The sequence below is a fragment of the Salmo trutta genome, chromosome 1 (assembly GCF_901001165.1).
Source record: "Salmo trutta chromosome 1, fSalTru1.1, whole genome shotgun sequence".
In the NCBI taxonomy this organism is placed as follows: domain Eukaryota; kingdom Metazoa; phylum Chordata; class Actinopteri; order Salmoniformes; family Salmonidae; genus Salmo; species Salmo trutta.
This window is the reverse complement of record NC_042957.1, coordinates 59,665,746-59,736,372: the sequence shown is the minus strand read 5'-3', so window position 1 is coordinate 59,736,372 and position 70,627 is coordinate 59,665,746. Positions and strand designations below refer to the sequence as shown.

Below are 70,627 nucleotides of genomic sequence, written 5' to 3'. Positions count from 1 at the left end.
GTCAATCTCTCCTCACCTAGTCAAACAGAAACCAGTGACATGTCAATCTCTCCCCACCTAGTGAAACAGAAACCAGTGACATGTCAATCTCTCCCCACCTAGTCAAACAGAAACCAGTGACATGTCAATCTCTCCCCACCTAGTAAACAGAAACCAGTGACATGTCAATCTCTCCCACCTAGTCAAAACAGAAACCAGTGACATGTCCATCTCTCCCCACCTAGTCACCAGTCAACAGAACCCCCCCCCCCCCCCTCAAGTGAGTGACATGTCAATATCTCCTCACCTAGTCAAACAGAAACCAGTGACATGTCAATCTCTCCCCCACCTAGTCAAACAGAACCAGTGACATGTCAATCTCTCCCCACCTAGTCAAACAGAAACCAGTGACATGTCAATCCCTTCCACACCTAGTCAAACAGAAACTCAGTGACATGTCAATCTCTCCCCACTAGTCAAACAGAAACCAGTGACATGTCAATCTCTCCCCACTAGTCAAACAGAAACCAGTGACATGTCAATCGCTCCTCACCTAGTCAAACAGAAACCAGTGACATGTCAATCTCTCCCCACCTAGTGAAACAGAAACCAGTGACATGTCAATCTCTCCCCACCTAGTCAAACAGAAACCAGTGACATGTCAATCTCTCCCCACCTAGTGAAACAGAAACCAGTGACATGTCAATCTCTCCTCACCTAGTCAAACAGAAACCAGTGACATGTCAATCTCTCCCCACCTAGTCAAACAGAAACCAGTGACATGTCAATCTCTCCCCACTTAGTCAAACAGAAACCCAGTGACATGTCAATCTCTCCTCACCTAGTCAACAGAAACCAGTGACATGTCAATCTCTCCCCACCTAGTCAAACAGAAACCAGTGACATGTCAATCTCTCCCCACCTAGTCAAACAGAAACCAGTGACATGTCAATCTCTCCCCACCTAGTCAAACAGAAACCAGTGACATGTCAATCTCTCCTCACCTAGTCAAACAGAAACCAGTGACATGTCAATCTCTCCCCACCTAGTCAAACAGAAACCAGGTGACATGTCAATCGCTCCTCACCTAGTCAAACAGAAACCAGTGACATGTCAATCTCTCCCCACCTAGTCAAACAGAAACCAGTGACATGTCAATCTCTCCCCCACCTAGTCAAACAGAAACCAGTGACATGTCAATCTCTCCTCACCTAGTCAAACAGAAACCAGTGACATGTCAATCTCTCCCCACCTAGTGGAACAGAAACCAGTGACATGTCAAACAGAAACCAGTGACATGTCAATCTCTCCCCACCTAGTCAAACAGAAACCAGTGACATGTCAATCTCTCCCCACCTAGTCAAACAGAAACCAGTGACATGTCAATCTCTCCCCACCTAGTCAAACAGAAACCAGTGACATGTCAATCTCTCCCCACCTAGTCAAACAGAAACCAGTGACATGTCAATCTCCCCACATAGTCAAACAGAAACCAGTGACATGTCAATCTCTCCCACCTAGTCAAACAGAAACCAGTGACATGTCAATCTCTTCCCACCTAGTCAAACAGAAACCAGTGACATGTCAATCTCTCCTCACCTAGTCAAACAGAAAACCAGGACATGTCAATCTCCCCACCTAGTCAAACAGAAACCAGTGACATGTCAATCTCCCTCACCTAGTCAAACAGAAACCAGTGACATGTCAATCTTCCCCACCTAGTCAAACAGAAACCAGTGACATGTCAATCTCTCCCCACCTAGTCAAACAGAAACCAGTGACATGTCAATCTCTCCCCACCTAGTCAAACAGAAACCAGTGACATGTCAATCTCTCCTCACTAGTCAAACAGAAACCAGTGACATGTCAATCTCTCCCCACCTAGTCAAACAGAAACCAGTGACATGTCAATCTCTCCCCACCTAGTCAAACAGAAACCAGTGACATGTCAATCTCTCCCCCACCTAGTCAAACAGAAACCAGTGACATGTCAATCTCTCCCCACCTAGTCAAACAGAAACCAGTGACATGTCAATCTCTCCCCACCTAGTCAAACAGAAACCAGTGACATGTCAATATCTCCCCACCTAGTCAAACAGAAACCAGTGACATGTCAATCTCTCCCCACCTAGTGAAACAGAAACCAGTGACATGTCAATCTCTCCCCACCTAGTCAAACAGAAACCAGTGACATGTCAATCTCTCCCCACCTAGTCAAACAGAAACCAAGTGAACATGTCAATCTCTCCCCACCTAGTCAAACAGAAACCAGTGACATGTCCAATCTCTCCTCACCTAGTCAAACAGAAACCAGTGACATGTCAATCTCTCCCCACTAGTCAAACAGAAACCAGTGACATGTCAATCGCTCCTCACCTAGTCAAACAGAACCAGTGACATGTCAATTCTCTCCCCACCTAGTCAAACAGAAACAGTGACAAGTCAATCCTCCCCACCTAGTCAACAGAAACCAGGTGACATGTCAATCTCTCCTCACCTAGTCAAACAGAAACCAGTGACATGTCAATCTCTCCCACCTAGTGGAACAGAAAACAGTGACATGTCAAACAGAAACCAGTGACATGTCAATCTCTCCCACCTAGTCAAACAGAAACCAGTGACATGTCAATCTCTCCCACCCTAGTCAAACAGAAACCAGTGACATGTCAATCTCTCCCACACCTAGTCAAACAGAAAAACCAGTGACATGTCAATCTTCTCCCCACCATAGTCATAAACAGGAAACCAGTGACATTTTTCCTCTCTCCCCACCTATTTCAAACCACACGTGACATGTCACTCTTTCCCACCTTAGTTCAAACAGGAAAACCAGGCTTGACATTGTCAATCTCCCCTCACCCTAGTCCAAACAGAAACCAGTGACATGTCAATCTCTCCCCAACCTTATGTCAACAGAAGAACCAGTGACATGTCAATCTCTCCTCACCTAGTCAACAGAAACCAGTGACATGTCAATCTCTCCCCAACCTAGTCAAACCAGAACCAGTGACATGTCAATCTCTCCCACCTAGTCAAACAGAAACCAGTGACATGTCAATCTCTCCCCACCTAGTTCAAACAGAAACCAGTGGACATGTCAATCTCTCCTCACCTAGTCAAACAGAAACCAGTGACATGTCAATCTCTCCCCACCTAGTCAACAGAAACCAGTGACATGTCAATCTCTCCCCACCTAGTCAAACAGAAACCAGTGACATGTCAATCTCTCCCCACCTAGTCAAACAGAAACCAGTGACATGTCAATCTTCTCCCACCTAGTCAACAGAAAAACCCGTGACATGTTCAATCTCTCCCACCTAGTCAAACAGAAACCAGTGACATGTCAAATCTCTCCCCACCTAGTCAAACAGAAACCAGTGACTATGTCAATCTCTCCCACCCTAGTCAAACAGAAACCAGTGACATGTCAATCTCTCCCCCCCTAGTCAAACAGAAACCAGTGACATGTCAATCTCTCCGCCACCTAGTCAAACAGAAACAGTGACATGTCAATCTCTCCCCACCTAGTCAAACAGGAAACCAGTGACATGTCAATCTCTCCCCACCTAGTCAAACAGAAACCAGTGACATTGTCAATCTCTCCCCACCTAGTCAAACAGAAACCAGTGACATGTCAATCTCTCCCCACCTAGTCAAACAGAAACCAGTGACATGTCAATCTCTCCCCACCTAGTCAAACAGAAACCAGTGACATGTCAATCTCTCCCCACCTAGTCAAACAGAAAACCAGTGACATGTCAATCTCTCCCCACCTAGTCAAACAGAAACCAGTGACATGTCAATCTCTCCCCACCTAGTCAAACAGAAACCAGTGACATGTAAATCTCTCCCCACCTAGTCAAACAGAAACCAGTGACATGTCAATCTCTCCTCACCTAGTCAAACAGAAACCAGTGACATGTCAATCTCTCCTCACCTAGTCAAACAGAAACCAGTGACATGTCAATCTCTCCCCACCTAGTCAAACAGAAACCAGTGACATGTCAATCTCTCCTCACCTAGTCAAACAGAAACCAGTGACATGTCAATCTCTCCCCACCTAGTCAAACAGAAACCAGTGACATGTCAATCTCTCCCCACCTAGTCAAACAGAAACCAGTGACATGTCAATCTCTCCCCACCTAGTCAAACAGAAACCAGTGACATGTCAATCTCTTCCCACCTAGTCAAACAGAAACCAGTGACATGTCAATCTCTCCTCACCTAGTCAAACAGAAACCAGTGACATGTCAATCTCTCCCCACCTAGTCAAACAGAAACCAGTGACATGTCAATCTCTCCTCACCTAGTCAAACAGAAACCAGTGACATGTCAATCTCTCCCCACCTAGTCAAACAGAAACCAGTGACATGTCAATCTCTCCCCACCTAGTCAAACAGAAACCAGTGACATGTCAATCTCTCCCCACCTAGTCAAACAGAAACCAGTGACATGTCAATCTCTCCTCACCTAGTCAAACAGAAACCAGTGACATGTCAATCTCTCCCCACCTAGTCAAACAGAAACCAGTGACATGTCAATCTCTCCCCACCTAGTCAAACAGAAACCAGTGACATGTCAATCTCTCCCCACCTAGTCAAACAGAAACCAGTGACATGTCAATCTCTCCCCACCTAGTCAAACAGAAACCAGTGACATGTCAATCTCTCCCCACCTAGTCAAACAGAAACCAGTGACATGTCAATATCTCCCCACCTAGTCAAACAGAAACCAGTGACATGTCAATCGCTCCTCACCTAGTCAAACAGAAACCAGTGACATGTCAATCTCTCCCCACCTAGTCAAACAGAAACCAGTGACATGTCAATCTCTCCCCACCTAGTCAAACAGAAACCAGTGACATGTCAATCTCTCCTCACCTAGTCAAACAGAAACCAGTGACATGTCAATCTCTCCCCACCTAGTGGAACAGAAACCAGTGACATGTCAAACAGAAACCAGTGACATGTCAATCTCTCCCCACCTAGTCAAACAGAAACCAGTGACATGTCAATCTCTCCCCACCTAGTCAAACAGAAACCAGTGACATGTCAATCTCTCCCCACCTAGTCAAACAGAAACCAGTGACATGTCAATCTCTCCCCACATAGTCAAACAGAAACCAGTGACATGTCAATCTCTCCCCACCTAGTCAAACAGAAACCAGTGACATGTCAATCTCTTCCCACCTAGTCAAACAGAAACCCAGTGACATGTCAATCTCTCCTCACCTAGTCAAACAGAAACCAGTGACATGTCAATCTCTCCCCACCTAGTCAAACAGAAACCAGTGACATGTCAATCTCTCCTCACCTAGTCAAACAGAAACCAGTGACATGTCAATCTCTCCCCACCTAGTCAAACAGAAACCAGTGACATGTCAATCTCTCCCCACCTAGTCAAACAGAAACCAGTGACATGTCAATCTCTCCCCACCTAGTCAAACAGAAACCAGTGACATGTCAATCTCTCCTCACCTAGTCAAACAGAAACCAGTGACATGTCAATCTCTCCCCACCTAGTCAAACAGAAACCAGTGACATGTCAATCTCTCCCCACCTAGTCAAACAGAAACCAGTGACATGTCAATCTCTCCCCACCTAGTCAACAGAAACCAGTGACATGTCAATCTCTCCCCACCTAGTCAAACAGAACCAGTGACATGTCAATCTCTCCCCACCTAGTCAAACAGAAACCAGTGACATGTCAATCTCTCCCCACCTAGTCAAACAGAAACCAGTGACATGTCAATCTCTCCCCACCTAGTCAAACAGAAACCAGTGACATGTCAATCTCTCCCCACCTAGTCAAACAGAAACCAGTGACATGTCAATCTCTCCCCACCTAGTCAAACAGAAACCAGTGACATGTCAATCTCTCCCCACCTAGTCAAACAGAAACCAGTGACATGTCAATCTCTCCCCACCTAGTCAAACAGAAACCAGTGACATGCCAATCTCTCCCCACCTAGTCAAACAGAAACCAGTGACATGTCAATCTCTCCCCACCTAGTCAAACAGAAACCAGTGACATGTCAATCTCTCCCCACCTAGTCAAACAGAAACCAGTGACATGTCTATCTCTCCCCACCTAGTCAAACAGAAACCAGTGACATGTCAATCTCTCCTCACCTAGTCAAACAGAAACCAGTGACATGTCAATCTCTCCCCACCTAGTCAAACAGAAACCAGTGACATGTCAATCTCTCCCCACCTAGTCAAACAGAACCAGTGACATGTCAATCTCTCCCCACCTAGTCAAACAGAAACCAGTGACATGTCAATCTCTCCCCACCTAGTCAAACAGAAACCAGTGACATGTCAATCTCTCCCCACCTAGTCAAACAGAAACCAGTGACATGTCAATCTCTCCTCACCTAGTCAAACAGAAACCAGTGACATGTCAATCTCTCCTCACCTAGTCAAACAGAAACCAGTGACATGTCAATCTCTCCCCACCTAGTCAAACAGAAACCAGTGACATGTCTATCTCTCCCCACCTAGTCAAACAGAAACCAGTGACATGTCAATCTCTCCTCACCTAGTCAAACAGAAACCAGTGACATGTCAATCTCCTCACCTAGTCAAACAGAAACCAGTGACATGTCAAACTCTCCCCACCTAGTCAAACAGAAACCAGTGACATGTCAATCTCTCCCCACCTAGTCAAACAGAAACCAGTGACATGTCAATCTCTCCTCACCTAGTCAAACAGAAACCAGTGACATGTCAATCTCTCCCCACCTAGTCAAACAGAAACCAGTGACATGTCAATCTCTCCTCACCTAGTCAAACAGAAACCAGTGACATGTCAATCTCTCCTCACCTAGTCAAACAGAAACCAGTGACATGTCAATCTCTCCCCACCTAGTCAAACAGATACCAGTGACATGTCAATCTCTCCTCACCTAGTCAAACAGAAACCAGTGACATGTCAATCTCTCCTCACCTAGTCAAACAGAAACCAGTGACATGTCAATCTCTCCTCACCTAGTCAAACAGAAACCAGTGACATGTCAATCTCTCAAGGATGATAAATGGAAATTGTTGAGTCTCATAGCAAAGGGTCTGAATACTTATATAAAAATGGTATTTCTGTTTTGTTTTATTTAATCCATTTTAGAATAAATCTGTAACATAACAAAATGTGGAAAAGGTCAAAGGGTCTGAATACTTTCTGAATGCACTGTATGTGTCTGTGTGCTGATTGGAATGTGTTATGATGACTATATGAGTGTGTATTACTGTGTAGTACTGTGTATTACTGTGTATACTGAGTGTAACTGTATTCTGTGGATCTCCTGCTGTTACTTGTTCCCTCGCTCCGCCGTGTGTGCGAACAGTGAGAAGCATGCTGGGGAATTGGTTACCCAAGATCCTTTCTCTGTGTCTTATGGAAGGAACATGTATTTTGACATGATCAAAGATAACCAATACTACAGTTAGTGCTACCACGTTATGGTTAGTAACACCACATGACTTCTAGATGTTTCTGAGGAGTAGGACAATATCCTGTCCTCTATTTCTCCTCTCTCCTGACCTCACCTCCATCTCATATTGTCCTTCCCTCCTTTTGTCTTTCACACCGTCCCTTCACCCTCCCTCCCTCCCTCACCCTTCTCTCTCTCTCTTCTCTCCTCTCTCCTATCTCCTTCTCTCCTCTCTCCTATCTCCTATCTCCTCTCTCCTATCTCCTTCTCTCCTGTGCAGTGGGATAATATAGTTGTATAATCCCAGTGTATTAGGCCTGTTCTACATGTCAGCTAATTCGCCCTCAATAAACTCTAATTGCTGGTTAATTGTATTGTAATGAGATCATGGAGAGACGGGCAGCAGCTTATAAACACAAATGTTATGAATTGAGGATTTCCACAACTGGCTAAGAAGTGCCCACATATTCCCTGATATATTTTTTATTTTATTTATTTATTTCACCTTTATTTAACCAGGTAGGCTAGTTGAGAACAAGTTCTCATTTACAACTGCGACCTGGCCAAGATAAAGCAAAGCAGTGTGACACATACAACAACACAGAGTTACACATGGAATAAACAAAACATACAGTCAATAATACAGTAGAACAGAAGAAAACAAAAAGTATATATACAGTGAGTGCAAATGAGGTAAGTTAAGGAAATAAATAGACCATGGTGGCGAAGTAATTACAATATAGCAATTAAACACTGGAATTGTACACATACAGTATATAGTACATCTATACACAGTCATCTTACCTGCTGTATAAACATAGTAACATACCATCCCATTGACATACATTTAGAGTAGACCAACAACTGTAAGCCTTGTAAGGGCCTTCTCAGTGCTCAGCCAGAGGTGAAGAGGGGCCAAGATAAGAGGCTGAAGAGAAGAGTTGAGAGGACAGGGGATGGAAGGAGGGAGGGAAACAGGGCTGAAAGGAATGTGGAAAGAAGGACTGTGTGACTGTGAGGTAGCTAGAGAGGGGGAACATAGAAAAAAGATGGGAAAGAGGTAGTGAGAGAGACAGAGAGAGGCCGAAGGAGAAAGGGAGAGAGAAATTGACTTAAACAGAGTGGGAGAGAGGGGGTGGTTATTTCCCCATAGTTCTCATTAAAGGCTGCTAATCCACCTGCACTCGCCCTGCAGAAAAGGGCCAGAGGGTAGGAGAGAGAGAGAAGGAAGGAAGGAAGGAAGGAAGGAAGGAAGGAAGGAAGGAAGGAAGGAAGGAAGGAAGGAAGGAAGGAAGGAAGGAAGGAAGGAAGGAAGGAAGGAAGGAGAGAGAGGGAGGCCCATACTATATTCTGCAGAGATAACGAATGTCAGCACAGATACAGGAAGATGGAGAAAGAGTAACATGGACAGAGATATAATAGATCAATAGAGTGAGTGAGTGAGAGAGAGAGAGAGAGGAGAGAGAGGAGAGAGAGAGAGAGAGAGAGAGAGAGAGAGAGAGAGAGAGAGAGAGAGAGAGGAGAGAGAGAGAGAGAGAGAGAGAGAGAGAGAGGGGGTGGGGGTGAAATCCCACTCCTTCCAAAATATTTTAAGAAAGTTGAAGCTCATTTACTACGTATCTGTACGATTTAAAAACTCTAAATTGCAATTTGGAGAACTGCAAAAACAAGCAAAAAGGACCCAGCCATTATCGCCTGAGTTGCTCTAGCTTCATTCACCTCAGTCCATCTACAAACATATAGCCTATTAGCAATACAGTTAGCCTCATTAACTCATCTACAAACATATAGCCTATTAGCAATACAGTTAGCCTCATTAACTCATCTACAAACATATAGCCTATTAGCAATACAGTTAGCCTCATTAACTCATCTACAAACATATAGCCTATTAGCAATACAGTTAGCCTCATTGACTCATCTACAAACATATAGCCTATTAGCAATACAGTTAGCCGCATTAACTCATCTACAAACATATAGCCTATTAGCAATACAGTTAGCCTCATTAACTCATCTACAAACATATAGCCTATTAGCAATACAGTTAGCCTCATTGACTCATCTACAAACATATAGCCAATTAGCAATACAGTTGGCCGCATTAACTCATCTACAAACATATAGCCTATTAGCAATACAGTTGGCCTCATTAACAAACATATAGCCTATTAGCAATACAGTTAGCCTCATTAACTCAAATGTTATCTTTATTTAACTATATAAGTCAGATTAAGAACAAATTCTTATTTTCAATGACAGCCTAGTCATGTGGGTTAACTGCCTTGTTCAGGGGCAGAACAACAGATTTGTACCTTGGCGATTTGAACTTGCAACCTTTCGGTTACTAGTCCAACGCTCTAACCACTAGGCTACGCTGACGCCCCATTAACTCAGCACCGGGATTAAAAACATACAGAGGGATCTGTTAGCAGAAAAAGTAGTTTATTAGCAAAAGGTAAACAGATTTACAGATTCAACACATTTGCCATGACTTATACCATGTTAATATGGTATCTGAGTGAGAGTGACTTAGAAAATCAATGGGGTCCCTTTGGAGGTCAGGGCCCCTGGGAAAGTGCCCTGGGTGCCCGGTTGGTAATTCAACCATGATTACTTTAGATGGCTGGCTAGACTAAGTAGATTCATTTATCAATCTTAAAAATTGAGTGACTAATTGACTAATTGAGTGACTGTGAGTGTGGGACATATAGGAAGGAAAACTGCTTATGAACAACCACGTTTTGAAATGTCTTGTGTATTCTACTATTCTAATTCTCAACAGTAAGTTGAGACCAGGACTGAGTTCCCAAAATATATATTTTTCAAATTCTGAAAAATTGCAAAGATCCGGACCTCGGTGTCTTCATATGTAGCTACGGCCCTGACTGCAATATGAGTGTAAAAGAGAGAAGTGACAGTCAATATGGACTGTTGTCACTTATTGTCACTTATTGGCCTGTAAGCTGCCTCAACCTACAGCTAGTTGTTAGTCTATAATAATGAATCAATAACACTAAGTCAGAAGCAGTCAGACTCAGAAGCAGAGATGTCTTCCTGTCTGTTAGAAGTCCGTAAAGAGTTAGTCTGGAGTGGAGGGCTCAGGAGAGAGTTCAATGAGTCATATCAACCAATCAGTAGCTATATGGACCAATCAGGTTGCTTGTTCAGTGGTCCACCTGTTCCTCTTCTCCCACCTGCTTTGGTGTTGAGCAGAACCTCTCCTGTCTTAAACAAATGTGCTAATGCCCCTAAGATTAACTGCAGAATTAAAATGTATATGTCAAATCTTTATGTAAAATCTATGTATATGAAGTAGGAAAGACATGTCCTCTGAAGAGGGTGGTGGATGGGTTAATAAAACATTTAAAAAATGTAAAGCAGAATTACAGTAATTATACAGTGTCATAATAATTGAAACAATAATGATGGTGATTATGGGAATATTCTTCATGCATTATGCTGTATTGATAAACTTTGTCCTCCTCCTCAATGATCTCAGGTTATATTTAGCTTCCCTAGCTTGCATTCTGTTTGCGTGTGTGTTGTTTGATGGGACTGAGTGTTAATTGTAGTGTGTGATTGAATGTACATGTTGGTGCAGTATGTCAGCGTGTGTGGAAGAAACGATCTAGTGCATGCTGACATACCTACTCATCCTCTCTCTTTCTCCATCTCTCTCTCTTTCTCTCTCACTCCCTCCCTCCCTCTCTATATCCCTCCCTCTCTATATCCCTCTCTCTCCCGCTCTCATACATAAACCCTTTCCTCCCCCTGACTCCACCTCTCTCGTTCTCCAACTCACTGTAAAACACACACACACACACAGGCACGGGCACTCTCTCACTTTATCCCATAGTTCCCCATCTCCAAGGGAACACAGGGATGTCTCTATGGCAACAAGGAGCTTGCTCCACTAATGAACTGGTTGCCATAGTGATTCGGTTGGCTGTGCACAAACCCAGACTGAATAAAAGAGAGGGAGAGAGACATGTTACACCTCTGCACAGTATTCCATGCTCACTCCCTCACACACACACACACACACACACACACACACACACACACACACACACACATAGTCAGACAGAGAGAGTGTGTGAGACAGTCAGTGAGGGAGAGATTAAGACAGAAAGAGAGAGTTAAACACGTTAGTGAGATGTATTGAACCGTGGAGGATACATCCATGCATGCAGAAGCAGCAAGAAATCCAGCTGCTCTCCAGAAGGACCAATCACACAGCTGCTTCAAGGTCAGGGGAATGGCCTGCTCTACCTCAGCCTCAGCCCAGACTCACACCAGAGAGAGAGAGAGAAAGAGAGGAAGACTGTTTGATTCATGATCTACAGAAACAGATTAAGGACCTTCTCTCTCCAATGCTAACTGTGCCATATGATACAGCACAGTCAAACATTCTATTCATCTCACCATACAGGAGCTCACTGGTCAGAGGAGACAGTACAATCAGCCATTCAGATCTCCTTACTGTATAAGGTGAATGCACCAATTTGTAAGTCGCTCTGGATAAGAGCGTCTGCTAAATGACGTAAATGTAAATAAAACCATACACATCACTGGTCCCTGTGGTGGACTCACAATGTCTCTCCCTAGTGGTTCAGAATGGTAATAACAGCAGTACTGCAGCGAGGAGCGGTTCTCCACTCGCCTGCATCTCTCGCCTGCATATCTCTCTCTCTCTCTCTCTCTCTCTCTGTCTCTCTCTCTCAGACACACTAATACACAGACACACTAATACACAGACACACTAATACACAGACACACTAATACACAGACACACTAATACTGCACCAGGACCCTTTCCCTCAGTCCAGACTGTTAAGTTGCTGACACTTTTCTACTTTATAGTTCAATGCTTTCCTTTTCCTCTCTTTTCTTCTTTAGTGTTTTCATCTAAACCCCAACTACCCCCCCCTCTCTCCATCTCTTCTCTATAAGCACCACCATTGAACCCTCTCTCCTTCTCTCTCTCTCCCTCTCTCCCTCCCTCCCTCTCTCTCCCTCTCTCTCCCCGTCTCCTCTGCAGAAGTGTTTGCGGTTCAACCCGGATGCGACCGTTTGGAAGGCCAAGCAGCAGGTGCTATGTTCTCTGACCGATTCGTTGCGGGACGTGTTGAACTACGGTTTGTTCCAACCAGCCACCGAAGGCCATGACGCCAAGTTCCTGGAGGAGGAGAAGATGCTGAGAGAGTACCCACAATCCTTTGAGAAGGGGGTACCATATCTGGAGGTATGTACACAGGGGACCAGTACAGAGAAAAAAAATGCATGAAATGTATGCATTCACTACTGTAAGTCACTCTGGATAAGAGCGTCTGCTAAATGACTAAAATGTAAATGTATATACAGCCTGGATGTACGGTTACTCTGTAAGGTTACTCTCACTCTGTGGGTTACTCTGTAAGGTTACTCTCACTCTGTGGGTTACTCTGTAAGGTTACTCTCACTCTGAGGGTTACTCTGTAAGGTTACTCTGTGGGCTACTCTCACTCTGTGGGTTACTCTGTAAGGTTACTCTGTAAGGTTACTCTCACTCTGTGGGTTACTCTGTAAGGTTACTCTGTGGGTTATTCTGTATGGTTACTCTGTGGGTTACTCTGTAAGGTTACTCTGTGGGTTACTCTGTAAGGTTACTCTGTGGGTTATTCTGTATGGTTACTCTGTGGGTTACTCTGTAAGGTTACTCTGTGGGTTATTCTGTATGGTTACTCTGTGGGTTATTCTGTAAGGTTACTCTGTGGGTTACTCTGTAAGGTTACTCTGTGGGTTACTCTGTAAGGTTACTCTGTGGGTTACTCTGTAGGTTATTCTGTATGGTTACTCTGTGGGTTACTCTGTAAGGTTACTCTGTGGGTTACTCTGTAAGGTTACTCTGTGGGTTATTCTGTATGGTTACTCTGTGGGTTACTCTGTAAGGTTACTCTGTGGGTTACTCTCTAAGGTTACTCTGTGGGTTACTCTGTAAGGTTACTCTGTGGGTTATTCTGTAAGGTTACTCTGTGGGTTATTCTGTAAGGTTACTCTGTGGGTTACTCTGTAAGGTTACTCTGTGGGTTATTCTGTAAGGTTACTCTGTGGGTTACTCTGTAAGGTTACTCTGTGGGTTATTCTGTAAGGTTACTCTGTGGGTTATTCTGTATGATTACTTTGTGGGTTATTCTGTATGGTTACTCTGTGGGTTACTCTGTAAGGTTACTCTGTGGGTTATTCTGTATGGTTACTCTGTGGGTTACTCTGTAAGGTTACTCTGTGGGTTATTCTGTATGGTTACTCTGTGGGTTACTCTGTAAGGTTACTCTGTGGGTTATTCTGTATGGTTACTCTGTAGGTTACTCTGTGGGTTACTCTGTAAGGTTACTCTGTAAGGTTACTCTGTATGGTTACTCTGTGGGTTATTCTGTATGGTTACTCTGTGGGTTACTCTGTAAGGTTACTCTGTGGGTTACTCTGTAAGGTTACTCTGTGGGTTATTCTGTATGGTTACTCTGTAGGTTACTCTGTGGGTTACTCTGTAAGGTTACTCTGTGGGTTACTCTGTAAGGTTACTCTGTGGGTTATTCTGTATGGTTACTCTGTAGGTTACTCTGTGGGTTACTCTGTAAGGTTACTCTGTGGGTTACTCTGTAAGGTTACTCTGTGGGTTACTCTGTAAGGTTACTCTTTGGGTTACTCTGTAAGGTTACTCTGTGGGTTATTCTGTATGGTTACTCTGTGGGTTACTCTGTAAGGTTACTCTGTGGGTTATTCTGTATGGTTACTCTGTGGGTTACTCTGTAAGGTTACTCTGTGGGTTACTCTGTAAGGTTACTCTGTGGGTTATTCTGTATGGTTACTCTGTAGGTTACTCTGTGGGTTACTCTGTAAGGTTACTCTGTAAGGTTACTCTGTAAGGTTACTCTGTGGGTTATTCTGTATGGTTACTCTGTGGGTTACTCTGTAAGGTTACTCTGTGGGTTACTCTGTAAGGTTACTCTGTGGGTTATTCTGTATGGTTACTCTGTGGGTTACTCTGTGGGTTACTCTGTAAGGTTACTCTGTGGGTTACTCTGTAAGGTTACTCTGTGGGTTATTCTGTATGGTTACTCTGTAGGTTACTCTGTGGGTTACTCTGTAAGGTTACTCTGTGGGTTACTCTGTAAGGTTACTCTGTGGGTTACTCTGTAAGGTTACTCTGTGGGTTACTCTGTAAGGTTACTCTGTGGGTTATTCTGTAAGGTTACTCTGTGGGTTATTCTGTATGGTTACTCTGTAGGTTACTCTGTGGGTTACTCTGTAAGGTTACTCTGTGGGTTATTCTGTATGGTTACTCTGTAGGTTACTCTGTGGGTTACTCTGTAAGGTTACTCTGTGGGTTACTCTGTAAGGTTACTCTGTGGGTTACTCTGTAAGGTTACTCTGTGGGCTACTCTGTAAGGTTACTCTGTGGGCTACTCTGTAAGGTTACTCTGTGGGCTACTCTGTAAGGTTACTCTGTGGGCTACTCTGTAAGGTTACTCTGTGGGTTACTCTGTAAGGTTACTCTGTGGGCTACTCTGTATGGTTACTCTGTGGGTTACTCTGTAAGGTTACTCTGTGGGTTATTCTGTATGGTTACTCTGTGGGCTACTCTGTAAGGTTACTCTGTGGGCTACTCTGTAAGGTTACTCTGTGGGCTACTCTGTAAGGTTACTCTGTGGGCTACTCTGTAAGGTTACTCTGTGGGCTACTCTGTAAGGTTACTCTGTGGGCTACTCTGTAAGGTTACTCTGTGGGCTACTCTGTAAGGTTACTCTGTAAGGTTACTCTGCTACTCTGTAAGGTTACTCTGTAAGGTTACTCTGTGGCTACTCTGTAAGGTTACTCTGTGGGCTACTCTGTAAGGTTACTCTGTGGGCTACTCTGTAAGGTTACTCTGTGGGCTACTCTGTAAGGTTACTCTGTAAGGTTACTCTGTGGGCTACTCTGTGGGCTACTCTGTAAGGTTACTCTGTAAGGTTACTCTGTGGGTTACTCTGTAAGGTTACTCTGTAAGGTTACTCTGTGGGCTACTCTGTAAGGTTACTCTGTAAGGTTACTCTGTGGGTTACTCTGTAAGGTTACTCTGTAAGGTTACTCTGTAAGGTTACTCTGTGGGCTACTCTGTAAGGTTACTCTGTAAGGTTACTCTGTGGGTTACTCTGTAAGGTTACTCTGTAAGGTTACTCTGTGGGCTACTCTGTAAGGTTACTCTGTGGGCTACTCTGTGGGTTACTCTGTAAGGTTACTCTGTAAGGTTACTCTGTGGGCTACTCTGTAAGGTTACTCTGTGGGCTACTCTGTAAGGTTACTCTGTGGGCTACTCTGTAAGGTTACTCTGTGGGCTACTCTGTAAGGTTACTCTGTGGGCTACTCTGTAAGGTTACTCTGTGGGCTACTCTGTAAGGTTACTCTGTGGGTTACTCTGTAAGGTTACTCTGTGGGTTACTCTGTAAGGTTACTCTGTAAGGTTACTCTGTGGGCTACTCTGTAAGGTTACTCTGTGGGCTACTCTGTAAGGTTACTCTGTAAGGTTACTCTGTGGGTTACTCTGTAAGGTTACTCTGTGGGCTACTCTGTAAGGTTACTCTGTGGGCTACTCTGTAAGGTTACTCTGTAAGGTTACTCTGTAAGGTTACTCTGTGGGTTACTCTGTAAGGTTACTCTGTGGGTTACTCTCACTCTGTGGCTGGAAACTGTAGTGTAAACCTGTGCCGTTTCTTTCTTTTTTCCTTTTTTCGTTGAGCGAGGAGGAAGAGGGAAGTTATGGGTAAACTAGATAAAGCATAATTTTGCAATACATCTGCAGGCTCCATCATGTGGATCTAGGACAAAAGCTGAGAGAATTGAGGACAAAAGGCCTTCCAGTCAGGATTAACTCTCTCTCTCTCTCTCTCTCTCTCTCTCTCTCTCTCTCTCTCTCTCTCTCTCTCTCTCTCTCTCTCTCTCTCTCTCTCTCTCTCTCTCTAGTTTCGTTACAAGACCAGAGTGTACAAACAGACCAATCTAGATGAGAAACAGCTGGCTAAGCTGCACACTAAGGTACTGGTCTGTTTCAAAGGGTGTGGCACAATGTGAGTTGTGGGTTGTTGTGCAGTATGAAGGTGTATGTGTTGGCGGGAGTGTGTGTGGGTGTGGGTGTGTGCACTCCTTGTGTGTCAGTGTGTGTACACGCTGTGTGTGTGTGCACGCACGTGTGTGTGTGTGTGGGACTGCACACTGTCTGTCTGCAGTTACAGGCCCTTTGGGCAGTCCTCCACTGTTATCTGTGCTGTGCTTTGTGTGGCAGACAACTCCAGTATTAATGTGTCCTCCACTGTTATCTGTGCTGTGCTTTGTGTGGCAGACAACTCCAGTATTAATGTGTCCTCCACTGTTATCTGTGCTGTGCTTTGTGTGGCAGACAACTCCAGTATTAATGTGTCCTCCACTGTTATCTGTGCTGTGCTTTGTGTGGCAGACAACTCCAGTATTAATGTGTCCTCCACTGTTATCTGTGCTGTGCTTTGTGTGGCAGACAACTCCAGTATTAATGTGTCCTCCACTGTTATCTGTGCTGTGCTTTGTGTGGCAGACAACTCCAGTATTAATGTGTCCTCCACTGTTATCTGTGCTGTGCTTTGTGTGGCAGACAACTCCAGTATTAATGTGTCCTCCACTGTTATCTGTGCTTTGTGTGGCAGACAACTCCAGTATTAATGTGTCCTCCACTGTTATCTGTGCTGTGCTTTGTGTGGCAGACAACTCCAGTATTAATGTGTCCTCCACTGTTATCTGTGCTGTGCTTTGTGTGGCAGACAACTCCAGTATTAATGTGTCCTCCACTGTTATCTGTGCTGTGCTTTGTGTGGCAGACAACTCCAGTATTAATGTGTCCTCCACTGTTATCTGTGCTGTGCTTTGTGTGGCAGACAACTCCAGTATTAATGTGTCCTCCACTGTTATCTGTGCTGTGCTTTGTGTGGCAGACAACTCCAGTATTAATGTGTCCTCCACTGTTATCTGTGCTGTGCTTTGTGTGGCAGACAACTCCAGTATTAATGTGTCCACTCTGCTCTCTGGAATGCAGCGCTGGCACTCTTAGAAAAAAGTGTTCCGAATGGTTCTTCGGCTTTTCCTATAGGAGAACCCTTCTTGGTTCCAGGTAGAACCCTTTTGGTTCCAGGTAGAACTCTTGAACTGAAAAAGGTTCTTCAAAGGGTTCTCCTATGGGGACAGCCAAAGAACACTTTTAGGTTCTGGATAGCACCTTTATTTGTAGGAGTGCAGTCCCCTCATCTCTCTCTATCCTCCCATGCCTCTCATAGGCCAGTCTGAAGAAGTTCATGGACTACATCCAAAGTGGCTCTGTGGACAAGATGGCCAAGTTCTTGGACAAAGGGCTTGACCCCAACTACCAGGACCCTGACACGGGAGGTGAGACGCTGTCAGATGCTGTCCGCTGCCAGGGTGACCTGTGACCTCTCCTCAGTCAGTTAGCACCAATCAGCCATTTAGTCCGTCTGTCTGTTTGTCTGTCTATGTAGTCCCTGATACCTTGACCCCCTAACAAATCCTTCTTAGTGACCCATAACATTTGTGGGGCATATGGCCACTGTATTTTTAGCATCCTAGAGATCATTTCCAGACCCTTCAGCCATACAACCTGTCATCTAGCTAGCAAACTGTTCATATCCAAGTTGAATTAGCTAACAGCCAAGATAGCTGTGGGAGCTATGGCTAATGGCTGTCCTCTGTAACCTCGACCTGAAAACCCCCAACACTCTCTCCAACTCTGAATCACACTTACCCAAAGCTCTATCTATCTAACACTTTATTAAAGAGGATTATAATAAGCAAAGTAGACAGTTAGTTTGAGTCTCCTTTAAGAGCCAGATAATATAACGAGGTGGGAGACAGGCAGCTACTGTTAGCAGTTTTGGGTGTGCTGCAACAGTCCTCTCACACAACAGAGCCTGCTGTCGCTGGGAGTGTGAAGTGCACTTCCACCTGGCAACACCAGGGGGCAGCAGAGAGCTCTACATCTGCCATCTCAGATAGGAGATACCGTCCTACTACAGTAGACTAGAGTGACATGATGCTGTGATGTTTATGTCATAACTCCATGGCCCCACTCCTGTCTGTCTGATTAAATATATGAGCCCCTCCGTCCCTCCATTGCTCCATCTCTCTCTCTCCCCTGTAGAAACCCCCCTGACGTTGGCGGTGCAGTGTGAGCCGGGGGGAGGGGAGGCCATACGGGGGCTGGTGCTGGGAGGGGCTCATCTTGATTTCAGGTCCAAGGACGGACTCACACCTCTACACAAGGCTGTCCGCAGCCACTGCCACACAGCCTTGCTGGTAAACACACACACACCTCCTTACACTCACATCTATGGATTAAAGGAGCATGTATGGACCCACTGTGCATAGCGTCTTGTATTGAGATACAGTCATGATGTTCTTATAATGATATCACATATTTTATAGTGATATTCAACTAATATTTTAATACACTCTTAGAAAAAAGGGTTCCAAAGGGGTTTTTCGGCTGTCCCCATAGCAGAACCCTTTTTGGTTCCAGGTAGAACTCTTTTGGGTTCCATGTAGAACACTCTGTGGAAAGGGAACAAGGAGCTAAAAAGGGTTATTTAGAGGGTTCTCCTATGGGAACAGTCAAAGAAACCTTTCAGGTTGTAGATAGGACCTTCTTTCTAAGAGTGTATGTATGTGTGTCTACCTGGTGTGTCCCTATAGACCTTGCTGTCTCTGGGTGCGTCTCCGGACTATAAGGACCGGCGGGGGCTGACTCCGCTCTACCACACTGTGCTGACAGGGGGCGACACCTCCTGCTGTGAGACCCTGCTCCACCACCGCGCCAAGCTGGCCGTCAGGGACGAGAACGGCTGGGATGAGACACACCAGGTAGGTTGAGGTGGAAGTCTGTGTTTGTGTGCTTTTGTCTGGTTTAGTCTGTGTTCAAGTGTCTATGTCCATTAGCGTTTCACTGTGTTTGTATGTATATAGGTTTGTGTGTGTGTGTATTTGTGTTAATGTCAGTGTGTAAATGTCATCTCTATATTTATGTTATCCATTCATGTCACGGTACGCCTCCCTTACCCTGATGTGTCTCTCCTGCTACTCACCCCCTGTACCCTCTAACCCATGATGAGGCCTGTCTCTCACCCCCCTGTACCCTCTAACCCATGATGAGGCCCGTCTCTCACCCCCTGTACCCTCTAACCCATGATGAGGCCTGTCTCTCACCCCCCTGTACCCTCTAACCCATGATGAGGCCCGTCTCTCACCCCCTGTACCCTCTAACCCATGATGAGGCCTGTCTCTCACCCCCCTGTACCCTCTAACCCATGATGAGGCCTGTCTCTCACCCCCCTGTACCCTCTAACCCATGATGAGGCCTGTCTCTCACCCCCCTGTACCCTCTAACCCATGATGAGGCCTGTCTCTCACCCCCTGTACCCTCTAACCCATGATGAGGCCTGTCTCTCACCCCCCTGTACCCTCTAACCCATGATGAGGCCTGTTGCTCACCCCCCTGTACCCTCTAACCCATGATGAGGCCCGTCTCTCACCCCCTGTACCCCTCTAACCCATGACGAGGCCCGTCTCTCACCCCCCTGTACCCCTCTAACCCATGATGAGGCCCGTCTCTCACCCCCTGTACCCCTCTAACCCATGACGAGGCCCGTCTCTCACCCCCCTGTACCCCTCTAACCCATGATGAGGCCTGTCTCTCACCCCCCTGTACCCTCTAACCCATGATGAGGCCCGTCTCTCACCCCCTGTACCCCTCTAACCCACGACGAGGCCCGTCTCTCACCCCCCTGTACCCCTCTAACCCATGATGAGGCCCGTCTCTCACCCCCTGTACCCCTCTAACCCATGATGAGGCCCGTCTCTCACCCCCCTGTACCCCTCTAACCCATGATGAGGCCCGTGTCTCACCCCCCTGTACCCCTCTAACCCATGATGAGGCCCGTGTCTCACCCCCCTGTACCCCTCTAACCCATGATGAGGCCCGTCTCTCACCCCCCTGTACCCTCTAACCCATGATGAGGCCCGTCACTCAACCCCCTGTACCCTCTAACCCATGATGAGGCCCGTCTCTCATCTCCCTGTACCCTCTAACCCATGATGAGGCCCGTCTCTCATCTCCCTGTACCCTCTAACCCATGATGAGGCCCGTCTCTCATCTCCCTGTACCCTCTAACCCATGATGAGGCCCGTCTCTCATCTCCCTGTACCCTCTAACCCATGATGAGGCCCGTCTCTCATCTCCCTGTACCCTCTAACCCATGATGAGGCCCGTCTCTCATCTCCCTGTACCCTCTAACCCATGATGAGGCCCGTCTCTCACCCCCCTGTACCTTCTAACCCATGATGAGGCCCGTCTCTCACCCCCCTGTACCCCTCTAACATATGATGAGGCCTGTCTCTCACCCCCTGTACCCTCTAACCCATGATGAGGCCCATCACTCACCCCCCTGTACCCCTCTAACCCATGATGAGGCCCATCACTCACCCCCCTGTACCCTCTAACCCATGATGAGGCCCATCACTCACCCCCCTCTAACCCATGATGAGGCCCATCACTCACCCCCCTTTACCCCTCTAACCCATGATGAGGCCCGTTTCTCACCCCCCTGTATCCTCTAACCCATGATGAGGCCCGTCTCTCATCTCCCTGTACCCCTCTAACCCATGATGAGACCCGTCTCTCACCCCCCTTTACCCCTCTAACCCATGATGAGGCCCGTCTCTCACCCCCTGTACCCTCTAACCCATGATGAGGCCCGTTTCTCACCCCCCTGTATCCTCTAACCCATGATGAGGCCCGTCTCTCATCTCCCTGTACCCCTCTAACCCATGATGAGGCCCGTCTCTCACCCCCCTTTACCCCTCTAACCCATGATGAGGCCCGTCTCTCATCTCCCTGTCACTCCATAGCTCAGGTATGAAGAGGACAGCAGATAGAACCCTGGAGACACACAGGTACTGTACTAACTTCCCCTCCATTTTAACATTCTTTCCATCTTTTCATCATTATGTCTGTGTGTATTTGTGCTGTTGTTGTTGTCTATCTATGTGCGTATCTATGTGCGTATCTATGTGTGAGAGGCTCTGTAAGTGTGTATTCTTGCTGTTTTCTGATGTGTGTGTTGTTCCTGTTTCTCTCTCTCTTTTTGACAATGTATAACCCCCCTCTCTCTTTCTCCACTCTTTATTTCCTTGATCTCTATCTCCCTCTTCATTCATTTCTCTTTTCTTCACCTCTGATCGCCTGTCATCCCCCTCTCCCCACCCCTCTCTCTCTCTCTCTCTCTCTCTTTCTTTATTTCTATCTCTCTACCCCCCATCTCTCTATCTCTCCCCACCTTTCTCGCTCTCTGTCCCCCCACCTCTCTGTCCCCCCACCTCTCTCTCTCTCCCTCCCTCTCTGTGCTCACTCTGCTCTGATCCCAGGCCTGTCAGAATGGCAACGCCCAGCATCTGGAGCACCTTCTTTTTTACGGGGCAGACTCCACTTCCCAGAATGCCTCAGGAAACACTGCCTTGCACATTTGTGCTTTATACAACAAGGTAGTGCTCTCCAGTAGTGTCATAAACAAACATCATAAAGATAACTTTGTAGTTTTGTAATCCAGTATTACAGTTATTTGCTGCTAATTGATTGACATGTATTTTGTCCATACAGGACAGCTGTGCACGAATTCTACTTTACAGGGGAGCCAATAAAGACACAAAGAATAACAGTGGGCAGAACCCATTTCAGGTGATTATACAATACATGGCTGGGCTAATGGAATGCTGTATTTGTATGTACATTGCTTGGATGGGGTTGTGTGTGATGAAGTTACTGAAGCAGAAAATGCTATTGGATGAGATGTACCAGTTTTAGTGATATTGTTCTATGATGTGCACGAGGGTCCAAGGTGGGAGAATTCTGCCTGACCCCTTGAGCTGGGTTCTCGTACTCTGTCCTCCTTACAAAAGGCCAGCTGAGACAAGGAATATGTGCATACTGTGTGTGTGTGCGCGCAAGTGTGTGTGTGGAGGATGCTGTGAGAACTGTCCCTTACACGGCTAGCGTGTGTGTTTCAGGTGGCTGTCATGTCCGGCCATTTTGAGCTTGGAGAGATTATCAAAAACCATCGGGACACGTATGTAGGTATGTCTGTCCTGTGGCTGTCTGGGAGTTTATGCTCTATGAACGTATGTAGGTACGTCTGTCCTGTGGCTGTCTGGGAGTTTATGCTCTATGAACGTATGTAGGTACGTCTGTCCTGTGGCTGTCTGGGAGTTTATGCTCTATGAACGTATGTAGGTACGTGCTGTCCTGTGGCTGTCTGGGAGTTTATGCTCTATGAACGTATGTAGGTACGTCTGTCCTGTGGCTGTCTGGGAGTTTATGCTCTATGAACGTATGTAGGTACGTCTGTCCTGTGGCTGTCTGGGAGTTTATGCTCTATGAACGTATGTAGGTACGTCTGTCCTGTGGCTGTCTGGGAGTTTATGCTCTATGAACGTATGTAGGTACGTCTGTCCTGTGGCTGTCTGGGAGTTTATGCTCTATGAACGTATGTAGGTACGTGCTGTCCTGTGGCTGTCTGGGAGTTTATGCTCTATGAACGTATGTAGGTACGTGCTGTCCTGTGGCTGTCTGGGAGTTTATGCTCTATGAACGTATGTAGGTACGTCTGTCCTGTGGCTGTCTGGGAGTTTATGCTCTATGAACGTATGTAGGTACGTCTGTCCTGTGGCTGTCTGGGAGTTTATGCTCTATGAACGTATGTAGGTACGTCTGTCCTGTGGCTGTCTGGGAGTTTATGCTCTATGAACGTATGTGACAGTATGTGAGAGTGGGTCTACATTCACGTTTCTTTAAAAACAACGTTGTGCGTACACACAATATTTATTACATTATTTTGTATGTGTGCCAATCAAACTGGGATACTTCCTGTCCCTGCTATCTGAATGAGTGCTGCAAGTGAACTAATTATGTCTAGTTTATCTCTCTCTCTCTCTCTCTCTCTCTCTCTCTCTCTCTCCTTCTCTCCTTCTCACACTCTCTCAGTTCCTTTTCTTGAGTCTCCCAAATACGCCCCTCAGAGGCGAGAGAGTGCGCCGCGCACCCTGGCGCTGCCCCAGCCTCACCCCTTCCTGCGTGCCAACAGTGATAACAGTATGAACCTGCCTGACTGGATGGCACTGCCCAATACACCAGGCTCCAACATTGTGTCTGTACAGGTAGAGGAAGGAACCTAGCACCTGGACACCTAGTCTGGGAGAACTACTGTACTGTTTCACATCATGTATCATGTAATGTAGCTATGTAGTACATCACTAATATACTGTAGTACATCACCAATATACTGTAGTACATCACCAATATACTGTAGTACAACACCAATATACTGTAGGTCATCACCAATATGCTGTAGTACAACACCAATATACTGTAGTACATCACCAATATACTGTAGTGTATTTTTACATTTACATTTTAGTCATTTAGCAGAAGCTCTTATCCAGAGCGACTTAAAGTTAGTACATTCATCTTAAGATAGCTAGGTGGGACAACCACATACTGTATCACAGACATACATTTACATTTTTCCTCAATAAAGTAGCTATCAGTAGTCAGAGCTAGAATAGGGGAGGGGGGTTCCATGAGACCTGAGGTGGCAGAACGGAGTGCTCAGGTTGGGGTGTAGGGTTTGAGCATCGCCTGAAGGTAGGGAGGGGCAGTTTTTCTTGCTGCTCCGTAGGTAAGCACCATGGTCTTGTAGTGGATGCGAGCTTTGACTGGAAGCCAGTGTAGTGTACGGAGGAGCAGGGTGACATGGGAGAACTTGGGAAGGTTGAAATCTAGGCAGGCTGCAGCATTCTGGATAAATTGCAGTGGTTTGATGGCACAAGCGGGGAGCCCAGCCAACTGAGAGTTGCAGTAGTCCAGACGGGAGAGTGCCTGGATTAAAACCTGCTCCTCTTCCTGTGTAAGGTCGGGTCATAACGTTGTAGAGCATGAACCTGCAGGAGCGAGTCACTGCTTTAATGTTGGCAGAGAATGTCCAGAGTCACTTCAAGGTTCTTTGCACTCTGGGAGGGTGACACTGTGGAGTTGTCAACCGTGATGGAGTGCGGACAGGATTTCCCCGGGAGGAAGAGCAGCTCCGTCTTGTCGAGGTTAAGCTTGAGGTGGTGAGCCGACATCCAAGTTGAGATATCTGACAGGCACCCAGAGATGCGTTTCGCCACCTGAGTGTCAGAAAGGGGGAAGGAGGAAAGTAGTTGAGTGCCGTCTGCTTAGCAATGATAGGAGAGACCATGTGATGATATGATGGAGCTGAGTGACTTGGTGTATAGAGCGAAGAGGAGAGGGCCTAGAACTGTGCCCTGGGGGACACCAGTAGTGGGAGTACGTGGTGCATCTGATGTCGAAGGCAGCGGATAGATCTAAGATGATGAGAGAGTCAGCTTTGGCAGTGCGGAGAGTCTCCGTGACACAGAGAAGAGCAGTCTGGGTTGAGTGACCCGTCTTGAAGCCTGACTGGTTAGGGTCCAGAAGATCGTCCTGAAGGAGATAACGAGAGGGTTGATCAGAAACAGCATGCTCAAGTGTTTTGGAAAGAAAGGAAAGAAGGGATGCTTTTGGCTTCAGATGAATCGAGAGTTGGTTTCTTGAGGAGGGGAGCGACTTGGGCCATTTTGAAGTCAGAGGGGAAACAGCAACATACTGTAGTACATCACCAATATACTGTAGTACATCACCAATATACTGTAGTACATCACCAATATACTGTAGTACATCACCAATATACTGTAGTACATCACCAATATACTGTAGTACATCACCAATATACTGTAGTACATCACCAATATACTGTAGTACAACACCAATATACTGTAGTACATCACCAATATACTGTAGTACATCACCAATATACTGTAGTACATCACCAATATACTGTAGTACATCACCAATATACTGTAGTACATCACCAATATACTGTAGTAGACCACTGAACCGGTGTTGCCCTTTCATCTCTTTCTCTCTCTGTCTCTTTCTGTCTCTCACTCTCTCTGTGTGTCTCTCTCTCTGTGTCTCTCTCTCTGTCTCTCTCTCTTGCTCACTCAGGGCTATAAGCATTCAGGTACCATGCGGAGCTCCAGTAGTCCCCGTGGGGCGCGGACTCGCTCCCCGTCCCGAGGGAGAGCAGGGGATAAGGAGGACAGGAGTCGGCAGAGTCGGAGGCAGGGAGGAAGCGGAGGGGAAGGAGAAGGCGGGGGAGCAGGAGGGTAAGACTGACTATGGTTCTGATAGAACCGTTGATGTGTAGTTCCATTATAGCATGCTCTCTCTCCATCAACAGCAGAGTCAGTTGTCCCTCACGGCTGTGACTCTAACATGGCACCCAATCCAAACTTGAAATCTGTATTAATAATTTGCACACAAATCTCCCATCAATAGATGGTTTTCACAAAAGTCCAAATTAGCCATGCAGACCTCAAGTTAGGATTGGGTCTACTGTGCATGAGGGTTGTGTATAGTGTAAGCCTTGTCCGAGCCAGAAGGCCCATTGTTTCTGTAGCGTGAAGCAGACACTAACCACAAGGCCACTGAGTTGGTTGTGTACTGTAATGTATGTGCTGTATGCTGAACGCTGCCCCCCTCTGGCCAGGGCGGGGTCTGTCAGCAGCAATACGGTTACGGCAGCAGGGGGCCAGCGGAGGCGTCTCTACAGCGCCGTCCCAGGACGTGTGTTTGTAGCCACGCGCTCCCACTCCGCCCAGGGAGACAGAGAGATTAGCATCAGCAAGGGAGACAAAGTCAAAGGTGTGTGTGTTTAGTGTGTCTGTGTCAGAGAATGGCTGTGTGACTGTCTGGCTGGGTGTTTTTTCATGTGAATTCAAAGTGTTTGCTAGCCTGGGTGCCAGCCTGATACATTTGCCCAGGAGATGAAATGTTCATGCTGGTACCCAGGCTAGGTCTCTGTCTGCTGATGTGAGTGGTGTATGTATGAGTCTGTCTAGTGGATGTAGTCTACCTGTCTTAATGAGAGTGTAAGGTCCTTGTATGTCCTTGTCTTCAATGTCTGCAGGTATGAATATGTGTGTGTCTGTGAGTGAGTCTAAGGTGTTTCCAGGTATGTATGTCTTGGTGAGTACGTAGAGAGGTTTGCATGCCTGTTTGTGTGTTTACATTCCTCTGTGTGTGTTTACATGTTGTGGCTATTTCCTTGTTCTTGTTTGTGCCTATATGTTGTTTTGTGTATACTGACTGTGTGAGGTAATTGCTCTGACGCGCGACGCTCTTTCCTGTCCCCTCATGCAGTGCTGAGTGTGGGCGAGGGAGGGTTCTGGGAGGGCACGGTTAAGGGACGGACCGGCTGGTTCCCCTCAGACTGCGTAGAGGAAGTGGCAGTCCGTAGCCAGGACAACCGCTCAGGTGAGGCCCTGAGCACACACCTGCAGACACACACAGCGTGCCTCTCTCTCAGAAAAACACACACACACACACACACACACACACACACACACTTCCACACACGGCTGCGCTGGCTGCTACACACAGACACACAGGCATAAAAAACAACACATTTAGCAGGAGGTCTACAGTTAGGTAGTAACACTGGGGAAATACCACTCTAGACTCTAGACAGCAGAAGCAAGGTGTGGGTTGACAGGGAAGGAAGGTCCTACACTAGTCGTAGTAGTGGTGTCTGCCCACCACTAAGGCCTTAGGATGCAGTGGTAAACACAGCTGGTTTGACTGTATGTAGAGACTCAATAGAGAGACGTTTACTGTCGAGGTTCAGGCTGTAGGCTAACAGCAGCGTGTGACTGTAGTGACAGTGTTGGTCAGTGTGGCAGGCAGGCAGGCAGGCATCATGCTGATAACACTGTGGTCGTGTGTTTTAGAGAGCCGCAGTGAGAAAGCCAAGAGACTGTTCCGGCATTACACCGTGGGCTCCTACGACAGCTTCGACGCTCCCAGGTAAGGATGGGGAGACTTTCTCTTTCTCTACAGTGTCATACTCAGAGGTCTACCTGGAAGTCAGTGAGTTGAGTGATCTTGCCCTGGATATGCTTGGGATATGTTGGAGTGAGTTGGGTAGCTGTAAGATGGCCGTTTTCCTAGAGTGATCTACAGTACTGTGTCAACTTGTGTTTGGGACTATGGGTAATATACTGTATATTAACCTCACCTGTGTTGTATGTGTGGAAGTGATCCACTAGAGACTATGATTGGGTGATCTACTGTGCGATGGATTGTGATTGGGTGATCTACTGTGCGATGGATTGTGATTGGGTGATATACTGTGATGTAAGCTGGGCTGTAATTGATCTGTTATGGGTTGGACAGTGTTGGGGACTATCTTAAGTTACATACAGTACTGGTCAGATATCTGAAGTTACATACAGTACTGGTCAGATATCTGAAGTTACATACAGTACTGGTCTGATATCTGAAGTTACATACAGTACTGGTCTGATATCTGAAGTTACATACAGTACTGGTCAGATATCTGAAGTTACATTTAGTACTGGTCTGATATCTAAAGTTACATACAGTACTGGTCTGATATCTGAAGTTACATACAGTACTGGTCTGATATCTGAAGTTACATACAGTACTGGTCTGATATCTGAAGTTACATACAGTACTGGTCTGATATCTGAAGTTACATACAGTACTGGTCTGATATCTAAAGTTACATACAGTACTGGTCTGATATCTGAAGTTACATACAGTACTGGTCTGATATCTGAAGTTACATACAGTACTGGTCTGATATCTGAAGTTACATACAGTACTGGTCTGATATCTGAAGTTACATACAGTACTGGTCTGATATCTGAAGTTACATTTAGTACTGGTCTGATATCTGAACTTCTGTAGACTGTCATCGACGTGTCCTCTACTGATGTGCTTGTTGATTATGTTGTCGTTGTTGTTGATGTTGACTTCCAAAATGCTACGTTGATACTTTGGAGTGTAACTCCTCTCATTAACACCTAGTGATGTAATGTACTTCTCTTTAATGTCATGTTTTTGCGTGGCGGCTCAGAGAGGCTCTGTTATGAGGCAAACCATTTTAACGGTCCTGGACTTGGACTGTGAGAGAAGTATTTATAAAGAAATAAACACATTATAAATCACATGTATTATTTACAGATAATCCTTCTCCCTGCCCGCTCGCTATCACAGACAACACAAACACACACAAACACAAGTGCGCACACAACAAAAGCATTCATTATTTTGCATAATTTCATTTAGACTTACGTGCTCTACCAAGCGACTGACACCTACATGGAAACTCACACAAACGTTTATACACCCACATCAGGGATATTTAAACAAATGTACTCATACCATATAAAACTCCAGGTTGTTTAGTCAGTCTGTGGCTGGCTGGCTGCTCACTGCTAACTCACTGCTAACACTGCTAACTCACTGCTAACACTGCTAACTCACTGCTAACACTGCTAACTCACGGCTAACACTGCTAACTCACTGCTAACACTGCTAACTCACTGCTAACACTGCTAACTCACGGCTAACACTGCTAACTCACTGCTAACACTGCTAACTCACTGCTAACTCACTGCTAACTCACTGCTATGCTAACTCACGGCTAACACTGCTAACTCACTGCTAACACTGCTAACTCACTGCTAACACTGCTAACTCACGGCTAACACTGCTAACTCACGGCTAACACTGCTAACTCACTGCTAACACTGCTAACTCACTGCTAACTCACTGCTAACTCACTGCGAACTCACTGCTAACACTGCTAACTCACTGCTAACACTGCTAACTCACTGCTAACTCACTGCTAACTCACTGCTAACTCACTGCTAACACACTGCTAACTCACTGCTAAGTCACTGCTAACTCACTGCTAACACTGCTAACTCACTGCTAAGTCTGTTTTTATCAGAGCACAAGTGTGGATCCATCTCACCTATTCCCCTGCTTTTTTCCACTCCTCTATATTTGGCTTTGTCACCCCTTCCACCTCTCTCTCTCTCTATCGCTCCCTTTATTTTTATTCATCACCGTTTTACTCACCCCCTGTACTTTTTAATTTTCTCTCCATCACCCTCCCTCCCCTGTGGTGTTTCCATCTGGAGAACAGACAGTGAAGGGCACTCTGGAGGGAGAGAGGGATGAACAGAGCAAGAAAGGAGGTGAAGAGAAGGAGAGATTCTACAGTATGTAGAATTAGACGAAGAAGAGAAAGGGGAGAGAGAACGAAGGAGAGGAAATAGACATGAATGAACAACCCCCTTTCTCTCCCACTTTCACCTCATCACCTTTCAATCCGCTTTTAGATGGAAGATGTTTTTATATTGACAGTAAGAGATCTTGTACACCTCCTGATCTGTCTAATGAAGCAGGCTTTTACTGCTCTGACTAGCTGTGACAGTTTAACAAGGCTCGGTCGAGACGGCAGTCAGCTAAATGAATGGCTTAAATTGATATTGTGGCACAGCGATTACATTAACAAGGATTAGAGGAAGAGGAGAGATGTTCTCTCTCTATACATTTTCACCCCTAGTGTCCATCTTTATCAATCCATTCCTCCTTTCTCCCTATTTGTCCTTATCCTCCCTTCTTTACTCATTTACTCCTTCCTTCCTTCCTTCCTTCCTTCCTTCCTTCCTTCCTTCTTCCATCTAAATAAGCCTCCCTCCGTCGTGCCCCCTCTCTCCCTGTGTCTCAGAGCCCATGGCAGTGAATTCCCTTAGTAACACACATGACAACTGTTCTGGGGCAGCGGTCTGTGAAATAGGGACAAGGAAGCACACACACATTCTAGAGAAGAGTGGATTATTGCCCTCCATCACAAGAGGTGCTTTCATTATGGGAGAACACTCATGCACACATACACTCATACACACATGGCCACACACACATGAGTCACACACACATGAGTCACACACACATGACCACACACACATGACCACATACACATGAGTCACACACACTAACATGACCAAACACCTGCCAACATTCACTCTCTTGCCCCCTCCCCCTTGTACTCTTTCTTCCTCTCTCACTCTCTCGCTCTCTCTCCCTCTCTCGCTCTCTCTCTCTCCCTCCCTCACACACACACACACGCGCGGCCATACACTAAATTCACAGCAGTATAGCTTAACATGCAGAGAGAGAAACAAAAAGAGAGGGAGGGAAGGAGAGAGAGGAGAAGAACAGCAATAGGCAGTGAAGGCAGAAAGGCACCAGAGAGAGGTAGGGGGAGAGAGAGGGGGAGATTGAGCGAGAGACAGGGAGGCAGAGAGGGAGGGAGGGAGGGAAAGGCGACAGAAGACAACATCGACATACATCGAGCGAAGCACTGACAGAGATGATGTGAGTGCCTTTTTAAAGAGAATCTCTCTCGCTCTAATTTTCTCTTCCTTCTGCTGCTCATCCCCAGCTGAATCTCTCTTCTTCTTCCTGTCTGTCTTGATGCGTCTCCTTCCTCCCGTTTCCCTGCCTCGCTCTCCTCTTTTCATTCATGCGCTCTGCTTTGTTTACAGACAATGTGAGAGAGGAAAGAGGAGGAGAGGGGAGGGGACAGTGTACATGTGTGTGTGTTGATTAAAGGCCATGGGGGAAGGGGAGATGTTTAGAGGGATTTAAGGGCATGTAGGGTCACTGAAGTAGAGAGGATGGAAGAGGGGTAGGACAAAACAAGTGCAGAGATTACAGAAATGGGGAAATGGTAGAGACGTGAGATGGGAGGAAGACATAGGTTGACAGGTGGTGAAAAGAGCTAGGATATGGGAAAAAGAGAGAGAGAATATAGAATTCACGTGTTGTCTATATTTGGTTTATTAAAGGTACAATATGCAGAAATCTCTCTGCCATTTCCTGGTTACTGAAATTCCAATAGTTCGCCTAATTTCAGTTCATGTGACAAAACAAGCAATGCATAGTGTAGAGAATCATTGTACCATCTAAACCACTGTGAAATATATTTTCAATAGCCCAAAATACTGTATTTTCAGCTGTTCGAAGTAAAAGATGCAAAAACGGAACTTAAGAACGGGAAGCATACAAATAGTGCACATAGAACACATCTACTGCTTCTTAGACTTGCTTTCAAAGAAGACATTTCTATGTGAATTTGATAATAGATGAATCATCTATCATAATGATCATAATGGCCTGTATAAATATATGAGTTGTGAAAAACATTGTGATTGTGATGACAGGATGCAAGCCTCAGCAGTTCAGAGCAACAGTCAGTGCGTTATACAGTATCTCCCTATCTGGAGTGAGTTACGGCAAGGGAGAGGAGTCAAACAGAACATGGCCTTAACTCATCCAAAATGCATCCGTTCTTGTGAATGGAGAATCATAACTGAGGAAGAAAACAGTGATAGACAGACACAGTGAATGCCACTGACAGAGATATATACAGAGATAGAAGAAAGGGGAAAGAGAAAGAGAGAAAGAAACGTGTTTGAGTGTGTGTATGTGTGTGCGCGTCTGTGCGCCTCTTTTCTCTTTATATTCTGTTGGTGTATGAAATAGTCACATACTCAGCAAACAAACCCGATCACCCCTTGGCCCGCTCTTTCTCCCCTCTCTTAAAATTACCTCATATCTCTCTCCTTTTTATGCTAAACCATCTCCCTCACCCTCCCTCACTCACACACTCCCTCCTTCTCCCTCTCTTGTTCCCCTCTCTCTCTCTCTCTCTCTCTCTCTCTCTCTCTCTCTCTCTCTCTCTCTCTCTCTCTCTCTCTCTGTGTCGCAGTCACAGTGAACCATCTCCATCTCTCTCCTGCTCCCTCGTTCTCTTTCTCTCTCTCTGTCTGTCTGTCTTAAGTATGAAGGGGCTGGGAGAGCTAGGCCCTTGCTCTCTCTCTCTCCATCGCTCTCGCCTCCTCTCCTCCCCTCCCTCGGCTCGTACTCGCTGCTCTCTCGCTGGAAGACGAGAAGGAGGAGGAGGAGGGGGGGGAAATGGCGATGGGGGGATGCGGCGAGGAGGATCTCTCCCTCTCGTCTTCCTGGCCGTCGCTAGGCCCCATGAATAGGAGTGTCTGGTTCATTTACAGGTACGGGCTGTTTTTGATTTCTCACTGGTCGCAGGGCTGGAGAATAGAGGGATGGTGGGAGGGAGGGAGGGAGGCAGGGAGGGAGGGAGGGAGGGAGGCAGGGAGGGAGAGAGAGGAGCATGCATGTGGACATGGATGGTAGCCTGGAGTGATTAGGAAGACTAATCGATAGACAGATGGGATGTGTTGCAATGCATGAGCCTGTACGCGCGTCCGTGTGCGTGTGTGTGTGTGTCTGTGTGTGTGTGTGTGTGTGTGTGTGTGTGTGTGTGTGTGTGTGTGTAGTTAGGAAGGAGAGACGCATGCACAGCCCGGTACATTAGCAGTAATGTTACAGCCTAGCTGTGTCTCCATGTTCATTAATCACTCTCCTCTCTCTCTCCTTTCCGTGTCTGTACGTCTGCCTTCAGTAGCAACACAGTACCGACACAACTGTCTGATAATTGCTGCTTCTCTCATCTGCAGAATGCGTGTGTGTGTCGTGTTTGTGGGTCTCTGTGTGTGACGGTCTGTGAGCTGTTGTTGATTGAGAACGAGGTATAGGAGGCAGATCTATAACATGTGTCCCCGGTAGTGGCTCTGCTTCAACTGTGTCTGCATATGGTGTGTGTACGTGTGTGTGTTATCAATGTGTGCCCCTGTGTATGTGTACAAACAGTAGTGTGCATGTCACAGCACTGAAATGGTATAAGAGAATGAGAAGTGGTTTGAGGGGTGCATGCCGTGCCATGGGTAGCAGTCCCCCTTGCTTCTAGATGATGTTACCTATACTTATAGCAGAGCTGGGACGATAAACCCAAAATGATCCACACCGATCGCAGGCATTTTGCTGTTATCGTTCATTACGATAAGTATCCTATACTAGAGAAGTGTGAAGTTCTACACATGCTTCTACATCTGCATTGCTTGCTGTTTGGGGTTTTAGGCTGGGTTTCTGTACAGCACTTTGAGATATCAGCTGATGTAAGAAGGGCTTTATAAATACATTTGATTGATTGAAGTTTGAAATGAAATAAGTTTGCTAATATGGGTGATTGTTAATGGGACAACCATCAAACTAGTAGTAGTAGTTTAAAGGATCATAGTTCTAAACTGTGGTGCACATTCATGTTATAAACTGTGGTGCACATTCATGTTATAAACTGTGGTTCACATTCATGTTATAAACTGTGGTGCACATTCATGTTATAAACTGTGGTGCACATTAATGTTATAAACTGTGGTTCACATTAATGTTATAAACTGTGGCGCACATTAATGTTATAAACTATGGTGCACATTCATGTTATAAATTGTGGTGCACATTCATGTTATATACTGTGGTTCACATTTATGTTATAAACTGTTGTTCACATGAATGTTATAAACTGTGGTTCACATTCATGTTATAAACTGTGGTGCACATTCATGTTATAAACTGTGGTGCACATTAATGTTATAAACTGGCGCGCATTAATGTTATAAACTGTGGTACACATTAATGTTATAAACTGTGGTGCACATTAACGTTATAAACTGTGGTGCACATTCACGTTATAAACTGTGGTGCACATTCATGTTATAAACTGTGGTGCACATTCATGTTATAAACTGTGGCGCACATTCATGTTTTAAACTGTGGTGCACATTCATTAATGTTATAAACTGTGGTGCACATTAATGTTATAAACTGTGGGTCACATTCATGTTATAAACTGTGGTGCACATTCATGTTATAAACTGTGGTGCACATTCATGTTGTAAACTGTGGTGCACATTAATTCATGTTATAAACTGTGGTGCACATTAATGAATGTTATAAACTGTGGTGCACATTAATGTTATAAACTGTGATGCACATTAATGAATGTTATAAACTGTGATGCACATTAATGAATGTTATAAACTGTGGTGCACATGAATGTTATAAACTGTGGTGCACATTAATGAATGTTATAAACTGTGGTGCACATTAATGTTATAAACTGTGGTGCACATTAATGAATGTTATAAACTGTGGTGCACATTAATGTTATAAACTGTGGTGCACATTAATTAATGTTATAAACTGTGGTGCACATTCATGTTGTAAACTGTGGTGCACATTAATTAATGTTATAAACTGTGGTGCACATTAATGTTATAAACTGTGGTGCACATTAATGAATGTTATAAACTGTGGTGCACATTAATGTTATAAACTGTGATGCACATGAATGTTATAAACTGTGATGCACATTAATGAATGTTATAAACTGTGGTGCACATTAATGTTATAAACTGTGATGCACATGAATGTTATAAACTGTGGTGCACATTCATGTTATAAACTGTGGCGCACATTCATGTTATAAACTGTGGTGCACATTAATTAATGTTATAAACTGTGGTGCACATGAATGTTATAAACTGTGGGTCACATTCATGTTATAAACTGTGGTGCACATTCATGTTATAAACTGTGGTGCACATTCATGTTGTAAACTGTGGTGCACATTAATTAATGTTATAAAATGTGGTGCACATTAATGTTATAAACTGTGGGGCACATTAATGAATGTTATAAACTGTGGTGCACATTAATGTTATAAACTGTGATGCACATTAATGAATGTTATAAACTGTGGTGCACATTAATGTTATAAACTGTGGTGCACATTAATGTTATAAACTGTGGTGCACATTAATGTTATAAACTGTGGTGCACATTAATGTTGTAAACTGTGGTGCACATTCATGTTATAAACTGTGGTGCACATTAATTAATGTTATAAACTGTGGTGCACATTAATGTTATAAACTGTGGTGCACATTAATTAATGTTATAAACTGTGGTGCACATGAATGTTATAAACTGTGGTGCACATTAATTAATGTTATAAACTGTGGTGCACATGAATGTTATAAACTGTGGTGCACATGAATGTTATAAACTGTGGTGCACATGAATGTTATAAACTGTGGTGCACATTCATGTTATAAACTGTGGCGCACATTAATGTTATAAACTGTGGGTCACAGTAATGTTATAAACTGTGGTTCACATTCATTTTATAAACTGTGGTGCACATTAATGTTATAAACTGTGGTGCACATTCATGTTATAAACTGTGGTGCACATTCATGTTATAAACTGTGGCGCACATTCATGTTATAAACTGTGGTGCACATTAATTAATGTTATAAACTGTGGTGCACATGAATGTTATAAACTGTGGGTCACATTCATGTTATAAACTGTGGTGCACATTCATGTTATAAACTGTGGTGCACATTCATGTTGTAAACTGTGGTGCACATTAATTAATGTTATAAACTGTGGTGCACATTAATGTTATAAACTGTGGGGCACATTAATGAATGTTATAAACTGTGGTGCACATTAATGTTATAAACTGTGATGCACATTAATGAATGTTATAAACTGTGGTGCACATTAATGTTATAAACTGTGGTGCACATTAATGTTATAAACTGTGGTGCACATTAATGTTATAAACTGTGGTGCACATTAATGTTGTAAACTGTGGTGCACATTCATGTTATAAACTGTGGTGCACATTAATTAATGTTATAAACTGTGGTGCACATTAAGGTTATAAACTGTGGTGCACATTAATTAATGTTATAAACTGTGGTGCACATGAATGTTATAAACTGTGGTGCACATTAATTAATGTTATAAACTGTGGTGCACATGAATGTTATAAACTGTGGTGCACATTCATGTTATAAACTGTGGTGCACATTAATGTTATAAACTGTGGCGCACATTAATGTTATAAACTGTGGGTCACAGTAATGTTATTAACGTATCATTCTATTTACCGTTATAGCATTAATTGAGGTAATTTATCACGATAGGGATTTTTGTCCATATCACCCAGCTCTAACTTATAGATTGTGTGGATCAGTTACGTTGGAGATACAGTAGGTATGTATGTATGCACAACCGTGAGTTGGTGACAGACTTGATGACAGGGGAGCTTGTGTCAGTATAGATACCACTGGGCTGCAGTCCAGAGGAATGTTCGTGTGAGGAACATAACCAACCTAACAAACCAATCCCCATGGTGTGCCGGGTCCCAAATGACACCTTATTCCCATATAGATCCATTCATCTCTGGTCAACAGTGGTGCACTAGGCTCAATTATGAGGAAGGTGTTATTACAGATGGATGTAGTCCGTGATTGTGTGGTGCTCATTGGTGCATGCTGGCAAATGACTGTATTTAAGTGAGTTGCTATGCGAGTTGCTATGCCAGTGGAGGGGACGGCATGGGTGAAGAAGAAGAAGGGAAGAAAAACAGTCAAGCAACATACAGAATGTAAACATTATTAAAGGTTAACAGTATGTTGACAGTAGCTGGTTGAATCATTGGATGACTGGTTAACTAACTAAACTAGGTCTTCCAAAAGGGGATCAAGTGGCTGACATGCAGGTGCTTGTGGGTATTCTCACTTCTTCTGTGGTCTTTCCATGATAGCTCCATGTACTATAGTTAGATAGCAACTGGAAACTGACAATTATCGTCATCTCCCATACTCATTATCCCCTGTTTATTCATGAGGCTATTTTAGCGAGGCGGACAAACATAACCTGACCTCTTTATTGGCTCTACATGTGAGGATCTTATTGCTCTTCTTTGGATGACTACGTCTGTGTCATCAGAGCACTTAGCTGTGCGTACATTTCTGTCTTCCAGTGTAGTCAGACCTCTCTATAATACACCAGCTAGATCCTACGTCCAGTAGCTTGTTGCTCAGGCAACCGCCATCATCATATGTAGCCTAGCATCTTAGAGAGTGAGGTTCTGGAACAACATCTCTGGTCTTTCTGTCAACCAACCCAGAGCAATCTTACTGTACCTCGCCTAGTCACCAACACAAGGCTGCCAAGCGAGCCCCTGGTCTGATGCATTATGTCATCAGCTGACCCCTGACCCCAGAGGGGACACAGGAAATACAAAACCCACTGCCCAGCTCTGGGGAGCCGAGTCAGGGCAGAGTCAGTTAAATGTATTCATTCATGTGCTTAAAAAATGTGGCCTCATTTCAGAAGGCTCCTGACCCCTCCCACCTCCCTCTCTCTCCCAGGATTAAGGCTCCCTCCTGGTGCAGTGTGCATGTATGCAGGGGGGATACCTCTCTCCTACCTCTCTCTCTCTCTCTCCTACCTCCCTGTCTCTCTTCTTCCTGCTGTCCTCTTTCTTCCACTCCTTTTTTAATGTGTCTCTCCCCATCTCTCCCTGTCCTCTCTCTTAGTGACTATATCATCAAGGAGAAGACAGTGCTTCTGCAGAAAAAAGACAGTGAGGGTTTTGGCTTTGTGCTGAGAGGAGCCAAGGGTAAGGAAACACGTGTGATCAGCTGTTGATAGATTGACAGTCAGACATACAGACAGGCCTTTAACAAACAGGCACACACACACACAGCACGCACACACACACACCACAGGCACACACACACAGGCACACACACACACAGGCACACACACACAGGCACACACACACACAGGCACACACACACAAAGGCACACACACACAGGCACACATACACAGGCACACACACACAAAGGCACACACACACACACACACACACAGGCACACACACACAGGCACACACACACACACACACATGCACACACACACAGGCACACACACACAGATGAACACACTTGGACAGTCTCACTGTGCTGCATCGGCTTCATCAGTCTAGTTATCACAGTGGTTATGACATAATGTTGGTGACCCCTCTGCTCTCTGTCTTCAGCTCAGACCCCCATCGAGGAGTTCACTCCCACCCCAGCCTTCCCAGCACTGCAGTACCTGGAGTCTGTCGACGAGGGAGGCGTGGCCTGGAGAGCCGGTCTGAGAATGGGAGACTTCCTCATTGAGGTGTGTGCTGCTAGGGCATGATGGGAGCTGTAGTTGGATTCTTCACAATGACTGTTATTAGGAAAAATCACCCTCTCTAACCAGTTACATGGACTTCTTCTTCCCCTCTATCCCCCCCTCTCAGGTGAATGGTCAGAATGTGGTGAAGGTGGGCCACAGGCAGGTGGTCAACATGATCCGGCAAGGTGGAAACGCCCTCATGGTCAAGGTTGTCATGGTAACACGCAACCCTGACATGGAGGATGGCCAAAGAAAGAAAAGTAAGAGACAGCACAGGGTCTGGAACTACGACGACGATGATGAGGATGAGGATGATGATGCTTTCCTTTCTCCACAGTCCCCCAGCAGAGTAAAAGACTAAGCACTCCGGCCATCGCTCTCCGCTCCAAATCCATGACCTCAGAACTGGAGGAGATGGGTAAGACATGGGGGAGACGGGTTGGGTTCTGGGTAGAGACAGGAAAGACAGAAGGACAGAGGAGGAAAGGGAGACCAGGACTATATGGAGAGGGAAAGAGCTAGCATCTAGAAGGAATACAAAGGAATGTATAGCAGAGGGAGATACGTCTGGAGATACAGAGAGAGAAATGATGAGAAGAGAAGGTGAAAGACAGGAGGGATGGGTAGAGCTTAAGATGCATGAAGTGAAAAAAGCGAGAGAGGCCTAAAAATGAAAACCCACTGGGCACAGACGTCTAGTTGTCAATTCAACATCTATTCCACGTTGGTTCAACGTAACTTCATTGAAATGACGTGGAAAAAACGTTGATTCAACCAGTGTGTGCCCAGTGGGAAAGGCAAAGAGGGGAGACAAAGTCACAGAGAGGTATGCTGTGATGGACAGAGGGAAGAAAAGGAGGGGAAGCAAGAGGAAGAGAAGTGACACTGTCATGTACTGTCTGAGTGTCCAGGGAAATGACAGCATTGTTAGGGTACCAACATGGATGAGAATCTCAATGCATTTCACTGTTCTTTCAGAGGTTCCACACTGTCACTTCCAGCACCCCCACTACAGGTAACCCCCCAAACAATGACCCCACCCACCCCCTGATCCTTCTCACTGCGCCCCCCTGACCCCCTGCACCCCCCAGCCCTATAACCCTAGCACCCCCAGACCAGTCCCACGTCTCCACAAACACACCTACACTGGCTGAGTGTGTCGTTGCCAGGGTAACACTGCAGGGGTGGGTGTCACTCGGAGGGAGACTACTGTAGATGCTGCTGCGGTCTCTACTGAGCATGCTCACTTCGCCCATGATGATGATTTATGGGAGCAGATAATATGAGAGGCAAGCGGGAGCCTCTGAGTATTCCCTATCTGATCCTAGGTCAGATTCTAGCTCATTCCAACAGACTCCCACATGTCACTCTCCCTTACAAGCCAGTCTGCTGTGACATTACTCCTGTCCTCAATACACACGGCTTATTATCTCCTCTAGTGCAGAGCCAAGATAAGATCCAGATGGTTGGGTAACTACTAGCTTACTGTACCCCTGACTCTCCCCTCACCACCCCTCTCTGTGGTCCAAACCCCCTGACTATCCCCTCACCACCCCTCTCTGTGGTCCAAACCCCCTGACTCTCCCCTCATCACCCCTCTCTGTGGTCCAAACCCCCTGACTCTCCCCTCACCACCCCTCTCTGTGGTCCAAACCCCCTGACTATCCCCTCACCACCCCTCTCTGTGGTCCAAACCCCCTGACTCTCCCCTCATCACCCCTCTCTGTGGTCCAAACCCCCTGACTCTCCCCTCACCACCCCTCTCTGTGGTCCAAACCCCCTGACTATCCCCTCACCACCCCTCTCTGTGGTCCAAACCCCCTGACTCTCCCCTCATCACCCCTCTCTGTGGTCCAAACCCCCTGACTCTCCCCTCACCACCCCTCTCTGTGGTCCAAACCCCCTGACTATCCCCTCACCACCCCTCTCTGTGGTCCAAACCTCCTGACTCTCCCCTCATCACCCCTCTCTGTGGTCCAAACCCCCTGACTCTCCCCTCACCACCCCTCTCTGTGGTCCAAACCCCCTGACTCTCCCCTCATCACCCCTCTCTGTGGTCCAAACCCCCTGACTCTCCCCTCACCACCCCTCTCTGTGGTCCAAACCCCCTGACTCTCCCCTCACCACCCCTCTCTGTGGTCCAAACCCCCTGACTCTCCCCTCACCACCCCTCTCTGTGGTCCAAACCCCCTGACTCTCCCCTCACCACCCCTCTCTGTGGTCCAAACCCCCTGACTGTCCCCTCATCACCCCTCTCTGTGGTCCAAACCCCCTGACTCTCCCCTCACCACCCCTCTCTGTGGTTCAAACCCCCTGACTCTCCCCTCACCACCCCTCTCTGTGGTTCAAACCCCCTGACTCTCCCCTCATCACCCCTCTCTGTGGTCCAAACCCCCTGACTCTCCCCTCATCACCCCTCTCTGTGGTCTAAACCCCCTGACTATCCCCTCACCACCCCTGTCTGTGGTCCAAACCCCCTGACTCTCCCCTCATCACCCCTCTCTGTGGTCCAAACCCCCTGACTCTCCCCTCACCACCCCTCTCTGTGGTCCAAACCCCCTGACTCTCCCCTCACCACCCCTCTCTGTGGTTCAAACCCCCTGACTCTCCCCTCACCACCCCTCTCTGTGGTCCAAACCCCCTGACTCTCCCCTCACCACCCCTCTCTGTGGTCCAAACCCCCTGACTCTCCCCTCACCACCCCTCTCTGTGGTTCAAACCCCCTGACTCTCCCCTCACCACCCCTCTCTGTGGTCCAAACCCCCTGACTCTCCCCTCACCACCCCTCTCTGTGGTTCAAACCCCCTGACTCTCCCCTCACCACCCCTCTCTGTGGTCCAAACCCCCTGACTCTCCCCTCATCACCCCTCTCTGTGGTCCAAACCCCCTGACTATCCCCTCACCACCCCTCTCTGTGGTCCAAACCCCCTGACTCTCCCCTCATCACCCCTCTCTGTGGTCCAAACCCCCTGACTCTCCCCTCATCACCCCTCTCTGTGGTCCAAACCCCCTGACTCTCCCCTCATCACCCCTCTCTGTGGTCCAAACCCCCTGACTATCCCCTCACCACCCCTCTCTGTGGTCCAAACCCCCTGACTCTCCCCTCATCACCCCTCTCTGTGGTCCAAACCCCCTGACTCTCCCCTCATCACCCCTCTCTGTGGTCCAAACCCCCTGACTATCCCCTCACCACCCCTCTCTGTGGTCCAAACCCCCTGACTCTCCCCTCACCACCCCTCTCTGTGGTCCAAACCCCTGACTAACTGATTGACACACAGCATGAGCAGCCGCCCCCACAGACCCCCCCTGCCTGTAAACCAATGATCACTACCCCTATAGTATGGAACATCCCAAACCTACACTACACTAATGTTGCAACCCTCGTCCCACTACTACACACCTTAATGCTGTAATAGCAGTATATATACTGTATAACCCCACACATACATGACCCCTGTCCAGGGTGATAATGCAACTATATTCTCCATATTTAATGCATAACCATACAGTAGATATATTTGTTTCATTTAATCTTCGTAAACAAACATATGCTATAAAGATCTCTTTTCATACAAAAGTCTGTCCTGCAACTGTTCTTTATGGATCAACTTCTGCTCCTCATTCCATATGCGCGTTCCCTAAAGCAAGGTTTCAGGAGCAGAATGTGTGATGGAGCCATATCAGCCTCTGCCATATGCTTATTCTAATGCCATGAATTAATATAGCTACCTCTGACAATGCCCATTAAACTGTCTCACCTCTGTGTTTGGTGCAGTGTCCCAGTTCACCTGGAAGCCACGCTGCAAGATAGCGCCAGCATTAACATGGAAATGATATCACACACTTACCTGAGTTCTTCAGCGTTGTTTTAACAGCACGTTTCAATTCTAAAGCAGTAGTCATGGCATCGATTACAAGGCTAATGACAGTATGCCATCTTTCTTTTTACTGGAAAGTTGTTCAGCAGTTATTACACACTGTTGTTTTCTAAACTGAATGATTTGGCGTGTCTGAAATGAAATAACCCTAACATAATTCAGCTAACATTTAAGACATTTTAACAAAACACTTAACCAAACTACTTTCCTACCACTCACCACCTCTAAAAACGTGGTCCCCACAATACACAAGCTCACACAGTCACAGGTGGCTGTTTGAACCCCTCTGATCCCGTCTGTAGAACCCTGTGGTCTAATCACGCTCCACTACTCTGTTTAACCTCTGAACCCGTCTGTAGAACCCTGTGGTCTACTCACGCTCCACTACTCTGTTTAACCTCTGAACCCGTCTGTAGAACCCTGTGGTCTACTCACGCTCCACTACTCTGTTTAACCTCTGAACCCGTCTGTAGAACCCTGTGGTCTACTCACGCTCCACTACTCTGTTTAACCTCTGAACCCGTCTGTAGAACCCTGTGGTCTACTCACGCTCCACTACTCTGTTTAACCTCTGAACCCGTCTGTAGAACCCTGTGGTCTACTCACGCTCCACTACTCTGTTTAACCTCTGAACCCGTCTGTAGAACCCTGTGGTCTACTCACGCTCCACTACTCTGTTTAACCTCTGAACCCGTCTGTAGAACCCTGTGGTCTACTCACGCTCCACTACTCTGTTTAACCTCTGAACCCGTCTGTAGAACCCTGTGGTCTACTCACGCTCCACTACTCTGTTTAACCTCTGAACCCGTCTGTAGAACCCTGTGGTCTACTCACGCTCCACTACTCTGTTTAACCTCTGAACCCGTCTGTAGAACCCTGTGGTCTACTCACGCTCCACTACTCTGTTTAACCTCTGTCTTTCCTCTGAACTCACTGCACTTCCCTGTGGTGGGGACGCGTCATAGTGGAGAGAGGTGAGAGATTTCTGTGTGTGTGTGTGTGTGTGTGTGTGTGTGTGTGTGTGTGTGTGTGTGTGTGTGTGTGTGTGTGTCACAAAGAGGAAACAGACATCTCTGATTGCAGCACACATAGGAATATAAGTATTACTTACAATGATGGTGTTACAGTAACTCAAGTGATGGTGTTACAGTAACTCAAGTGATGGTGTTACAGTAACTCAAGCAATGGTGTTACAGTAACTCAAGGGATGGTGTTACAGTAACTCAAGTGATGGTGTTACAGTAACTCAAGCAATGGTGTTACAGTAACTCAAGCGATGGTGTTACAGTAACTCAAGTGATGGTGTTACAGTAACTCAAGTGATGGTGTTACAGTAACTCAGGTGATGGTGTTACAGTAACTCAAGTGATGGTGTTACAGTAACTCAAGTGATGGTGTTACAGTAACTCAAGTGCCAAAGTTAACGCCTGCCTTTGCCTTGTCCTCAGCTGCTACCCCCTGGAAAAAAAAATCAGGTACGATTTACAAACTCCTTTTATGCTTTGTGTTTTTATCTGTTAAAACTGCAAACGTCTCTGCTAGCCAGTTAGCATTCAGTCAGCTTACTGGGTTTTTCCGTATCCTTTCAGAATTCGAGTCTTCACAAGTTACAGAGAAGAAGAGGACAGTCTATCAGATGGCTTTGAGTAAGAGACTTCATATGCATGTACAGTATCAGGGGAATAGCCGGGCTTTATTTTTCACATATCAATAAATTCCCCCTCAGTGGGGGGATGTGTGGTGGAGTGTTTGTTGGCTTGATTTGACCCTCTCTCCTTCACCCTTTCCCTCCTCCACTCTGTCGCATCCTCTTCTCTAACCTCTATACCACTTGTTCTCTCTCTCTCCGTCTTTCTCTCTTCGTCTGTCTCTCTCCGTCTGTCTCTCTCCGTCTGTCTCTCTCCGTCCGCCCCCCCTCTCTCTCTCTCTGTCTGTCCGTCTCTCTCTCCATCTCTCTCTCTCTCTCTCCATCTCTCGCACCCCGTCTCTCTGTCTGTCTGTCTGTCTCTCTCTGTCGGTCCGTCTTTCTCTCCATCTCTCCGTCTCTCTCTCTCTGTCTCTCGCTCTCCATCGCTCTCTCCGTCTCTTGCTCTCAATCTCTCTCTCTCCGTCTCTCTCTCTAACCGTCTCTCGCTCTCCATCTCTCTCTGTCTCCGTCTCTCGCTATCCATCTCTCTCTCTCCATCTCTCGCTCTCCGTCTCTCTCCGTCTCTCTCTCTCTCTCCATCTCTCTCTCCCTCTCTCTCTCTCACTCTCCATCACTATCTCTCAGATAAACTAGATGAGATCCTGGCAGCAGCTCAGCAGACAATCAGCACCAATGAGGGGCAAGGGACGCGGGGTCAGGGGGCAAGGAGAGACAGGAGCCGGGGCTCCTTTTACGCCAATGAGGTGTGTGTGTGTGTGTGTGTGTCGGCGTTGCGTGTGTGCTGGCGCGCGAGTGTGCGAGCGCTCGTGTTCACTGGTGCGATCACCTGTCATGAGGTTGAGAGGAACAGTTTGTCCTGTAGTGTTCCTATGGTAACACACATCTTTAGGAGATGCTACACAATGTCATTCAGTGGGTTAGCTTGATGCAACACCCATACAAATAAGATTGATTTGACTGCTTAAGCTATACTACTAGATATGAACTATTTTACAAATAATTGACAACTCTTTCATGAATAGTGAAGCTATTTAATGCACTTACAGTACCACAGTCTGCAAAGTTTATTCTGTTATATAAGTTGTATACTGTAAGTTCTATCCTTTCTGGACATTGTCCTCTGCTCCCTCTTCCCTCTCTTGCTGTGCAGCCAAATTACGACCAATCAGAAATGGGGATGACAGGGCTGGGCTATGACCGCGCCCAGTTCACATCAGGCCACGCCCCTCCACACGGTATGCTGCGACAGAAATCCATCGGTGAGGCTGTCTCTCTAGTCTGTCTGGCCAGCCCTCTGGCCGGCCTGTCCGTCTGTCTGTCCTCTAGACTCTTAAAGGTCTGTGCTGTAACACACTGTCTGCAGCTGTAGCATACCATGTCCTTCTAGTCTTCCTGTTCTGGCTGTCCTGCAGTTAACATACATGTTACTCTGGTTCATGTTGTAGTATGCTTCTGCTGTGGAGTATAGCAGTTTATATGTGTTGTACTGTACTAAAATGTTTGTAGGCTGATACACTGTATCTAGGAGCTGTTCATCACAGAAGCTGAGCTGGAACTGTGGTTCAATGTGACAGCTAAAGACCATGGACTTCTCCTGTGACTCGCCAAGTTCAAGGCCGTATAACATCACACCCTGTTGGCAAATGACCGTTGCTGTACTTTTACGAGTACATACAGAATGATATTGCTGGTCATCATCTCTGCTGGAGGACAGACAGACTTACAGATGAATGAGAGGACCGCCTGACAGTTAGACAGACATGCAGGCAGTTACAAAGACAGACAGACAGCCTCCCACATTAATCATCTGTTCTTTTGTTCGGGCAGTATTTTCTCTGTACCATTCCTCTACCCCATCCCTCGCCCATCTGATCCCCCTGCTCTGTCTCTATCCTCCATTCCTCTACCCCATCCCTCGCCCATCTGATCCCTCTGCTCTGTCTCTATCCTCCATCCCTATACCTCAGTCCCTCGCCCATCTGATCCCTCTGCTCTGTCTCTATCCTCCATCCCTATACCTCAGTCCCTCGCCCATCTGATCCCTCTGCTCTGTCTCTATCCTCCATTCCTCTACCCCATCCCTCGCCCATCTGATCCCTCTGCTCTGTCTCTATCCTCCATCCCTATACCTCAGTCCCTCGCCCATCTGATCCCTCTGCTCTGTCTCTATCCTCCATCCCTATACCTCAGTCCCTCGCCCATCTGATTCCTCTGCTCTGTCTCTATCCTCCATTCCTCTACCCCATCCCTCGCCCATCTGATCCCTCTGCTCTGTCTCTATCCTCCATCCCTATACCTCAGTCCCTCGCCCATCTGATCCCTCTGCTCTGTCTCTATCCTCCATCCCTATACCTCAGTCCCTCTCTCTCTCATCAGTCCTTTTCATCCCTCTCTTGTATCTCTGTCTGTGGTGTACTGCAGGGGTGACTGAAGAGGAGAAGTCCCATCTCAATCCTCCGGCCATGAAGTTTGCCCGAAGTCTCTCGGTTCCCGGCCCAGATGACATCCCCCCACCCCCCACCACCGCCCCGCCAGACCCCCCCTTCTCCTCCGCCCCACCCCTGGGCTGGAGAGGGGGCAAGTCTTCCCAGCAGCCCTCTGTGGCCGTGTCCCAGTCCACCTCCACGGCAGCCCACTACCAGCTCTACTCTCAGTCTGTGCACTTCACCCACGGGGGCCGCGAAAGGGCAGCGGGGCCCAGTACCGGCGCTGGAGGAGGAGGGGTGGACCACACGCACCAGTACTCTAATGCCCCCGCCCACTCCGCTCAGAGCAGGACTGCCTCTAGGAAAGGGGGCTACCCAGGGGAGCCTGTTGGATCTGGAGGGGGAGGAGGAGTGGGGGGGGCCAAGGCTGCAGGTCTAAGGAGGGGCTACAGTAACGCCGCCCCACCTTCCAGCAGTGCCACGGTGATGCCCCAGCAGCAGCAGACCACCCAGAGCCAGCCGCAGAGGGCAGACCGCAGTGCGGCTGGGGGGGCTGGAGAGGGGGTACCTAAAGGAGGGGGGGCGCGGAGAGGGAAGGGCCCTCTGGTGAAGCAGTCCAAGGTGGAGGACCTGCGGGCTGGCCAGGGCCCGCTGGGGGGCAAGGCCCCAGTGGAGAAGAGCTCCATCCCCATCCCCACCATCATAGTCAAGGCCCCCTCCATCAGCAGTGGCAGTGGCCGCAGCAGCCAGGGCAGCAGTGTGGAGGCTGAGCCCACCCCACCAGGGGAGACTGACAGAACCCAACCCCTCCACGGACCCCCTTCCACCCCAGCCCCGCAACCCCCTGCTCCCCCCTCCACTCCGGCCCCTCCACCGCCCTCCCTCCGAGGCCAGGATAGTGACTTCACCAGCCAGTTTGGGGCGGCCATCGTGGGCGCAGCCCGCCGGGACAGGGAACGCTTCCATGAGGCCCGCAGGAAGAGCGCCTCCATCTTCATGTCTGCTGAGGAGGAGGTGGGGCCAGGGGGAGGAGGAGGAGGAGTGGCAGGCAGGACTCAGGCCTCCCAGCAGCAGCAGTTCAGCCCCCAGCCCGGTGGCCCCTCCCCATGCCTCCGGCCCTCCAAGTCCATCGACGAGGGCATGTTCTCTGGGGACACCTTCATCCACCACACCCGCAGCATGCCCCCTGCCTTCGGCCTGCCAGAGTACTCCTCCCCGGCTCCCGACTACCAGCCCAAGTCTGTTCCGGCTGACTTCTACGGGGCATCAAGCCGGCAGCAGCAGCAGGTCCCCTCTGGCACCACCTTCATCCACCCCCTGACAGGAAAGGTCCTGGACCCCTCGTCCCCCCTGGGCCTGGCCCTGGCTGCCAGGGAGCGGGCCCTGAAGGACGACGGCAGGATGAGGAGGGAGAGAGGGACCGAGCACCAGTTTGTACGACAGATGTCCAGTGTGGTGGCGTTCCCCTCCCAGGCCACCTCCCCCACACCGGCTTCCTCAGCCACCCATTCCTCCAGCTCCTCCTACCTGGTCACCTCCTCCTCCCTAGCCGCCACCACCTCCTCCACCGGCCGACCCCCCTCCCCCAGGATCCTCAGGGGTGCAGGCTGGGGCGAGGAGGGGGGAGGAGGGGAGCGGGAGAGGGAGGGCGGCGGGGCCAGAGAGGGGCTGAGGGTGCGCTTCTCTGAGGACAAAACAGTCCACACGCATCACTACCAGTCCCAGCACTACCAACCCACCTACAGGGAGGAAAGACAGAGGGAGAGGTCGAGAGAGAGGTCGAGAGAGAGGGAAAGGTCGAGAGAAAGAGAGCGAGACAGAGAGGGGTACATGAGGCAGCAGACAGCCCCTACCCAGCAGCCCCCTCAGCTGTCGTCCCAGCAGCCTCGCCAGGCCTCGTTTCTGAGGATGGAGAGTGAGGCAGGCTACATCCTGTCTCTCACCCCTCCATCTCCCCCCGCTACAGCCGCCCCGTCTCACCCTCAGGGGGGAGGGGGTTCCGGGGGCAGTGGCCTCATGGTTCTGCCGCCCCCTGCCCCCTCGGTGGATGTGGATGATGAGTTTGTGTTTGCGGACCCACTGCCCCCTCCGCTGGAGTTTGCCAACAGCTTTGACCGGGGTGGAATGTCAGGTTACACACACCGCGCCATTATCAACAGCCTGGCCTCCCGCCAGCAGCAGCCCCCACCGCCTCCCCCTCCTCCCCCACCACCCCCTCCAAAAGACATGTTTATCAGTGGGTTCCCGGCCCACACCCCCCTACCCTCCCCACAGGCGGGGGACTCCACCACCTCCAGCCTTACCTCCTATGACAGTGAGGTGGCCAACCTGACCCAGTCAGGAAACTCCCCCACTCAGACATCACCCAATCCCCTTCCTCCACCCTCACCCTCCGGCCTCCAGCCCACAGGACCCCCGCCTCCCCCCTCTGTCTCCCCCCCACCCCCACCCAGCTCCTTTCACAGACCCTCCCTTGCCATGACCCACTCTCACCACCTCTACAACAGCACGCCCACCGGGCGCTCCTCCACTTCCCATGGGCGTTCCTCCCCCACTGCTCCTCCCAAAGGTCGCTTCTCCCCCACCCAGGGTCGCTCCTCCCCCACCCAGGGTCGCTTCTCCCCCACCCAGGGTCGCTCCTCCCCCACCCAGGGTCGCTTCTCCCCCACCCAGGGTCGCTCCTCCCCCACCCAGGGTCGCTCCTCCCCCACCCAGGGTCGCCCCTCCCTCACCCAGGGTCGCCCCTCCACCATCCATAGAAGCTCATCCCCCACCCCTCCTCCCCACTCTATTGCAGGGCCCCCATCCTACCGTGGTCCCCCTCCCATCTCCTCCACCGCAGCCTCCTCTGGCCCCTTCCGGGGCTCTGCAGCCCTGACCTCCACCGCTCCCTGTACCACCACCACCACCACCACCGCCGCCACCACCACGAGGACCTCAGTCCAGCCCCACCAGGACAGGACACACCCAGCCCCCTCTGGTTCTACAGCGGCCGGCCGCAGGATAGGGGAGCACCACCCTCACCCCACAGCTAAGGCAGGTGAGTCCCAGGAGACGGTGGTGGACTCTGGGATAGAGGAGCTGGACAGCCGCAGCAGCAGTGACCACCACCTGGACAACATCCTGGCCATGAGCGGAGGAGCCAGAGAGAGGCTGGAAGAGAGGCTGGAGAGAGGGAGGGAGGGAGGAGGAGGAGGGGAGGGAGACAGGGCGGGAGGAGCAGACCTCCTGGAGTCGTACATGAGCTACCTGGACGGACAGACGTTTGATATGCACAACGCCACGGCCGCCGTCTCCACCTACCCCAAATCAGGCAGGTTCAGGGAGGGGGGCCGCGCGGCCGAACTACGCAGAGAGACCAGTACCGCCCCGCCCTCCTTCCAGTCACACAGACGGAGGGAGGATGAGGAAGAGGAGGAGGAGGGCGAGGAAGGAGAGGAGGAGGACGATGGAGGACGGGAGGGTTATGGGATGACACAGAATTTGGGGCGTCCCACGTCACCTTACTTTGACCGGCCCCGGACCCCTGAGATGAAGCCTCTGTGGGGGTCAGAGGGTCAGTTAGTAGGGGACCAGGGGACCTACCTGGAGGGTCGGATGCTGTACCCCCCCATGTCCAGCATGAAGGCCAGCATCATCAATGAGCTCAGCAACAAACTGCAGCAGAGAGGGAGCCAGAGATCGTTAAGTAGACACAGGTACTCTCTCTATGATATGTTAGAGGATATTTGGTGAGGTTGTGTGTGTTGATACAGGTAAAATGACTACTGTTATATTATCTTCAGTAGACCATAGATTTCAGTACAAAGGCCTGCATGTTTTACTTGTACATCAGTGGAGGCTGCTGAGGGGAGGACGGCTCATAATAATGTCTGGAATGGAGTCAAGCCATGTGTTTGATACCATTCCACTGATTCCGCTCCAGCAGTTACCACGAGTCCAGTCTCCCCAATTAAGGTACCACCAACCTGCTGTGTTGTAAACATCAATCACACAGCGATCTCTTGTCCTGGCGCTACTTGTTATGTATTTTGTTGGAATGGGTGAGTGTGTGTTTTACTATGTAAATTCTTCCCCATTTTTATGTCCCATGCTTTTGTCTCCGTCTGCTTTATGTCTCTCCTCCACCAGAAACAGGTAATTGCACTCCTCCTTTCTCACACACTGTCTGTTTGACTGGATATAAAACATTTCCCCTTTCTTCAATTTACTGCCTGTGTTTCAACAGCCAGAAAAAAGCAAGTTCCTGTCTACTCAGCAGAACTCTAATAGCAATTAGCTGCTGTTAACATCCTGAGCATCATATTGATAGCTAATCTAACAATGTCCGTCTTCAGGTTTAGGCTACTAGTGAATAGTGGTGGTGAGGTTGGGTAATGTGTTATGAATAGCCCCTCTATGTACCTTGCGACTCTTTCTCAGTCCTCCTTTTCTGTCCCTAGGTTTTCAGAAGACTCTGCCTCGGCCCTGAGCCCCCCCTCAGTTCGTTCCCTGTCCCCCTCCCCTATCCACCACTCCCAGCCCGCCCTGTCCCTGTCCCCCACCCCTTCCTCCCAGTACCCCAACTGGAACCGTCCCCTGTCCCCCCAGCCCCCTCTGGCTGCCGTACAGCCCCCTCCACGCTCCCACTCCCCCCTGTCCTCCCCCACCTACTCCCCTTATCCCACCTCCCCTAAACACCGGCCTGTGTATCGCACCAAAGCCCTGGAGTTCCAGTTCATTCCAAGTAGAGAGTCCAGGAAGGCAGAGTCCCATCACCTGCAGCGTAGGAGAGCCCCCAGTCCACTCATCTCCCCCTCAGAGAGGCCCAAACTGGGTCCACCCCGCCCCTCCTCCCTCCCCCTCCTCCCCACCACACCCCTCTACAGCAGCCTCTACGAGCTCCGTGGCTCTATGACCCCGCCCTCGCCCGCTAACCACATGGGGGACCCCTACTTCTCCCCCTCCCCTCCTCTCTTCGCCCCCTCTGGCGCCCCTCCTCCCCCAAACGCCTCCCTGTTGGTGTCTCGCTCCCTCTCCCCCACCCACTTTCTATCTGGTAGCTCATCCCCTCCCCTGCACCCTCTCCCCGCTCCCCCCTGCCTGAGCTACCCCCACCTCCCTCCCCCGTCCCCCTCCAAGCCCTTTGCCTCCAAGCCACTGCCTTATTGGACCAAATACGACGTGGCTGATTGGCTGGGATACCTGAACCTGGGCGAGCACAGGGAGCATTTCCTGGACAACGAGATCGACGGCACTCACCTGCCCTCCCTCACCAAGGAGGACTATCTGGACCTGGGAGTGACGCGCGTCGGACACCGCATGAACATTGAACGTGCTCTGAAGAGAGTGACTGACAGGTAAGGGGAAGAGCGGTGGACAGGTGAGAGGGAGCAGGGTGAGAGGATAAGAGTACAGAGATAGGCCTGTCTTGTAAAATAAACAAAGATAAAACAAATCCTATGCCAGGTTGTAAACCTCTGCCTATCCCCCTTTCCATCTCCTCTGTCTCTCTTATGTCTCTCTTGTCTCTGTCCTCTCTCCCCTCTCTCTTATGTCTCTCTTGTCTCGGTCCTCTCTCTTATGTCTCTCTTGTCTCTGTCCTCTCTCCCCTCTCTCTTATGTCTCTCTTGTCTCGGTCCTCTCTCTTATGTCTCTCTTGTCTCTGTCCTCTCTCCCCTCTCTCTTATGTCTCTCTTGTCTCGGTCCTCTCTCTTATGTCTCTCTTGTCTCTGTCCTCTCTCCCCTCTCTCTTATGTCTCTCTTGTCTCTGTCCTCTCTCTTATGTCTCTCTTGTCTCTGTCCTCTCTCCCCTCTCTCTTATGTCTCTCTTGTCTCGGTCCTCTCTCTTATGTCTCTCTTGTCTCTGTCCTCTCTCCCCTCTCTCTTATGTCTCTCTTGTCTCTGTCCTCTCTCTTATGTCTCTCTTGTCTCTGTCCTCTCTCCCCTCTCTCTTATGTCTCTCTTGTCTCTGTCATCTCTCTTATGTCTCTCTTGTCTCTGTCCTCTCTCCCCTCTCTCTTATGTCTCTCTTGTCTCTCTCCTGTCTCTCTCGTCTCTTGAATTGAAATCAGGCTCAAAATTCATGAATGTGTTATTCAGATAGTATGGCACTGGGGCAGCTCTTACTCTTGTTAAAGCGTCCATTAATGGCTCAAACAAACAAAGAAATATGACTTTAATCTCTCTTTTCTTTCCCAAGGCTCTCCAGCTCTCCTTTTCCCATTTCTGCTCTGTCACCACGAGGAAGAAGGGATGATGGGAGTCGGAGCTGAGAAGACAAACAGAAAGAGAAAGGACGGGCGATGGAGTCAGTGAGGGAACAGGAGAGAGAGAGAGGCCACAACTGCTGCGATCCATGATGGATTCACACAACAAAAGCAGAGGACCTGATTTCACCCAGAGGGAGGACCAATCAGGAAAAGAGAGGGGAAATGAGGGATGGAAAAAGGGCTGACCAATGCCTGGTAGCTGACTCACACAGATACACTCGCAATCACACAAATACAGTAACACACACACACACACACACACACACACACACACACAATGAGGATGGAATGACAATGTAGATTGAGGCAACAAATAACAATAGGAGTAAAATAGTGACAAAACTTAGGCCAAAATATTGAGAGAAACAATCAAATGTTGTTTACCTTTTTCATCTGAGCAGTTCTTAGTGTTGTTGGGGAAAGAGAGAATGAGAATTGTCCTCATTATTAACACTAGTTAGTTCTTTCTCCTCCTGTCTTCTCTGGGTAGCTGTAGTTCCTCCTCTCTACCCTAGGGTTAGGTAGCTCCTTCTCTCTACCCTAGGGTTAGGTAGCTCCTCCTCTCTACCCTAGGGTTAGGTAGCTCCTTCTCTCTACCCTAGGGTTAGGTAGCTCCTTCTCTCTACCCTAGGGTTAGTTAGCTCCTCCTCTCTACCCTAGGGTTAGGTAGCTCCTTCTCTACCCTAGGGTTAGTTAGCTCCTTCTCTCTACCCTAGGGTTAGTTAGCTCCTCCTCTCTACCCTAGGGTTAGGTAGCTCCTTCTCTCTACCCTAGGGTTAGGTAGCTGTCTAGCTCCTCCTCTCTACCCTAGGGTTAGTTAGCTCCTCCTCTCTACCCTAGAGTTAGGTAGCTGTCTAGCTCCTCCTCTCTACCCTAGGGTTAGGTAGCTCCTCCTCTCTACCCTAGAGTTAGGTAGCTGTCTAGCTCCTCCTCTCTACCCTAGGGTTAGGTAGCTCCTCCTCTCTACCCTAGGGTTAGTTAGCTGTCTAGCTCCTCCTCTCTACCCTAGGGTTAGTTAGCTGTCTAGCTCCTCCTCTCTACCCTAGGGTTAGGTAGCTGTCTAGCTCCTCCTCTCTACCCTAGGTTAGTTAAGCTGTCTAGCTCCTACTCTCCTTACCCCTAGGGTTTGGTAGCTGTCTAGCTCCTCCTCTCTACCCTAGGGTTAGGTAGCTGTCTAGCTCCTCCTCTCTACCCTAGGGTTAGGTAGCTGTCTAGCTCCTCCTCTCTACCCTAGGGTTAGTTAGCTGTCTAGCTCCTCCTCTCTACCCTAGGGTTTGGTAGCTGTCTAGCTCCTCCTCTCTACCCTAGGGTTAGGTAGCTGTCTAGCTCCTCCTCTCTACCCTAGGGTTAGTTAGCTGTCTAGCTCCTCCTCTCTACCCTAGGGTTAGGTAGCTGTCTAGCTCCTCCTCTCTACCCTAGGGTTAGTTAGCTGTCTAGCTCCTCCTCTCTACCCTAGGGTTAGGTAGCTGTCTAGCTCCTCCTCTCTACCCTAGGGTTAGTTAGCTGTCTAGCTCCTCCTCTCTACCCTAGGGTTAGGTAGCTGTCTAGCTCCTCCTCTCTACCCTAGGGTTAGTTAGCTGTCTAGCTCCTCCTCTCTACCCTAGGGTTAGTTAGCTGTCTAGCTCCTCCTCTCTACCCTAGGGCTAGGTCGCTGTCTAGCTCCTCTTCTCTACCCTAGGGTTAGGTAGCTGTCTAGCTCCTCCTCTCTACCCTAGGGTTAGTTAGCTGTCTAGCTCCTCCTCTCTACCCTAGGGTTAGTTAGCTGTCTAGCTCCTCCTCTCTACCCTAGGGTTAGGTAGCTGTCTAGCTCCTCCTCTCTACCCTAGGGTTAGGTAGCTGTCTAGCTCCTCCTCTCTACCCTAGGGTTAGTTAGCGCCTCCTCTCTACCCTAGGGTTAGTTAGCTGTCTAGCTCCTCTTCTCTACCCTAGGGTTAGGTAGCTGTCTAGCTCCTCCTCTCTACCCTAGGGTTAGTTAGCTGTCTAGCTCCTCCTCTCTACCCTAGGGTTAGTTAGCGCCTCCTCTCTACCCTAGGGTTAGTTAGCTCCTCCTCTCTACCCTAGGGTTAGTTAGCTGTCTAGCTCCTTCTCTCTACCCTAGGGTTAGGTAGCTCCTCCTCTCTACCCTAGGGTTAGTTAGCTGTCTAGCTCCTCCTCTCTACCCTGGGGTAAGGTAGCTGTCTAGCTCCTCCTCTCTACCCTAGGGTTAGTTAGCTGTCTAGCTCCTCCTCTCTACCCTAGGGTTAGTTAGCTGTCTAGCTCCTCCTCTCTACCCTAGGGTTAGTTAGCTCCTCCTCTCTACCCTAGGGTTAGTTAGCTGTCTAGCTCCTCCTCTCTACCCTAGGGTTAGTTAGCTGTCTAGCTCCTCCTCTCTACCCTAGGGTTAGGTAGCTGTCTAGCTCCTCCTCTCTACCCTAGGGTTAGTTAGCTGTCTAACTCCTCCTCTCTACCCTAGGGTTAGGTAGCTGTCTAGCTCCTCCTCTCTACCCTAGGGTAAGGATTAGGTACAGTAGCTGTCTAGCTTGACTGTTGTTGGCTCCATAGCTGGCTGTTCAGGTGTGTTCAGTTTCAGGAGAGACTCCCCTTACAGTTAGTGGAGTGCAGTCAATGAAAACCTGTGTGAGTGAATAGAAATGTTAAGAGCTCTTTGAATGTCATTGCTGGAGCGAGTTATTGGGATGAATATTCATGTCCATATTCTGTAGTTCAGAATATGGGCATGAATGAGACAAGGTGGCAGCCTACATGCCTGTCTTTGGTAATGTCGTAGGTGGAGCACCTCTTGTAGGGGTCAGGGTGTCATCGGCGGAGCCCCTACCTGTTGGACTGAATGATATGACTGGTCCCCTGTTGGAAAGAGCTTGATGGGTAAATCCTCACGTGGCTGTAGTGGCTGTGTCTGGAGGAAACCTGTCTGTATGACTGTGTGTGATTGGTTGTCTGTTTTTACCTCACCAATGGGAGGGCTCCATGCTCACTGAAGGCCCTTCGATAAGGACCTGTAAACACATTCTATTTCTCTATAGCTTCTTTATCATCTTAAGTCTTATAACGGCATATTATATACAGACTGGTCACTGTATTACAAATCTGTAGCAAAAATAAGTGCCCAGACCAACAGCATAGAAATAAACACACAGACATGTACACCCTCTCACTCAATAACACAGATCACTATACTGGCACATACAGAAATGCACACTTACAAATGCTCATGTACGTAATGTACACACATTCACACTCTCTCTCTCTCTGTTTGTGTTAGAATTAATGGGACACCTTAAATATATTTGTTTGGATCCAAGATGTATCTTATACTAAAAGGGACTGTGCTTTCAGAGATGGAGGGAATACGTGACAAACAAAATCTCATTGAAGATATACTCCATTTATACGAAAGACTTTCGAAGCAACTGCTATTCAACCGTTATAAAGTTCTCTGTGCAAAGGAGAGAGACTGAAAAGGAGAGGGGAGGGAAAGAGAAACAAACTGCCAAATCTTCCTCTTTCCCACCCAATCCCCCCACTCCTTCCAAAACCTCTTTCTACAGAAACATGAGAACATGAACTGAGGCCCAAATGAGTGGGAGGAGAGAGATGTTCTGTTTTAATACTACAATTGTTCTTACAACAATTTTTTAACTTAAAATGGGTCTGGAATACTGCTATTGATATGAAGAGAATTATTGTTACTATTATCATTACTATCATCGTCCTTACTGTTATAAGGTGCAGTTCCCCGTTCTGCCTTTCATGGCTGAGGTGGCGCTCTTTTGCATTTTAGGCAATGTATTTTCATAATTTTGCCAGTAGTGTTAGTCGATATAATCCTATAAAATTGTTATCATGAGATTCATGACTGTAGGTCAAACTATGACACCATGGTGTCTAACAATTTAAAATGTATATAAATATAATAAAACTATATTGTTACTTCCAAAAATACTGAAAGAATATCTATTTAGTTTGATGTACAAAATGCTTTACATATCAAGGCTTTTGTCTAGTCAGAAAACCACCACATTTACTTTGCCCTCTTGTTTTGGTATAATATTTTGAAATGATGAAGGTTTGACTGATGTATGCTTCAGATTGACATTGAGGCCTAGATTCAATCCGGAGGGTGGAAGACCGTTATAGCACGATTGGCATTTAAAGACAATGTTCCCACATTCGCAGACTGCATTCACAGTAAACACTGCATTTGTCGGCTCAATTGGAAATTACTTCTCAATGTCAATTGCGCTATATAACGATATTCCGCGTTCTGGGTTGAATCCAGCCCAAAATATATTTTTATGAAAGAATTCCTCTGCCATCCAAGCTTCCTCTCACTTTGAGGCAGCGTCTGTGTGTAAAGCTGTGAATATACGTATCACTTTAAACCTCACTGTGTGGAAGCCAAAGTTAGATTCACTACATTGTCATTATTCACATCATCTTATGCAGATCAAGATGTAGCTATTGTGCCCTGGAAATGGCCACGAGACAAATGGTATTGTGAAAAAGATGCATAGAATTATTCACATCAAATTTGTTTCTATTTTGTACATTTCAAGTCATTATGGATCATTAAAGTAGTATTTTATTTATTGATATTTCATTGTTTATCTACTCATTTCAACATTAATTTGTCAGGGCTATTCAACCGGGGATCCGCAAAATCCCCAAAACAAAACGTGATTTTTACATCGCTATCAATAACAGAATAAACATTTAGAATTACATACCTACAGTGGAGGATAATATCTTCTTTATAAGTATGTCAACTTTATTAATCAACTCCTAATATAGAGCAAATTATACTCATTGAAGCCAATAATGACACAGGCTTTGAAACAGCACACGTGTATAAGTTTCCAGTGTGGCGAGAGCTGCTGGAAAGCTTTCTTGACTTGGACATACATTTTTGGCCACACATGGCAAACCTTTGTTTAACCAGCTAAACAGTTCTTAGTGAAAGTGTTTAAATTACCTTTCTAGCTAATAGGCGGTGTTAGAGTTTACACTACCTCTTCCAATTATGTGGGGAGTTCAAATTATCTACCAAATCTATTTTTAAATGTTGATTACTTCACCTTTCCATTGTCAAACACCTGATGAGAAGAGGTAAAAAATGTCTTATGTATGATGGGGTCCCTGGTTCGTCCATGTTCCTGAGCAAGGAAAGGTTAAATCTGTCATTTTCACAGGAATTATACTAGTATTGACCTATTTTCACCTTGCCTTTACAGTTGGATTGTGTGCTTTGTTTAATCTGTGATCAGTTGGACATTTTTCTCCAACACTAAAATCAAATAAGGGCTTTTCCATCATCTATTTACTACTAAACACCACATTTGAGTCCTAAAACACACATCCCCCAGCAGTGGGTGGGTATTGGCAGGTTACATACATGAGTGCTTTCCATCTCACTCCAATCTGGAGGAATGTGAGGCCTTCAGATCCTTGTCCTTATGCACACACACACACACACACACACACAAACGCCGTTTACACAGGCAGAACAATTGACAGATCTAGAAAAAAATCTGAGATGTCAAATGACCAATTAGTGGAAAGAATCAGAATTGGGCTGCCCGTGTAGACAGCCTTACATGAGCAGAGTTCAGGATGGGGAATGATGCTGGTGAGCAAGGTTTTCCTAATGCAGGTGATATAGCAATAAGGACGATGAAAATAATGCTCATCCCAATTATCGTTTTAGATGTAAAAAACCCTAAAGTTCTAAAGAATCTGTCTTCCAAATAATGTTTCAAATGAAGGTACAATGTTATTTACCTGAAGAGCTTTCTATATCGCTCACTCCATTCCCTATGGAAGACCTCTGTTGTGCATGTCCTCCAGGCATCAACTCCCTGCAGAAAGCCCCCTACACAGCTGCTGCACTGTGAGAGACTATGTACTGTTCAGCTGGTTTACAGTCACTGCATTATGCAATGGGTTCATTATCACATTCCTCTTAGAATATCAAGGTATGAATGCCTGTTCCTGCTGCTATGACAACCTTACCAATTACTTGTGTTGGGTAAATGTGGCAGTGACAAACTTGTTTTGCAGTGTTTTTCACCACCATCTCAAAGCAGGATTCAAGAGGTGTATAATTACGCTGTCAGGATATGGCTGTATAGAAAGCATCATCTTGTTTAAGAGAAGATTTTAAACTGATGAGAAGTATGAGCAGATGAACAGTAACTTACAGAATGTGATATACATATGCACATTCATATTATCAATATATGAATGTCAAATGTTAAGAGATGAGTAAATTAGAATTACAATAAAGATGCAGAAATAAAATTGAGTGGTCATTTATTCCATGTACAAATAAACAGACCATTTGCTTCACAAACACCTCCTGGGGGGAGCTCACCAGTAAAGTTAAAAAAGACAAGACCCAGAGTGTCTGATAAAAATATTTTAATGTTTCAGCCTTGCATAACAATCAGGAACATAAAAAAAATAATCTCACTTAGGTCAGCACATTTCCATTGATGAGTCAGCCCTTGTATTAACAATTCTTCCCACATCTACATAATTATTAGCAAGAGGGATATTTTTTCACAATCTTGGTCATGTTGGGGAAATAATCCTTACTGCTTTGATAAATTGGTGAGCTGGTTGATTGAAACAAAAAAAAGGACTGAAGTGACACCAGCTGGATAACGCTGGAAATACAGGTAAAACAGTGCCTCTTGCGCAAAACACAGGCTCCTAAATGATCCATTAAAGATCTCACCCCATGTTAATTAACAGTCTGCAGTCATCACATCTTCTGTGGAGGTCCAAGATCTGCATGAAAAAAGTGATAGAAAACTGTCTGAAAATAATTACATCACAACCTACACAAGGATCCTATGGGATTAATTATTATCAGTCTCCTCAGACTCAAGCCTGTCAGAGCCAGAGAGCACCTTATCGTCACAGATATTCAGAGCCCAGTGCAAAACATCACAGGAGAAAGACATTTAAACAAGGTGTCGATGTGCTAGTCATTAGTACTTAAAGCTCACCTTGTAGTTTGGTATCCACTTAGCCTTATCACCTTTGGGGAAAATAAGTTCCATTAGGACAATAATCAATGAACATTAAAAAAAATCTACAAGACTCAGACTAACATCCTCAGACTCGGGCCTGTCAGAGCCAGAGAGCACTTTATCGCCACAGAAACTCAGAGCCCAGTGCAAAACATCATAGGAAACAAAGTACATATGAAAGAAAACCAGACTCACCATGTGGATTGTTCTGTCGGCCTCGTAAACTTTGGACAATAGAAAAAGACTACCATAAGGACAATATCTGCAACGGACAATCAAGCAGACAAGACTAACTACAGTAGACGCGAGCATCCTCAGACTCGGGCCTGTCAGAGCCAGAGAGCACTTTTATCGCCACAGAATTTCAGAGCCCAGTGCAAAACATCAAAGGAGACGTGCCAGACACCGCAATGGCCCAGATAACTTGCTAGCTAAGCAGTGTCCATAGAAAGGTTTACCCTCTTGTGTATAGGCTATATCAAAACGAGATATATTTGCCAAACACTTGATTTATCTCAAGTCGAAATTATAAATTGAAAGTTTCATAAACGTTTAAGTAGCTATAGCTAACTAAACCAACATGAGCTTCCTGCAGACGTTCTACAATTAGCCTACTTTGCTAGCAAGCTGCTAACGTTAGCTAGCCACATCGAGGGAATTAATTTACTGTCTAACTAAATAAAACATAACTGCTGAGGAAAGGAACTATCTAGCTATATCTAGCTTTAATTCAAATAATACGAAAATGTCCAGCGTCATACTCACCAAGCCACGTGTTGACCCTCCAGTCTAACCTTAAGAAAAGGCTGACCCACCAAAATGGCCGCTTTTATATGTCATTTATGGGAGGACCAAAGAATAGGACCCCATTTGTTTTGCTGCCTATCGTAGGCGCCGTTATCCGTAAGTAAAAACAATCACCTTGTTTAGAATTAACAACTTGTAGTCGAACTATGAAATAAAATGTATTTAAAGTGTATTATATGAATATTTAATTTGTTAACTACTTGCAACATTTTGTCTTGGATAAGATAACCATTGGAGAGGCCATACATGCCAAAGCATACATGATTAATTGGTAAAAAGAACATGTGATCAGGATACTCTATTGCCAGAGTTACCATTATACACTTCAGTATAATACACAGTATAATACACTTCAGTATAATACACAGTATAATACACTTCAGTATAGTACACAGTATAATACAGTTCATTATAATGGTAACTTTGTGTGAGTGGTTTTACTTTTGGAACCATAATGTGAGGATTAATAATACTGTATTTCCCCTCAATGACAGCCCAATGTTTTAGGTTCAGAATCATTTGGGATGAACAACAAGTGTTAAACATAGTAATCAAAACTGTTTAGATTCAAATTTAGTCAAAGTACTGTACCATGACAATAACATGAGCTTGAATGCCACGCCTGCATTGCAGAGTCACTGTGTCAGCAGCTCAACTGTCTAATTTCTGAAACGACAAGTCCTGGCAAGGCAGAGCAGTGAAGTGTAGCATAGCATTAGGCATGAGATCATAAGGTATGTGAGTGACTGCTGTTGGTAATATGACCCCCTATTCATCTCCAGAGATCCACAGCTTTAAAGTAAAACACACATTCTCTCTCTCTCTCTCTCAGTTTTATCACTTTTATTTGTTTTTCTCTCTCTTTCTCTTTCTCTTTCTCTCTTTCACTCTCTCTCTCTCTCTCTCTCTCTCTCTCTCTCTCTCTCTCACACACACACACACACTCAGACACACACACACTCGCACACTGGATGTCCTCACCAGCTGTGGCAGACCCCCAAACACCCTTGGGGAATGTATAGAGGAGAGGCAAGGGGGACGTGTAAGGGGGTGGAATTTTGTTCTTCTAATCTTTGACTATATAATATGTGATTCTGTGGCTTGTGTAGTGGTATTTAACAACATACAGTTATATAACAAAACCTTAGGCTCTATATAGAACACATATACAGTGCTCTGTAACAGTCCTAGTCAAAGGTTGCTACCCCAGACCACATACACACCAAAAGCCAAAAACACTGCACACTTTATTAACACTCCATGGAGAGAGGTAGAGCAAGGGTAGGAGTGAGAGAGAGAGAGGGAGAAAGAGAAAGAGAAAGAGGGAAAGAGAGCAGAAGTGGGAGGGGTGCTGTCCAGTGGTGTGGTACAGAGAGACAGAGAATTCGTTTTCTGCAGCTGTTTTGAAGAGAGAGAGGGAACAGAGAAAGCGGGTGAGGGAGGAGAGAGGGGAAAAAGACAGCCAACTCATCCGACACTGACAGTGGGCCAAAGAAAGGGAAGAAGAGGGAGCAAAAGCAGGGTAAAAGTAGTGGAAGAGAGAGGAGAGAACTACGGGAAAAACTGAGCAGGCTAAGGGGAGAGACAGAAGGGGAGGGAGAGAGGAGGGTGGAGAGAAACTTAACCCAGAAAAGAAGAGCAAGTTAAAACAGTGAGGCCACCAGCAGCAGTGAACGAGTGAGAGGTAAGAAACTTTTCCATGTATTTCACTCTAACCTCAGATTTCTCTGGCTGAATTCAAACTTCATTAAGACCTGATACACGGATAGTTTGCTGTACAAGTCTATTTTTGTAGTATGAATTCATATGTTGCTATATATTTCCTCTAGGCGTGGGTGTATGTACTGAGTTATGTGTGACAGCCAAAACGGGGGACAGGGGGAGGAGAGAGAGTGTATGCCAGAGGGGGTGATGGGTACTGTGGTGGGGGAAGAGAGGGTAGACAGGGGGTGAGAGAGTTGGCAGTGGGAGTATGTGCCAGGCTTCAGCATTTCATTAAGTTTCAGAAGATTTACCCTTTCTGCTTTCTCTTGGGGTAGGCTATTGCAAAAGTGTTGGACTCCTCCATAGATTTCTAATAGTTTGACTTGGACAGCACACAGGAATTTCAGATTTTTTTGCATGGTCTGTGATCAACTCAAATCTATGCCAGTAGATGGTAAGTGAGATATTATTTAAATAATACCTTGATTTGGTATGCTCTTATCACTATCTGTACTGATCGGTGTCCTTCACTAGAAAAACGAATCATTGGTTTAGCAGTCGCAGACGATATATGTATTTAGCAGTCCATCTCAAAGGAATGAAGGGATAGCTCTCATTCTCAGAGATTATCAACAGAGAAAGCAACTATTGATAGTTCTTCATTGTGTTCTTCCTCGTGGTCTTCCTTGTGCTAAAATAAAGGTTGAATAAAATAAAGGTTACATTTTAAAATATTCCCAGCATGCTTTAGCCCTGCCCAGAGGGAGAGGATCCAGTGAGGGAACAGGAAAAGGGGTCAAAGATTAAGAAGGAAATTATTCATTATATATCTGGCCTCCTGTAGTGAGAGGGAACAAAATACTTTGTGAGTTGTGTCATCTTCCTGCAGACAGACAGACAGACAGACAGACAGACAGACAGACAGACAGACAGACAGACAGACAGACAGACAGACAGACAGACAGACAGACAGACAGAGCGAGCGAGAGAGAGCGAGAGAGACAGAAAGGATCCACACTTTCATCACAGGCCCTCACTGGAGATGGAGAATCATGTGATAACCCATGAATAGAGGCAGATACAGAAGAATCACTGGATCTGATAGTGGGTCTGACTGAGGGTGGGAGAGATAGAGATATCTGGAAAACAGGCAGAGAAAGATTAGTCTTGTGACAGAGTGGGATTTGTTACATTCCCTGTAAAATGCCTTGAGAGAGGTTTTATTGTAAGCTGTTTGGGATCATGTGGGTTTGTCTCTCTAGTTTATATTTTGTGTCACTGAGCATGTGAGTCTGTCTGCTCTAGCCTTTTGGGGATTTGTTTTGCAGTTTTAAAGCTAATTTCCTGCAATTCTACACATTTTGTAAAGACGTATGCCATGTTAATATGATATCTTAATGGGAATGACTAACAAAATCAATGGGGCCCCCCTGGAGTTCAGGGCCCCTGGACACGTGCCCTACGTGTTTAGATAGCTGGCTAGACTAACTACCTATTAAACAAATTGTTAGCTGACATGGCTAATGGAGTGACTGTCAGTGACTGACATAACAAGAGAACAGTGGAGGCTGGTGGGAGGAGCTATAGGAGGACGGGCTCATTGTAGGAGGACGTCCTCCTATAGCTCCTCCCACAAGCCTCCTCTGCAGCAGAAAAACTGCTGATGTACAACCGCATTTAGAAATTGTACCTGGTGTATTCTTACTCTCTATAGTAGGTTTAGACAATTCTATTTTTTGGGGTCGTGCCCGCTAGCGGCCGAGGGCCCTAAGAAACCTCTTATTCGCTGGAACCGGCACTGTCTGTCTGAGTGCGTGTCTGTAGATTTAGGAGCATGTGAGTTTGTGTGTGTGTTGTGTGCATATTGCATGTGTGTCTATGTTTTAATGTTTTCTCTAGGGCGAGAGGGGAAGACAAGCCCATCAGCAGAGACACAGAGAGGGAGAGAGTAGGGAGACAGGGACAGTGGGGTGACCTTTACCCCCTGTTTATTTTGGGATGGCTCAAGTTTCAAAGCTGGGAATTATGGGAGAGGGCATTCCATCCTTGCTGGTAGACCCAGGCCCCTGAGTATCTGTTTTACTGTATTATACTGATACTGTACCACGCCAGAATAACTCCCTCTCACCTACTGCTAGTTATCAGTCTACCCTGTACACTGTAGAAATTATACTTTGCTTATGCAACACATTTGTCCAATTCTACACTGTAACGGAAAACTGTAATTTATGCGGTAATTTGGGGTATTATCAACAACAACAAATTTGTGGGCAGGGAAATAATTGCTGTATTTCTAATGGTATTGTAATTCCAAACCACAGAGTACAGTACCATACCGTATCTTTGGAGCACCAAAAACATTTTGACCACTAGTGGGTGCACGGTATTGTTGTTTCGGGCTCATTACCATATTTTGAGGCATGCCTTGTAAGATGCTATATTTGTTGCACCCGATAGTGATAATGCTGGACCAATTTAACTCCTATGTGGTTACAATGCCTCATCAATTTAAAATGTATAGGGGACAGATTGGAGTGGCAGCAAGTTGTAGCCCTTTCCTGCAGTCAATGACCAAAGTGCTCTCTCTGGCTTTGGGTGGATTGTTATCAATATTTTTCATAATCTGCTAATTTATCAAGATCATTTTATTTTTAAGCAACGAAAATACAGTGTTCCTATGTCAAACAGTTTTGTTATATTTCAGTCTTCTGTGATATACGTTTTAAAACTTTCAACTCTATATCTGACATTGTACAGGTTTCTTCTTGTTTTTAAGCCCATAACCATGTGTGTGAGGTTATACTTTTGTTTCAAAGTAGATTTATTTAAGACTACCATGTGTGACCCTGATTTAGCCCACTGCAGTAAAAGGTTAAACCTTAAATTGGTTGAGCATTTTGCCATGTCCTTGGTCTGTTTTGCTCTGTGGTTGCAGCCAGTTTGGAAGCCTTTGTTAAGGCCTCCAGAAGTGCACGTGATATAAAACACCAGAAATATGTGGAAACACTTTGCATACTGCAGCAGCCAACCTGCTTGCACCAATCCCTTGTAATTACAGAACAATACTGTGAAATATAAACCCCACCCCTCAGTGAATTTCATTCATTCACAGTTGAAGTGTACTTGCTTTGATACCGTATTTATATTACAGTAGGTATACTACAATATGAAACACAGAATTTTACTTATGACTGAGCTGCCTGTAAGTTACTGTAAAATTCACAGCAAGGCTTTTACAGTGTATCTTCTTATCTGTCCAGTTTTATTTATACATGTAACAATCTCTTGAATAAACTTTACTGTGTAGGAAAATAATTATCTCCGACTTTCTAAACCAAACTGGTCTTCATGGATTTCCATCATTGTATTCAACTGACCACCTGGGTGGTGTAAAGGTATGTTGAGAGGTGCACAGAATGTTGAAGGACATAAATGATTTCACTATATATTTTCCTGTTTCAGTGGACAGGATGTCGACTCTCCCCCCTGAGGTTGCCTCTGAAGATGCCACCAAACAGAGCTTCTGGATGGTGAGTGTGTGTGTGTGCGTGTGTGTGTGTGCGTGTGTGTGTGCACAGAGAGATGGAGTGAGAGAGATGGAGTGAGAGAGATGGAGTGAGAGAGATGGAGTGAGAGAGATGGAGAAAGAAGTAGAGATGGGGAAGAAACAGGAAAACACAGCAGCACTTAGCCTCAGGATGTCTTGATAACCTTGTACAAGAGATTCCCTTGACAGACAACACAGTATTGCTGCTCATAGGTCAGTGTGTACAAGGCCTCTCTATCACACTAGGCTGGCTATATGTTGTTTAGCTTCAGATAAATGAAGTTCTGCTTCCCTTTTAGCTGGGACAGCATCCCATCATTCACCCAACTCTTTACAGACGTATCCTAATCATTACAACGGTATTACTGTTAATAAACAACTCTGAAATGGATTATGACAACTTAATAATACATCATATATGCCATTTAGCAGACGATTTTATCCAAACCAACTTACAGTCATGCGTCCATACATTTTGCGTATGGGTTGTTGGATGCTTAAGATTTTTATTTAGTTGCAGTGTACAGTGAAGTACTTAAGCTCCGAGCTCCAACAGTGCAGGTGTGAATGAAACAAAAAAACTAAACAATAATAATACTGATAAATATAAATGTCTATTGGGGTGCATAGAGGGAGCAGATAACTAATATGTTTCTCAAATGAAAAATATATTTGTTTTTAACCATCCTCCATAATGCTCATATCATGATAGGCTGATAAATGTGCTATGGCTATAGGAAAGGTTGGTTTGGCTTCTATGCTCCACCAATTGGCTAGTTGCAGCTCCATCCGACTGACCAGTGTCTGCTTCTTCTCTTCCTGTTTGCTGGCCTCCTGGTCATTGCCCCACTTTCATCTCCCCTCTCTCTCTGTAATTTGGGCTGCCTCCTGTTGTGTTGGATGTGTTTCCAGCCCAGTTCCTCTTAGTGCTGTTCTCTGGCCCTCCTCTTCTGGCTGCTGCCTGTCATTGTGAAGTGTTGGGTTGAATATGTCCTCTGGCTCTTATTATGGAGTATAATGGTTGTGTTGTCATAGTTGTTACTAGTTAAGTTCTGTAGAGTGTGTAGAATAGCCATCACTGGAGTGACAGTCCACTGTACTGTCTGATTGATTTGAGTTTATAGGTTCACTTTGTTGTTTCCCCAGCATTTCACATTGTTCTAGTTCTGCCTGTTATGTACACAACTATACAGCCATTTGATTGCTCTCCTGTGTTGGTATGTACATGAAATGTGATTTGTTACAGAGAACCATGTCTGATCTCTGATGACTTGTTTTCTGTGATATACTGTAGTGTTGTGTAGGCTCAGTTGTAGTAGCTGTCTCGGCCTTTGTGATTGGTTGGCTGCAGCTAGTTCTAGAGCAGTGCTGTTGGCTTTGGGCAAGATTCCTCAGCTGTTTTCACTTAATTCTCAGAGTCAGTAGAAACCACAACATACACAAAGAAAGAGGGAGAGGGAGGGAACGGCAAGAAGATGACCTAAAGGAGAGACAATTACATAGATATTGTTTGGAAACATGCCAAGGTGTGTGTATGTTTGAGAGAAAGAGAGTGAAAGAGCGAGAGAGAGAGAGCGCGCGAGAGAGAGAGAGAGAGAAAATGAATAAAAGTGATCAAACTGAAGCAGAGGGGTGAAAATAGAGCCAGGAAAATAATGGAGCGTTTTCCAAACTCCACATCCACAAACACAACTCTGGTAATGTCATTACCCTCAGTGAATTGTCCACTGTTACTACATCACTTCCTTTTCCATCTGTCCTTTTACTGGCCTGTCTATGGGCCTGTTTGCATCTGTCCTTTTACTGGCCTGTCTATGGGCCTGTTTCCATCTGTCCTTTTACTGGCCTGTCTATGGGCCTGTTTTTATCTGTCCTTTTACTGGCCTGTCTATGGGCCTGTTTTCATCTGTCCTTTTACTGGCCTGTCTATGGGCCTGTTTCATCTGTCCTTTTACTGGCCTGTCTATGGGCCTGTTTGCATCTGTCCTTTTACTGGCCTGTCTATGGGCCTGTTTTCATCTGTCCTTTTACTGGCCTGTCTATGGGCCTGTTTTCATCTGTCCTTTTACTGGCCTGTCTATGGGCCTGTTTTCACCAGCCACACCCCATGGTGCCTTCATTAGGCTTTTACAGAAACCTCAAAACATTAAAATGACTTGTCTAAAGGAAAACAGATTGACGTTAGGATGAGAACAGGTTACAGGTCATGGTGTTGAGAGTGTAGAGAGGGAACAGTAAAATTGTTATTTAACTGAAAAGAACCTGACTATCCGTGTTAATATCCATTGCTACATTACTACTGTATGTCCAATCTCAAACTTTTCCCTCCCCCTCCTCGCCCTCCCTCCCTCCCTCCCTCCCTCCCTCCCTCCCTCCCTCCCTCCCTCCCTCCCTCCCTCCCTCGCCTTCACTCCCTTCCTCCCTCCCTCCCTCCTCGCCCTCCCTCCCTCCCTCCCTCCCTCCCTCTCCCTAGCCTGGGAACTACCAGCGCACGGTGAAGCGCACGGAGGATGCCTTCCAGGCGTGTAATGACATCGTGCTGTGCTTCCAGGAGAGAGCCCGTGTGGAGAGGCAGTACGCTCAGCAGCTCAGCGAGTGGAGCAACAAGTGGAAGCCCCTGGTGGACTCCAGTGAGTACTGCAGCTGAAGAGATTTACTGTTTGCTCACTATGTTTCCTGTTGATACTGTATACCCATCCACTCTCTCTCTCTCTCTCTCTCTCTCTCTCTCTCTCTTCATCCCTCTCTCTGCTCTCCTCCCTCTACAGGCCCGCTATATGGATCCCTCCTGCAGGCGTGGCAGTGTTTCCTCTCCTCCGCCGACCGTCTCGCCGCCCTGCACTCATCCGTGTGTCGCTCCCTGGTTTCGGAGGACGGGGACCGGGTCAGGACCTGGCAGAAAGAGAGCTTCCATAAGAAGCTCTTTGGAGGCTTCAAGGAGTCCCAGGACTTTGGGACTGGCTTCGCACGTGCTCAGAAGCCCTGGGCCAAACGGCTGAAGAAGGTTAGAATACTGTAAATGAAAGAGAGGTCTCTCTAAGACACTATGAATCACCACTTTGAATGGACAATCCCTACTGAGAAATTCCCAGACTCAAAGATCATACCTTTCTATAGGGTAGGGCGGAGGTAAATGACTTGTAGGGGTTTGTATGGGAGTCTTCATTGAGTCACTAATATGTCAGCGTTACGTTATGCCCCTCCTCAGCTGGACAAAGCCAGGAGTGCCTTCCATAAAGTGCAGCGTAAGGAGCAGACTGCCAGGGACCGGGAGGTCCACGCCAAGGGCAACCCTGACGTGGCCATCGAGAAACAGAGGAAGATTCAGGAGGAAAGAGAGCTGGCTCAGCAGGAGACAGAGAAAGTAAGTGATAGACAGTAAGAGAATCAAATCAAATCAAATGTATTTATATAGCCCTTCTTACATCAGCTGATATCTCAAAGTGCTGTACAGAAACCCAGCCTAAAACTCCAAACAGCAAGCAATGCAGGTGTAGAAGCACGGTGGTGTAGAAGCACGGTGGCTAGGAAAAACTCCCTAGAAAGGCCAAAACCTAGGAAGAAACCTAGAGAGGAACCAGGCTATGAGGGGTGGCCAGTCCTCTTCTGGCTGTGCCTGGTGGAGATTATAACAGCACATGGCCTAGATGTTCAAATGTTCATAAATGACCAGCATGGTCAAATAATAATAATCATAGTAGTTGTCGAGGGTGCAACAAGTCAGTAACACAAGAGTAAGTGTCAGTTGGCTTTTTCATAGCCGATCTTTGAGAGTATCTCTACCACTCCTGCTGTCTCTAGAGAGTTGAAAACAGCAGGTCTGGGACAGGTAGCACGTCCGGTGAATAGGTCAGGGTTCCAGCAGGTCTGGGACAGCAGGTCTGGGACAGGTAGCACGTCCGGTGAACAGGTCAGGGTTCCATAGCTGCGGGCAGAACAGTTGGAACTGGAGCAGCAGCACGGCCAGGTGAACTGGGGACAGCAAGGAGTCATCATGCCAGGTAGTCCTGAGGCATGGTCCTAGGGCTCAGGTCCTCCGAGAGAGAGAAAGAAAGAGAGAAAGAGAGAATTAGAGAGAGCATATTTAAATTCACACAGGACACCGGAAAAGACAAGAGAAATACTCCAGATGTGACAGACTGACCCTAGCCCCCCGACACATAAACTACTGCAGCAAAAATACTGGAGGCTGAGACAGGAGGGGTCAGGAGACACTGTGGCCCCATCCGATGAAATGAAGGAGAGAAGTGAATGTGCGAGTCTGTGTTTGTAATAATGTGTAACTCCCTCCAATGCGACACCCCCAGGTGCGAGCCCGCTATGAGAAAGTTCTGGAGGAGGTGACCCGCTATGCCCCTCGCTACATGGAGGAGATGGAGTGTATTTTTGACCAATCACAGGAGGAGGAGAGGAAGAGGATCAGCTTCCTCAAACAGGCCTTCCTGTCCGTCCACAGACACCTGGACGTCACCAACAACGAGAGGTAGGCTACACCTGCAGCCAGTCTGTTACTAGGATGGTGTGTGGGTGTGTTTGTTGTAGTTGTGTAAATGTCTTTATTTCGTCTCTCACTCTCCATTTCTGTCACGCCCCATTCTCTTAACCCCCCTCTCTATCATTCCCCCTCTCTCCCTCCCCCTCTCTCCCTCCCCCCCTCTCCCTCCCCTCTCCCAGTGTGAAGGCTGTGTATAATGAGCTCCACAACACTCTCATGGCCATTAATGAGCAGGACGACCTGCGCTGGTGGAAGAACACCCACGGACCGGGCATGCCCACCGACTGGCCTCAGTTCCAGGTGCAACACACACACACGCACACACTCACACACACAGCGGGTTAATGGAAGTTAATGGGGCCTAATATAGTGTACTGTAATATGGATTGATGTAGACTTCGGCCCTGTGTTATTGTCAGAGTTAGTCTAATGTAGTGAACAGCGTTACAAGCTAATGC

The 70,627-nt window shown here is 46.9% G+C and overlaps 2 protein-coding genes, 1 long non-coding RNA gene and 3 other non-coding genes across 7 annotated transcripts in view; 2 read left to right on the top strand and 4 right to left on the bottom strand.

The window, feature by feature from the left end:
• The first annotated feature begins 11,594 nt into the window (after nt 1–11,594).
• Nucleotides 11,595–51,674, top strand: LOC115195987 (SH3 and multiple ankyrin repeat domains protein 1-like). Its single transcript, XM_029756444.1, is given in 28 exon segments — nt 11,595–11,660; nt 12,453–12,656; nt 16,391–16,462; nt 17,728–17,836; nt 18,606–18,760; nt 19,157–19,324; nt 21,884–22,000; nt 22,116–22,193; nt 22,523–22,589; nt 23,496–23,668; nt 25,560–25,720; nt 26,104–26,258; nt 26,757–26,870; nt 27,344–27,419; nt 32,327–32,503; nt 37,748–37,830; nt 38,255–38,379; nt 38,504–38,639; nt 38,717–38,900; nt 43,638–43,732; nt 43,847–43,903; nt 44,530–44,648; nt 45,056–45,164; nt 46,327–49,600; nt 49,602–49,797; nt 49,839–50,029; nt 50,463–50,468; nt 50,774–51,674. Coding segments are annotated over 28 exon segments (7,368 nt in total).
• A 7,308-nt stretch (nt 51,675–58,982) lies between these two features.
• Nucleotides 58,983–60,442, bottom strand: LOC115203393 (uncharacterized). The gene is made up of 4 exons (XR_003880159.1): nt 60,382–60,442; nt 59,812–59,840; nt 59,593–59,624; nt 58,983–59,371 (listed from the first exon to the last, which is right to left on the bottom strand). It is a non-coding gene; the product is annotated as an uncharacterized LOC115203393 (long non-coding RNA).
• On the bottom strand, nt 59,455–59,542 carry LOC115147603 (small nucleolar RNA SNORD88). The gene has a single exon (XR_003866417.1). It is a non-coding gene; the product is annotated as a small nucleolar RNA SNORD88 (small nucleolar RNA).
• LOC115147611 (small nucleolar RNA SNORD88) lies at nt 59,695–59,782 on the bottom strand. The gene has a single exon (XR_003866420.1). It is a non-coding gene; the product is annotated as a small nucleolar RNA SNORD88 (small nucleolar RNA).
• On the bottom strand, nt 59,924–60,012 carry LOC115147616 (small nucleolar RNA SNORD88). Its single transcript, XR_003866421.1, has one exon. It is a non-coding gene; the product is annotated as a small nucleolar RNA SNORD88 (small nucleolar RNA).
• Nucleotides 60,443–61,739: 1,297 nt separating the features above from the next.
• The window catches only part of LOC115203381 (protein kinase C and casein kinase substrate in neurons protein 3), an 11,037-nt gene continuing 2,149 nt past the window's right edge, over nt 61,740–70,627 (top strand). Inside the window, exons 1-7 of one of the 2 annotated variants that reach the window (XM_029768051.1) lie at nt 61,740–62,107; nt 65,590–65,657; nt 68,148–68,304; nt 68,443–68,678; nt 68,883–69,038; nt 69,982–70,157; nt 70,349–70,469. In XM_029768051.1, coding sequence (XP_029623911.1) covers nt 65,598–65,657; nt 68,148–68,304; nt 68,443–68,678; nt 68,883–69,038; nt 69,982–70,157; nt 70,349–70,469 — 906 coding nt within the window. In that variant the 5' untranslated portion in view covers nt 61,740–62,107; nt 65,590–65,597. Of the gene's footprint in view, nt 62,108–62,383; nt 62,582–65,589; nt 65,658–68,147; nt 68,305–68,442; nt 68,679–68,882; nt 69,039–69,981; nt 70,158–70,348; nt 70,470–70,627 lie in introns of those variants that run through there. The other variant, XM_029768043.1, reaches the window with a different exon arrangement.